Source organism: Elephas maximus, chromosome 1 (genome assembly GCF_024166365.1).
Source record: "Elephas maximus indicus isolate mEleMax1 chromosome 1, mEleMax1 primary haplotype, whole genome shotgun sequence".
Classification (NCBI taxonomy): Eukaryota; Metazoa; Chordata; class Mammalia; order Proboscidea; family Elephantidae; genus Elephas; species Elephas maximus.
Window position 1 is genome coordinate 82,028,725 of NC_064819.1, and position 72,089 is coordinate 82,100,813.

The 72,089-nt window shown below is 40.3% G+C and overlaps 6 non-coding genes and 1 pseudogene across 6 annotated transcripts; 5 read left to right on the top strand and 2 right to left on the bottom strand.

Annotated features, from left to right (window-relative positions):
- The first annotated feature begins 11,783 nt into the window (after positions 1–11,783).
- On the top strand, positions 11,784–11,855 carry TRNAA-AGC (transfer RNA alanine (anticodon AGC)). Its single transcript has one exon. It is a non-coding gene; the product is annotated as a tRNA-Ala (tRNA).
- An 8,026-nt stretch (positions 11,856–19,881) lies between these two features.
- Positions 19,882–19,955, bottom strand: TRNAT-UGU (transfer RNA threonine (anticodon UGU)). The gene has a single exon. It is a non-coding gene; the product is annotated as a tRNA-Thr (tRNA).
- A 15,909-nt stretch (positions 19,956–35,864) lies between these two features.
- TRNAL-UAG (transfer RNA leucine (anticodon UAG)) lies at positions 35,865–35,946 on the bottom strand. Its single transcript has one exon. It is a non-coding gene; the product is annotated as a tRNA-Leu (tRNA).
- Positions 35,947–43,893: 7,947 nt separating this feature from the next.
- TRNAF-GAA (transfer RNA phenylalanine (anticodon GAA)) lies at positions 43,894–43,966 on the top strand. The gene has a single exon. It is a non-coding gene; the product is annotated as a tRNA-Phe (tRNA).
- Positions 43,967–50,426: 6,460 nt separating this feature from the next.
- TRNAS-AGA (transfer RNA serine (anticodon AGA)) lies at positions 50,427–50,508 on the top strand. The gene has a single exon. It is a non-coding gene; the product is annotated as a tRNA-Ser (tRNA).
- A 247-nt stretch (positions 50,509–50,755) lies between these two features.
- Positions 50,756–51,280, top strand: LOC126062308 (etoposide-induced protein 2.4-like; annotated as a pseudogene).
- A 14,259-nt stretch (positions 51,281–65,539) lies between these two features.
- On the top strand, positions 65,540–65,612 carry TRNAK-UUU (transfer RNA lysine (anticodon UUU)). Its single transcript has one exon. It is a non-coding gene; the product is annotated as a tRNA-Lys (tRNA).
- The last annotated feature ends 6,477 nt before the right edge of the window (positions 65,613–72,089 follow it).

Here is a 72,089-nt window from a genome sequence, read left to right on the forward strand (position 1 = left end):
TTTATTCCTTGTCTTTTCTAGCATCTGAGACCACCCCACATTCTTTGGCTCATGACTGCATCACTCTGACCTCTGCTTCTGTTGTCTCATTTTATTTTCTGACTCTGGCCCACCTGTCTCCCTCTTATAAGGATCTTGTGATTACATTGGGTCCACACAGAAAATGGAGGAAAATGTTTCCATTACAAGATCCTTAATTTAATCAAGTCTGCAAAATTCCTTTTGCCTGGGAAAGTAACGGGAAAACCTCGTGGTGTGGTGGTTAAGTGCTATGGCGACTAACCAAAGGGTCGGTAGTTTGAATCCACCAGGCGCTCCTTGGAAACTATAGGGCAGTTCTACCCTGTCCTATAGGGTCGCTATGAGCCATGGCAATGGGTTTGGTTTTTTGGTGAAAGGTAACATAATCAAAGCTTTCGGATATTAGGACACGGATAATTTTAGGGGTACATTTTGACACCTACTACTGTCTTCCGCCTGGTCTACAAAGATCCACTACTGTTCCACACACAAAAACATTTACTTCTTCCCAACATTCCCCCAGTCTCAAACCTTTACAGCATCAACTCAAAGACCAAAATTCTCATCGAAATCTCATCAGCTCAAAAGTCTCAAATTGTATGTTATCTAAATCCTCTAAATTAGGTATGGGTGAGGCTCTGGGTGTAATCCATCCTGAGATACATTCCTTGTCTACTTGTGAATCTGTGAAATTCAAGACACAAATTATCTGCTCCCCAAAATACTATGGTGAGACAGGCATAGGATGACAACTATAGACATTCCAGTTAAAGAAGCTATCAATTTTAAAGTGAAAAAAGGAGTCACTGATCCCAAGAAATGTTTAACCCAGCCAGAAAACTACATTAGGTTTCAAGGCCTGGAATTAAAGCTCTGCCGTTGGAGGCTCTGCCCCAAGCTAGTGGTTCTGCCATTGGAGTCATCCTTCCATTTTCAGGAAGAGTAGCACGTACTTTTCCCAACTTCTGCAGTCTGAAATTGATCAAACATGCAAACAAGATGCACTGATAATTACTGATGTTTGGAATTCAAAAGTTGGAAACAAAGAAAAAGGATCAGTAGTTGGAAAATATGGCCTGGGTGACAGAAACAACACCAGAGATGGCATGATAGAATTTTGCAAGACCAACAAATTGTACATTGCAAATACCTTTTTTTCAACAACATAAATAGCTACTATACACGTGAACCTTGCTGTTTGGAATGCACAGGAATTGAATAGGCTACACTTGTGGAAATAGACAATGCAAAAGCTCAATATCATCAGTCAGCACAAGGCCAGATTACAATTACTTACATGCAAGTTCAAACTGAAGCTGAAGAAAATTAAAATAATTCACAAGACCAAAATATGACCTTGAGTATATCCCATCTGAATTTAGAGACCATCTCAAGTATAGATTTGACCCATTGAATACTAATGATGGAAGAAGACCAGATAAACTGGGATGGCATCAAGTACGTCATACATGAAAAAAGCAAAAAGACATCAAAAAGACAGGAAGAAAGAAAAGACCAAAATGGATGTCAGAAGAGACTCTGAAACTTGCTCTTGAAAGTAGAGTAGCTAAAGCAATTAAAGAAATGATGAAGAAAAGAGCTGAACAGAAGATTTCAAAGGGTGACTTAAGGAGACAAAGGAAAGTATCATAATGTGCAAAGATCTGAAGTTAGAAGACATAAAGAGAAGAACATGCTTCGCATTTCTTAAGCTGAAAGAACTGAAGAAAAAAATTCAAGCCTCGAGTTGCAATATTGAAGGATTCTATTTTTTTTTTATGAGCAAAATAATGAATGACACAAGAAGCACGAAAACAAGATGGAAGGAATACATAGAGTCACTGTACCAAATAGAATTGGTCAATGTTCAACCATTTTAGGAGGTAGTATATGATAAAAAAAAAATTTTTTTTTTAAATTAATTTTTTTATATGATGAAGAACCGATGGTATTGAAGGAAGAAGTTCAAGCTGTACTGAAGGCATTGCCAAAAAATCAATGTTCCAGAAATTGAGGGTATACAAATTGAGATGTTTCAACAAATGGATGCAAAGATGGAAGCACTTGCTTGTCTATGCCAAGGAATTTGGAAGACAGTTAGTTGGCCAACTGATTGGAAGAGATCCACATTTGTTCCCATTCCAAAGAAAGGTTATTCAACAGAATGCAGAAATTATCAAGCAATATTATTAATATCATATGCAAGTAATATTTTGATGAAAATAATTTAAAAATTGTTGGAGCAGTACATCAACCTGGAACTTCCAGAAATTCATGAAATAAAAGATAGTTTTGCTGATGTCAGCTGGATCTTGGCTGAAAGCAGAGGATACCAGAAAGATGTTTACCTGTGTTTTATTGACTATGTGAAGCCATTCAACTTTGTGGATCATAACACATTTTGGATAATATTGTGAACAACGGGAATTTTGGAACACTTAATTGTGTACATGAGGAACCTGTACATAGGTCAAGAGGTAGTTCTTTGAACAGAACAAGGGGATACTTCGTGGTTTAAAATCAGGAAAGGGGTGAATCAAGGTTGTATTCTTTCACAATATTTATTCAATCTGTATGCTTGGGAAATAACCCAAGAAGCTGAACAATAAGAAGGAGTCAGGACTGGAGGAAGACTCATTAGCCACCTTCGATATGCAGATGACACAATCTTGCTTGCTGAAAGTGAAGATGATTTGAAGCATTTTCTGATCAAAAACTGCACCCTACAGTATGGATTACACCTCAACTCAAAGGAAACAAAAATCTTCACAATTGGACCAATAAGTAACATCATGATAAATGGAGAAAATATTGGAGTTGTTAATGATTTCATTTTACCTGTATCCACAATCAACACCAGTGGAAGCAAAAAAAAAAACAGCAATCAAGAAATGAAAGAATGTATTGTCTTAGGCAAATCTGCAGCAAAATGTTATAAAGCAAAACTGTCACTTTGAGGACTGAGATAAGCCTGACCAAGCCATGATATTTTCAGTCACCTCATAGGCATTCCGAAAGCTGGACAATAAATAAGATTGAAAATGTCTTTGAATTATGATGTTAAGGAAGAATATTGAATATGCATACCATGGACTACCAGAAGAATGAACAAATCTGTCTTGAAAGAACTACAAACAGAATGATCCTGAGGAGTGATGATCTCCCTTACTTTGGACATGTTATTGGGAGGGACCAGTCTCTGGAGAAGGACATCATGCTTGGAAAAGTAGAGGGCCAATGAAAAAGAAAAAGACCCTCAACAAGGTGGATTGACACAGCGGCTGCAACAATAGGCTCAAACATAGCAATGATTATGAGGATGGTGCAGGACCAGGCAGCATTTCATTCTCTTATATTTGGGGAGCTATGAGTTGGAACCAGCTCCAGGGTGCCTAACAACAACAACTGCTTGCAATATTATTGAAAAGAAAGGAAGACAGAAAGGAGAAGAAAAAAGATGATGACAACCATGGACAGAAAATATAGCACACTTTTCTGACTTCCCTCTCCCTCCTTGCTGTTATTCTCCATTTCCTTCTACACAAACTTTATTACAACATTTAGCTTTTGGATCAGGCATTTCCACTTCAAGTTCTGTCATCAAGGTGGACACTACATAGCAGAATCATGCCACTTACTTTCATTTTAGAGTCTATTATTCATTATTGAATATACCATGGGCAAACAGATCTGTTTTGGAAGAAGTGCAGCCAGAATGCTCCTTAGAAGGGAGGGCGGGGAGACTTCGTCTCACATACTTTGGACATGTTATCAGGAGGAACCAGTTCCTGGAGAAGGATATCATGCTTGGTAAAGTGAAGAGTCAGTGGAAAAGAGGAAAACCCTCAACGAGATGCATTGACACAGTAGCTGCAACAACGGGCTCAAATATAGCAATGACTGTGAGGATGGTGCAGGTCCTGGCAGTGTTTCTTTCTGTTATACATAGGTTGCTATAAGTTGGAACTGACTGAAGGACACCTAACAAGAACAACAACAAAGCATGTGTTTGCTGCTGAGTAGTTTTAGCAACCTGTTTCCCATCTGTAGAATGTCAGGAGTGTGAGATGGGATTTATTGAGGGAGTGGTCTTCAGAAAGGGAAAGAGAAATTAGTCAAGCAATAATATGTTCTCAGGTGAAGTCTAGATTTGGCCTGACCTTTGTGACTGGGGTGCTGGAGTGTAAATCACAGAGCACAGTTGTCCTTGAGTCAAGGGGGTTCGACCTTTGCACATTCCACCCCCTCCCATCATTGGCTGCAGCTGAGAGTGGAGTGGTGGCATAATCTACTAGGTGTCTCCAAACCAAGGGCAATTCACTGGAGAAGGTTACAGGGATAAACCACGGGGGGGCTGGGTGCAGTGGCTGTAAAAAAAAAAAAAGTGGGAAAATTAAAGAATTTGGTAGGGGTACTAAGATCACGTACTAATGCAAAACAATTAGATGAGTAGAAGATATGCTAGGTTTGTAATTTTACGGCTGAAATGTGAATGCCCCACATGTCATCTCTTAATTTAGGAAAAAGAACAGATTTTATTTACTTGTTAGTATAAATCACTTATTTTATGTTAGTGCTTGGAACTTTTATCTGTAGATTTTGTATACTACTCAGGGCTGTTGAAAGCATTAACAAATTAGTCAGTAAGGGTAATAAGAATAGTAATAAAAACATGGACCCTAGGTGGCGCAAATTGTCTGGGCTTGACTGCTAACCTAAAGGTTGGCAGTTCCAATCCACCCAATGGTACCTCTGAAGACAGGCCTGGTGATCTGCTTTCATAAAGATTACAGCCAAGAAAACCCTATGGAGCAGTTCTACTGTGTAACACATGGGGTCGCCATGAGTTGAAATCAACTCTATGGCAAGTAGCAGCAACAATAATGATTAAAAACGGCAATGATAGTGAAATGTAGTGATTGTTTATTTATGTGCCAGGTATCTTTCTAAAGTATTTTATGAATAATTACACATCAAGTCCTCCCATCAACTCTATTAGACAGGCTTGTTACTATTCCCATTTTACATATGTGGAAATTGAGGCCCCCTGAGTTAAAGCGATTTTCAAAGTTCCCTTAGCAATTAAGAGGAACAGCTGAGGGTTGAATAGAGGTGGTATGACCTAGTTCAACAGGGTTCCATTCAAAATGAACAGAGGTGAGGTCTGGACATAGTTGGGGGACAATTTTCTAATTATAGGCAGCCCTTGGGCTGCAAACATCCTACTTACTTATGACCCATAATTATTAACAAACCCTGTAAAGCCTATTACATAAAAATTCAAGGTACATACGACAGTTTGTAAAAAACAAACAGTACTACATTTCAACATGTATCAAAACATTATTACTATATGTTTATGTTAAAGATATTTTGGTGTATATGGAAGTGTTTCTTTAACTTTTCTTACGCATAGAAAGGTACACTATATGCTAAGACAAACTAACTGATGTTACATATGAACCACACCTAACTGTTCTAATTTATGTACTAACGAGGCTTATAGACAGATTTAGGAATAGAACTCATTCCAAATCTGGGGACTGCTTGTACCTTAAAAAAAAAAAAAAAAAAAAGTGATCGGATTTACTAACATGCCAGAAGATCTCTGCAGGTGTACAAAGAGTTTTACAAAAACTTAATTTGTTCAGCAGGTCTTGCCCCAGTCCATACCTTCTGCCTTCCATTTTCCTCACTCGGGAGAGGATTCTGATGGGAAATGGTGCAATAATCAATGGGAGGGTTCTCTGTCTTCGAGGCCTTCAGAATCAGGGTGGCAGGGTCTTCTGTTTTCTTTTTGCATCTGGACTTATATTTATCAAGGCAACTCTTCAGATTCTTCCCTTTGAGATTCTAGCATTTTCCACTGCAGTGCTGACAGCCAGGAGCAATGGAAGGCCAGGCATCCCAGTGTGGTGATGTGGGAAACACCTGGAACCATAGGGCCTCCTCAGGAGAAGGAGCACCCAACCTAGACGTCCTCACTGAAGCTCATGGCCTTTTGCTGTCCTATATTAGGCAGCTTGCCCATGAAGATGAGGTAAACCTGGCCATGCAGGAAACAGGCAGAGAGTTCGAAAGTTAGGATTTTGCTGTTTTCTTCCACTGAGAAAATGGCCCGGAATATTGATGCCCTCACAGATTACCTTGGCTGGTATCTCAGCGCTCTCAGAGGGAATGTGAGCAAAGACTTCTTTTTATCTTGTGTAAAAAGAGGCAGAATTGAAGCTCCAAGCCCAGTGCAGTGAGGTTATGTTGAGCTAGAGGAGAAAGCTGGCTGGTAAATCAGTGCTTGGGACAATGTTATTGCTATTATTCACTGCCTCTGTGGCCATTTATATCTGAAAAATCAGCCACTGAAAACCCTATGGAGCATAGTTCTACTCTGATACACGAGAAGTCTCCCTGAGTTTGAATCTACTCAAAGGCAATTGGTTTGAATTTGGGTTTACTTTAGCTAATAATGGTAAAATATAAATTTAGTGAGCATGCTTGATTAAAAATAATTACATCTATGTAAAAATAACAAATTATAAAAGTAAACATTTTGTCAAATTTGTATATTCTCTTGAGTTCTATCCATCCAACCAACCTCACAGCATCTTAAGTGGCAACACAGTTCTGCTTTTTGACTATTAAGTGCCTAGCACCACGTTTCACACACCCAACCCCTGAAATTGTTTCTACTTTATTTAATAAGAGGAGTCCAATTGTACTGGCATGTCAAATTGATACAAAAGTTTCTAATGCTCACTCAGGTAAAAAACACTTTTTAGACCTGTACCAATCTGCTGGTCACAATTTGAACAGCAATAATGGGGTCACCATGAGTTGGAAGCAATTGTATGGCACCTAACTACAACAACAACTACGAAGATATGGGGTATCCAAGGAAATCCTTCTTCCTTCTCATTTCTGTTTGTTTAAATTAGGTTTAGTTCACATAGAGTGAGATACATAAAATTTAATTACTCAGTTTGATTAATAATACATATGTATACACCATGGAACCAACATCCAGACAAAGATAAAGAAATTTTCACCTCCCAGGAGCTCCCTTTTACCTCATCCCAATCAGTTCCAATCTTCTGACCTCTACTAGCATAGATTAGTTTTTCCTGTGTTTTGAAATATTATAAATGAGACCATATAATATGTGTTCATTTGAGTATGGATTCTTTCACTCAATATTTTTTTATTATTATTAGATGCTTCATAATGTTTCTAGTAGCAGTATTTATTTCTTATTGCTCTGTCACATTCCATTGTGAGAATACTGGACATCTGACTTTTTGCATTCATTTTACTTTTGGTACACATTTGAAATGGCTAATGCTGCCTTTTTTAATGCTGCCTGCCCTGATTGTTCTCGCACGTGTCTTTCAAAGACAAGAATCATGCATTTTTCTTGGGGCTAAATGCAACTGTGGAGTTTCTGGGTTGTAGGGTATAAGTATACTTTGTTTAAGGCAATATTTACAAATAGCGTACCACTGTGGATGTACCAACTGACAGGCTGATCAGCAATGTATGAAAGTTTCAGTTGTTCTATATGGTCAGCAACTCTTGATATCATCAGTTCTTTTAACTCAAGCAATTTTGGTGAAGGGTAGTATTATTTGGTTGGGTTTTTAATTTGCATTTCAGCATTCTCTTTTGTGAAGCACATGTTTAGCCTTTGCTCTTTCTTACTGAGTTTCAGTCATTTTTCTTAGTGTCTGGTAGGAGTTCTTCATGTATTCTACATCAGGGTTCTTTTCCAAATATAAGTATTGAAATATCTTTGCCCAGGCTGTGGCTAATCCCCTCTTCTTAAGGAAATCAAACCAAACCTGTTGCCATCAAGTCAATTTTGACTCATAGGGGACCCCATAGGATAGAGTAGACCTGCCCCATAGAATTCCCAGGAAACCTGAAACCTTTTTCCGTTTCTACTCCAGGAGTCTCCTCACCACCCAGGGAGCCCATGTCAGCACAAGGAAGACAAGGAAAAGGAAAGAAATAGAGAAAACAGAATTGGCTTGCTCAAGATTTCCTCCTTCCCGAAGCAAGAACTCCACCACAACATCAATGTGCTGAATAATCCTCCGGGCCCTTTTCCAGTGTTACTGAAGAACAAGATAGAAAAAGAAGGACTGAAAGATGAAAAAACAGGCTCGATCATTTCAATGAAAATTCCCTTAGTTTTCTGAACAGTGTTTGGAGCGTGGAACAGCTTCTGATTACAAAGCAGAAAAGCTTTGCCCTGCTTTACCTATTCCCCCCCTTTCTCGCCCTCCTCTTCCTATACCAACCCATCCTCGGTCTCTGAAAATTGGATCCTATTTTCATACATGGACAGCAACTGAGCCCATAATATTTTGTCTGAGTGAGTGGATAATATAGAATAAGTTAAGACTAAATATTTGAAACACCGGAGCCTTGATAATATTTTGAAGGAAACACTAAAAAGGGAGTTTCCAGGTAGTCAAAATAGCTCAGCTGGGAGAGCGCTGGAGTGAGGATTTAAAGGTCCCTGGTTCAGTCCAGGGTTTCAGCAGGTTCCCTTAAAAAATAATTACTTTTTCATAAAACAGTTGCAGTTCAAGGCTTTGTATTCTAATAGTTTTCAGTACTACATTTATCCAACAAAGAGCTTTGGTTTTTTTTAAAAAAAGTTTATCTATGTCTAGAATCTCTGGTGGCGCAGTTGTTAAGCACTCTGCTACTAACGAAGAGATCGGCAGTTCGAACCCACCAGCCTCTTTGCGGGAGAAAGACGCAGCAGTTCGTTTCCGGTGAAAGATTAAAAAAACGAAACCAACACACTGCCCTCCAGTCTGACTCATAGTGACCCCACAGGGTTTCCAATGCTGTAAATCTTTACAGAAGCAGGGTGTCATGGTTTTCTCCCGCGCAGCATCCAGCAATTTCAAACTGCGGACACTTCAGTTAGCAGTCGCCAGCTTTGACCACTGCGCCAGCCTTGAAAACCGTATGAGGCATTTCTTCCCTGTCCTTGTTGGGTGCCATCGTGTAGGTTCCGACTCAAAGAAACCCTATGCATACCAGAAGAAAACACTGCCCGGTCTGCGCCATTCTCGCAATCCTTGTTACCCTTGAGCTGGTTGTTACAGTCACTATGTCAATCCATCTCGTGGAGGGTTTTCCTCTTTTTCGCTGACTCTCTACTAAGCATGATGTCTTTCTGCAGGGATTGGTCCCTCCTGATAACATGTCCAAAGTATGTGAAACAAAGTTTCGCTATCTTCTAATGAGTATTGTGACGCACTTCTTCCCAAGACACATTTGTTCTTCCTTCTGGCAGTCCACGGTATATCTCAATATTCTTGTCAAGGCCCCAGTTCAATGGTGTCAATTCTTCTTCCGTTTTCCTTATTTATTGTCCAGCTTTCACATGCATATGAAGCAATTGAAAACACCATGGCTTGGATCAGCAGTACCTTCGTCCTTAAAGTGACATCTTTCCTTTTTAATACTTTAAAGAAGTTTTTGCTGCATATTTGCCCAATGCAATGTGTCGTTTGATTTCTTGACTGCTCCTACCATGGGTGTTGATTATGGATCCAAGTAAAATGAAATCCTTGAGAATGTCAATCTTTTCTCTGTTTATCATGATGTTGCTTATTCGTCCAGTTGTAAAGATTTATGTTTTCTTTATGTTGAGACATAATCCATATTGAAGATTTAGGTCTTTGATATGCGTTATTAAGTGCTTCAAGTCCTCTTTCAGCAAGCAAGGTTGTGTCATCTGCATATTGCAGACTGTTAATGAGTTAATTCTGTTAACCCTGGTGCCACGTTCTTCTTCATATAGCTCAGGTTCTTGGATTATTTTCTCGGCATACAGATTGAATAAGTATGGTGAAAGATACAACCCTGACACACACCTTTCCTGGCTTTAAACCAGGCAGTATGCCTTTGTTCTGTTTGAATGACTGCCTCTTGGTCTATGCACAGGTTCCTCATGAGCACAAATAAGTATTCTGGGATTCCCGTTCTTTGCAATGTTATCTAAAATTTGTTATAATCCTATGCTATAGGGTGGCTATAGTTGGAATCAACTTGACAACAATGGGTTTGGTTTGGTTTTGAGGTCTTCCATGAAGTGCTAAGAGACATTTGCATATTTTATTTCAAATTTTAAAAAAGGAACTGTAATTCAGTGGGGAAACCTAGGAATTGATGGAGTAAGAAATTCCCGTACGCTACCTGCTATTGCACTAATGATTCATTTCTCCTCTGATATTACATATCGTGTGTGTGTTGGGGGAAGGGATTTTTTAATCATAAGAAATGTCAAAAAGTCCTGTAGAAAAAGAATCACTACCCTATGCGAGGAGGGTTTTGGGTTGCACAAACGGTTTTCGCTAAGTAATGGTTGTCGACTCGAACTTACCCAGCCAGGCCATAGAAGAAAAGGCTTGGCAATCTGCTTGCTTTCACGTTGTTCGTTGCTGTCGAGGAGATTCCGATTCAAGGTGGCCCCTTACGCTGGCTGTAATCTTAACGGGAGCAAATGTCCGGCACTTTTCTTCAGCTGGAACCAGTGGTCTAGGTCAGCAGTCAAGAGCAGCAAACAAAATTCACTACTGTGGAGTCAAATCGGACTCGTAGCTGTAATCTTTACAGAAGAATTAACTTGCCAAATCCTTCTCCAGCAGAGCTGGTGGTGGGTTCGAACATTTGACCTTTTGGTTAGCAACTTAGCTTAACCACCGTGCCACCAGCTTTCCTCCCTAAAGATTCCGAAAGCAAAAACAAAGCCATTACCGTGGAAACCAAAACCAAAAACCAAGCCAAGTGCTATTGAGTCATTTCCGACTCACGGCGACCCTATAGGACAGAGTAGAACTGTCCCACAGAGTTCCCAAGGACCATCTGGTGAATTTGAACTGCTGACTCTTTGGTTAGCACCTGTAGCACTTAACCAATACGCCGCCAGGGTTTCCATTACCCTGGAGTAGATTCCAATTCATAATGACCCTGCTTAAAAAAAAAAAAAAAAAAAACTTGCTGCGGTCTTGTCGCTTCTGATTCACAGGGACCCTATCCGGCAGAATAAAAAACTACCTCCTACAGTTTCCAGGGAGCCCCCGATGGATTCGAAGCGCCAAACTTTGGTTAGCAGCCGTAGTTCTTAACCACTACGCCACCAGGGTTTGTATGTGCACGTTTATTCGGGCCTAAATTTTACACAAAATGGATCAGAATTGCTACCCCCATAGAACTATTTTAAAAAACACACAACTCTGCTAAGCACAATTTAATATTTGCCATTCTTTTTGTTTTACAATGAGGACGAAGAGCTGTGTAAAACATTTACTTGTTATTCTTTTGAAAATAAGTTAGATTTATTTGTTTCTACTTATTTGTTTCAGCAATTTTACAGTATTTTCACACACACTTGAGTTAGTTTTATTTATTTATTGGACTCTGTAAAACATTAATATTTTTCCAAGAGTCAAAAGAATACAGAAAGTTGTATACAGACAAATTACAAGAGAGTGTTGTATCCCAGGTTTAACCCAGTTGATGGATTGGAGGCTGATTCCAGGCAATCTGGTGGAAGACCACCCAACGAAGAACAATACCTTTCTTTCTAGCACTAAGGTATCCTTCTCTTGGTGTATCCGTGTCCGAAAGAGTGCAGTGCAGGGATTTTGAAACAGCAGAATTGAACATTAAATGATTTTATCTTGATGGGTTAGTTTGCAAATACTCAGAGAACAGTCATGAAGTTCCTTGTGGAGCTGTCGCCAGGGGGTATAGCTCAGTGGTAGAGCATGTACTTAGCATGCACGAGGCCCTGGGTTCAGTCCCTAGTACCTCTACTTTTCCTTCTTCACAAAGCACACCCATAGATCCTCTTACCCTCACGCACTCACTTCTTTCTTCAGTTGAGTTGTTGTGGCCTTGATGTTTCTTTCTTAACTGACCTGTGGGGATAATGGTGTTCACTTAAGGTTATTTGTTGTCATTTCTATTATCCACAATTCTCTCCAAGCACAATCAACAATCACTTGTACCTGGGCCACCACCATCATGCCCCAAAGATTAAGCAGTCTTTTTAAGACTTTTTGAGGAAAAGTTGACTGTTAAGAGGCTAGAAAATCTGAAAGAAAAAAACCTGCTCTAGTGCTTGGGAAAAATGATTGTTCCTTCTTCGGGAGGGAGAACACAGGATTCTCAAAGAATGTCAGGCAAAGAAGAATTCATTCCTGCCAAAGAGGACAGCAGTTTCCTATAATCCTCTAGTATGTTCTAAAATGTTGGGAAGTAGATATTTAACCCAGGTTTGGGCTGAGGAGGCAAAGACTAGCTGCCATGTCTTGTCTACCTCTCATTCGCTGACCTGGATATGGAGCAGATAGAAGCCATCGAAATGTGTAGCAACTTCTTTGTCTGTCTGCCCTGAACTCAGTGTCTGGGTGTGATTGGGAGAGTCCCACCTTTAAAGAGGCTGCCAAAGAAGAAATGGAGCACAAATTCTAAACACTCATGGGTCAAAAATGGAAAGCACAGACACATTAACCCAAAGACCTCAGGTAAGATCTGCATTGTTTTAGGACAGCTGTCACATTCTTATAGAATGATTCTACGTTTCCCTATAAATATCTTCAATTATTGATTCTGAGAATAAAAATAACAACCTTGGTGAATCCATGTGGATTTCATCATACAATCCAGGATATGAACTAAAAGGTTTTGTGTGTGTGTGTGTTTTGACCTAAGCCAGGAGAAAATCTTTTAGAGAAGGCTTGAAGGTGAGGAAAAGGCTATTTCTCTGAAGGAAAGGGAGGATCAGTTATGGTAGAAGACATGAGAAGCCAAGAGCTCTGGAGGCCTTTCATAATGCATCATCACCTTTTCTCTTCTCTCTAAAAGCTGTAACTATCCACTTTCCACCAGTCTGTCACAGGCCATTCCTAAGCCAATTTTGAGGTCACCTACTCAACTTGCAAGAGCCTCATCTATGTTGCCTCTGCACCAATACTAGGACTGAGGGAAAGGTGGCTAAGTATGTAATTATTAGCAATTGTACAGGATCTCTGGCTTTCTGTGGTCACAGTTCCCTTCTTCAAACTCCTTTTGAGCTAAGAACAGGATGTGAAGAGTAGAGGAGCCAGATAGAATTTCTTTAGGAAAAAGTTGGTTTTCACTAGGTGAACCTCAAAGCCCTCGGCCCACTCCTCTTCTACTCTCATCACTGCTCCCACCGCATTCATGGAAATGGGGAAGCCTCTGCTGGTGCAATTGCCTCCTTCATTCCAGAGAGGCTGATTCCGAAAGATGAGCTGTCATCCAGATGGAACGTTTCTTTTTTATTTTCCAATCTCTTTTTTATTTCCAGTTATGCCCTAGGCCTGTTTTCAGATCACAACTTTCTGGCACATATACTATTTGCCTTCTGGCTTCTCTAACCCTCTTAATCTTCTTTCCCCACATGTAAACCAGAGTTACAAATAAATAATATTAATTTTACTTACCTCTTTAGCTAATGAGACCCCCGGGTGATGCAAATGTTTAAAACTTTGGTCTGATAACTAAAGGGTTGGAAATTGGAATCCACCCAGAAGCCCTAGAAAGAAAGGCTGAGCCATCTACATTTGCAAAAAATCAGCCACTGGAAACTCTACAGAGCACAATTGTACTCTGAGACACACGAGGTCACCGTTTGTCAGAATGAACTTGAAAGCAACTGCCTTTTTTTGTGGTTGTTTAGCTAGTAATAGTAAAATAGAAATACATAAAGCAGCCTTGATTAAGGTTAATATAATTTTAAAATAAGAAATTTTAAAAAATATAATAATATTTCCTCAGATTTGTATATTCTCTTCGGTTCTGTGTGTCAAGCCAATCTGACTGTATCATAAGCTTCAACACAGTTCTACTGCTTGACCATTAAGTGGCCAGTACCACATTCCACTCACCCAGCCCCTGAAATTATTTCCACTTTATTTAATAGGAGGAGTCCAATATACTGGCATAGTAAAATTGATATAAAGTTTCTAATGCTCACAGACTGGTAAAACAGTTTTTGGAAGGCACCAATCTGCAGACCACAATTTGAACAGCATTAATGAAAAAATAGGATATACTGGAGGTGAGAAGATATTCAAGGAAATCCTTCTTTCTTCTTTTTGTTAAAATTAAGGCTTAGCTCACAAAGGGTAAAATGCATAAAATGTAATTATTCAGCTTGAAGAGTTATTACATATGTATATCTCATATAACCAACACGCCGACCAGGGTAAAGAATTTTTCAGCTTTGAGAAACTGCCTTGTATCTATCCCAGTCAATTCTAATTACCTGAATTCTACCACTGTTTTCCTGTGTATTGAAATACTATAAATGGAATCATACCATATGTGCTCATTTGAGTATAGATTCTTTCACTCATTATCTTTTTTATTAGAGGTATTCTTATTGTCTCTAGTAGCAGAAGTTCTTTTTTTATTGTTGTCATATTCCATTGTATTAATACTGCTGTTGTTAGGTGGCTTAGAGTCATTCCTGACTCACAGCAACCCTAAGTACAACAGAACAAAACACTGCCCCGTCATGCGCCATCCTCACAATCATTGTTATGTTTAAGTCCATTTTTGCAGTCATTGGTTAATCCATCTTGTCAAGGGTCCTTCTCTTTTTCACTGACCCTCTACCTTACCAAGAATGTTGTCCTTCTCCACAGACTGGTCCCTCCTGGTAACATGAGACAAAGTCTCGTCATCCTCGCTTCCAAGGAAAAAATGACATCTTCATTTTTTAACGCTTTAAAGAGGTCTTTTGCAACAGATTTGTCCAATGCAATACATTGTTTGATTTCTTGACTGTTGCTTCCATAACACTTTTTTCATTCCTTTTGCTGTTGATGCACATATGAAACAGTTAAAACTGCTATGAACATTTTTGTGCATGTCTTTCAAGGGCAGCAAGCATGCATTTTTCTTGGGTCTAAATACAGCTGTGGAGTGTCAGGGTTGTCTTAGAAATCTAGTGCTGCTACAACAGAAATACCGTAAGTGGATGGCTTTAACAAAAAGAAATTTATTTTCTCACAGTTTACTAGGCTAGAAATCTAAATTTAGGGTGTCACCTACAGGCGGAAGCTTTCTCTCTCTGTCAGCTGTGGAGGAAGGTTCTTCTCATCAATCTTCCCCTGGACTAGGAGCTTCTTGGAGCAGGAACCCTGGATCCAAGGGTGTGCACTGCTCCTGGAGCTGCTTTCTTAGTGGTGTGAGGTCACCTCTTCTCTGCTCTCTTCCCTTTGCTTTTATCTGTTGTAAGATAAAAGCTGGTGCAGGCTATACCCCAGGGAAACTTCTTTCACATTGCATCAGGGATGAGATCTTAGTAAAGATATTACAATGCCACTCTAATCCCTGTTAACATAAAATTAACCAAAACAAACAAACAAAAACCCTGCGCCTTTGAGTTGATTCTGACTCATAGTGACCCTACAGGGCAGAGTAGAACTGCCCCATAGAGTTTCCAAGGAGCGCCTAGCAGATTCCAACTCCCCACCCTTTGGTTAGCAGCTGTAGCACTTAACCACTACACCACCAGGGTTTCCAACATAAAGTTTCATGTATGGTAACATAAAATTACCATCACAAAATGGAAGACAACCACACAATACTGGAAATCATGGCTTAACCAAGTTGACACATTTTTTGGGGGGACACAATTCAATCCATGACAAGGGTCATATATATATAGTTTTAGGCAGTATTTATAGATAGTGTACCAGTCTGTTGACAGTCTCATCAGCAATGTATGAAAGTTTCAGTTGTTCCATATCATCAGCAACACCTGATATTTTCAGTCCTTTTAACTTAAGCCATTTTGGTGAAGGGGAGTATTATTTCATTGTGTTTTTATTTTGCATTTTCCTTGTAGTTAATGACGTTTCATCGTTGCACCCCACCAGACTTTCTGCAGGAGTGGCTCCAAGGGGCACAGGTCATTTTTGGAAAAAAGGGCAGTAAAAGCTATGTTGATCACACAAGGTATTATTAGAAAATTTACACATTGAGGCTGACACTAAGATTCTTGGGACAGGAAGTGAAGCCCTGGTGGGGCAGTGGTTAAGAGCTATGGCGTGCTATGACTGCTAACAAAAATTTTGGCAGTCCAAATCCACCAGCCACTCCTTGGAAATCCTATGGAGCAGTTCTACTTAGAACCATAGGGTGGCTATGAGTAGGAATTGACTCCCCAGCAGTGTTTTGTTGTTTCTGTTTTTGCTTTTTAGACATACAGAAGCTGACATGAAGATTCTCAGGATGGACAGCAAAGCATAGAATGTCACTTGGGTAGAGGTCCACAGAGGGCAATTTGGGATGTTAACTTATATACTTAGTTCTTCTGTGCAAGGATACTTGCAGGAGGATAAGAAAAGAAAAAAACATATCTAATCTATATGTTCTTGGGGTTGTTCTTGCCATGGCAGTTATGTTAATGAGGCAGGACTCAATTTATAAAATTAGGTTGTGTTTTAAGTCTATCTCTTTTGAGATATAAAGGGAAAAGTAAGCACAAAGACACGGGGACCTCATACCACCATGAATTGAGAGCCAGGAGAACAGTGCATTCTTTGGAACTGGGTGGGGGGTGGGGGGTGGAGAGCTCGGGGGGGGGGGTCCCTGCAATGAGAAGCTCCGCACCCAGGGAAGACTGATGACAAGGAACTTCCCCAGAGCCAACAGAAATAGAAAGCCTTCCCCTGGAGCTGGCACCCTGAATTCTGACTTCTAGCTTCCTAGACTATGAGAGAATAAATTTATTTTTGTTAAACCATTCACTGGTGGTATTTCTGTTATATCCAAAAACTCAGAACTAGATAATTAAGACACCATGATGACACCAATCAAAAGAAAGTTGGAGTTGCTGTATTAATTTCAGACAAGTCGGATTTCAGGGCAAGGAAATTTATCAAAAGTACAGAAGGACATTAGGTAACAATTAAGGGGTCAGTTCTCCAAGAAGACAACAATCCTGAATGTGTATGCACCAAATAACAGAGCATCAAAACATATGAGGTAAAACTCATATGTGATACCACTTGTGTTCAAGTTGTATTCTGCAACACATGGGTTGTCATGAGTCAGAGTCAACTCCATGGCAACTGCTGCTGGTAGTGAATCTAAGATATACAATAAATTCTTAAAACACACAATAAAAAACACAAGCAACCCAATTAAAAAGTGGGTAGAATATTTGAACAGACACCTCAGCAAAGGAGATATACAGATGACATGTGCCATTAGAAAAATACACCAACCAGTTGCCCCAGAAGTAGACTTGTGCTTCATAGAGTTTTTAATGAAGTAGATCCCCAGGTCTTTCTTCTGAGGCACCCCTACCCTTTGTCATCAAGTCGATTCCAACTCATAATTACCCTATAGGACAGAGAGTACTCCCTCATAGGGTTTCTGAAGAGTGTCTGGTAGATTTAAACTCCTAGCTGGTGGTCAGCTGTTGATGGTTTTAAACCACCAGTCTTTCAGTTAATAGCCAAGCACTTAACTATTTGTAATAGCCAGGAACTCCTATATGCCACTGTTGTTATTAGTTTTTGTTAGGTGCCATTGAGTCAGTTCCTACTCATAGTGACCCTATGTGCAACAGAAAGAAACACTCCCTGGACCTGTGCCACCCTCTTAATCATTGTTACGCCTCAGCCCATAGTTGCAGGCACTGTGTCAATCCGTCTTATTGCAAGTCTTCCTCTGTTTCACTGGCCCTCTGCTTTATCAAGCATGATGTCTGTCATGGATTGAACAATGTCCCCCCCCAGATGTGTGCATCAACTTGGTTAGACCATGATTCCCAGTACTGTCTTGTTGTCCTTCATTCTGTGATTGTAATTTTACGTTAAGAGGCTTAGGATGGGATTGTAACACCACCCTTATTCAGGTCACCTCCCTGGTCCAGTGTAAAGGAAGTTTCCCTGGTGTGTGGCCTGTACCACCTTTTACTCTCAAGAGATAAAAGGAAAGGGAAGCTAGCAGGGAGTTGGGGACCTCATACCACCAAGAAAACAGCACCAGGAGCAAAGTGCATCCTGTGCCTGAGAGTCTCCTTGACCAGGGGAAGATTGAGGACAAAGACCTTCCTCTAGAGCTGACAGAGAGAGGAAGCCTTCCCCTGGAGCTGATGCCCTAAATTTGGACTTCTAGCCTACTAGACTGTGAGAAAATAAATTTTGCTTTGTTAAGAGCATCCACTTGGGGTATTTCTGTTATAGCAGCACTGGAAAATTAAGACAGAATTTATCTTTCTCTAGGTACTGGTCACTCCTGATAACATGTCCAAAGTACATGAAATGAAGTCTTGCCATCTTTGCTTCTAAGGAGCATTCTGGCTGTACTTCTTCCAGGACAGATTTATTCATTCTTCTGGCAGTCAATGGTATCTTCAATATTCTTCACCAACAGCATAATTCAAAGGTGTCAATTCTTCTTCAGTCTTCCTTATTCATTGTCCAGCTTTAGCATGCATATGAAAAAAAAAAAATCCTGTGGAGCATGTCTACTCTGGCCTACAGGGCCACTGTGAGTCAGAATCCACTCGACTGCAACAGGTGTAATCTTTATGGAAGCCAACTGCCACATCCTTCTTCCCTAGAGGGGCTGGCAAGTTCCAATCACTGACCTTTTGGTTAGAAGCTGGGCACTTACCACTGTACCACCACAGCTCCTTTCAGGATGTCACCAGGGCCATGTTTTTGCAGAGGTTCTAGGGGAAGACCCCTTTTGTCTCCTCCAAGTTTTAGTAGTCCCAGGTATTCTTGGCTTAAGCCTGCAGCATAACTCCATGGCCATTTTCCTCTGTGTCTTTTCTCCTATTTTACAAGGACTTCACTCAGAAGCGATTAGAGCCCACCCTAATCAAGTAAGAGGTCATGTTAATTAAACTGGTAACATTTTCAAAGACCCTATCTCCAAACAAGATCACATTCACAGATACTGGGGGTTAGAACTTCAATATATCTTTTTGGGAGACACAAATGAGTCCATAACGCAGATGTACGCATATACCATAGATTATTCAATCAGCCTCAGTTAATTGACACGTGGGTTATTTTGTCTTCTTCTATTATAAATTTTAAACACATGAGCCACATTAATGTTTAATTTTGTATTTTTACCCAAGTGTTTGGAATTGATTGCTAACAAAGGGTTTGCTGGATGGGAGGATAAATGTAAATAACATTTTGCTAGCTACAGCTGTGCACATTCTGAATCTGTGCATATCTCATACCAGAAGCTCAATAAATATTTTTTGGAGAAAAAGAACTGGCATAATTTAATGCAAAAACTTACATGAAGAGTTATTTAGGGCATTTCACTTTTCCTTTGGAAGTGGGAATTCTGCAGCAACAACTGCTTGGGATTAATAGAATCAATTTAGAGTACAGTAAGCACAGTAGGGAAACCCTGGTGGTGTAGTGGTTAAGAGCCACAGCTGCTAACCAAAATTTAGGTAGAACCCACCAGGTGGTACTTGGAAACCACATGGGACAGTTCTAATCTGTCCTATAGGGTCGCTGTGAGTCTGAATCGACTCTATGGCAGTGGATTTGGTATTTTTTGGAAGCATGGTAGAGAATTTAGGGGTAGCTGGGTATAGAGAAATAGAGAGGAAAGCCTGGTGGGTAGGGGTACGAGCTACGGCTGTAACCAAAAGGTGGTCAGTTCGAATCCACCAGGCGCTTCTCGGAAACCCTATGTGGCAGTTCTACTCTGTAGTATGAGGTCGTTGTGAGTCGGAATTGACTCGATGGCAACGGGTTTGGTGTTCTGGTTTGGGGTTAGAGAGGAGATTGGTTTGCAGTGCAGTGGAAAAAGTTAAGGCCCTACTGGGATTTGAACCCACGATCGCCCGTTTACAAGACAGGCACTTTAACCAGCTAAGCCATAGAGCCCATACAGATGTGTAGGTTAGTACTGGTTCTGTCCTGTCGGATTAGTTGAAATATTCTTGCTACAAAGTCCACATGATCAAATGCAGTTTACAGTGAGAAAACCGGCAAACTCCAGGAGGAGGCTTTGCTTACTCATATGTACTATAGAACTAATAAAGCAGGAAAGGATTCGGGCAGCTGCAGTGTCTAGTCCAATAATTCTTCATTTAGTGCAAGGATAAAACTCCGTAATAAGTCGAGGCTGCCAGTCGTTCGAAATGGGATAAAGTTTTCTAAAGCCAACCTTTGCTGTTACTACGCCTCATCTTATGTAACTTAGATTCTTCTTTCGAATTCCCTAAGTGAGGATCTCTAACAAAGGAACTCCACTGAGAGACTCAGACCACCTGTTTTCACATTACTGGGACTCATAGCAAGCAGTGGTTTAGAGGGGAGGGAACCGGAGAGAACAATGCAAAGTCGAGCACTGTAAAGACTCCAATCATACCACTAGAGGTGTAGAGTCTCTTGGGGGAAAGGGGGAGACGAAGTGAGGTCGGCTGGCCACACGGAGTCCCCGAATCCGGGCACAGTCCTCCTAAGGTGAAGAGCTTTATGGCTCCAGCGAAATCCCGCTGTGCCCCCTATTCACTCAAGACTGGTTCCTAGCTGGGTAAGTCATCGACTCACAAAGAAAGTAACCTCTTCTCGTCTCTAACCCGGCCCTTGTACCCTGCGGCCACCCCAGATTTCCCCCCTCTCGTCGCATTCCTGCCCTCCGGGGTTGCTCAGAGGGCTGGGCCCGCTGGCTGTGAAGCTGAACGCAGCTCTGCCCGGCCGAGAAGGTTCCGCGTGGGACTGTAGAGGGACCGTGGGAATCGGGATGAGGCAGCAGGTATGAGACGCTGGGACTGAAATGACTGATGGGATGAGAGAGAGGCTGGGCAGGGGAGGGGAGACCCAGGGACCCTGCCCAGACCGCGTTGATAAGATGAAAGCAGCCAGGAAGCGTCATCTCAGGGCACCGGGAAGACGCCCAGACATGATTCAAATGCGAAAGGATCCCTGCTCTGAGGTTTAGGAATCAAGGCCATCAGCACAGTCAGTGAAAGTGGAAGATCTGTTGCACAACAAGGAAACTCTCAGGCACGCACACCTATGCACACAACACACACTCACACACCACCCAGACTCGATTTCCAGGTGGGTGGGGCGGGGGCTCCTCTGTTCGCTGGTTGCGGACATAAAGAATAACTTCCCGCTGCCCATCCCTGACCCCCAGACCCAGCTGACGAGAGACTTCTCCTGGTCACTGTCCTGGAGCCGCGTCCTCCCTTGCGTGTGCGTGTGCCTGAGTCTGTTTTTAATGATTTTCTCAAGATTTTTTTTTCTCTTCTAGAGTTTAATGAATTTTATTCTTTGGCAGTCTTTAGACTTTATGATATTTGGGTATCCTGAAGAGATAGCAAAGGAGGTAAACTTAGGTCTCCAGTATCCCTACTCGATGAATCAAAAACCAAACTCATTGCTGCCGAAGAAGTGTAAAAGTCTCATCCCTGAGACTTCCCGCAACATTCCTAGTCCCCCAGTACCTCCTTGTACAGGCAAACACAGTTTCTTGGGTATCCTCTTGTGGATGATACCTGTTGCACTTTTTTATGCAAATAAGGATATTCCAGACACATTCCACTGCATTTTAGTTTTTCACTTCACATATGTTGTAGTGAATTCCAAATCAATACAGAAAGAGCTTCTTGCTCTTTTCCTAAAAAATAAAAAAAAAAAAAACCCTCACCAGTGTTGAGTTGATTACGACCCATATTGACCCTACAGAGCAGAGTAGAACTGCCCTGTAGGGTTTCCAAGCATTGGCTGATGGATTCCAACTGCTGACAATTTTTATTTAGCAGCCAAACTCTTAACCACTGCGCCACCAGGGATCCCTTCTTCGCTTGGCAGCATAGAATTCCACAGCATGGATATATCATAATATATAACTGGCCATACAAACAATGCTGCACTAAGTAATACTGCCTATCTGATGTTTCAAATGGTGTGAGTACTTTGCATACATGCAAATGCTGAAGCAGTGTATGTGACCTGCAGTGGTGATTCTGACTGATCTTACCTAATCAACACTCCCACCAGCAGGCCACAATGGTCTGGTTTGTCACACTGTTGCAACCACTCTTTATTATAATGAAATAATGACAATACAAGTAATAACAAACACATTGCCTTCTAGTCGATTCTGACTCATGGTGAGTCCATGTGGTACACACTAGAACTGCTCCACAGGGTTCTCTTTGTTGTAATCTTCACAGAGGCCTATTGCAAGGCCTTTCTTCCACAGTCATTTTTCCCACATGTTTTAAATCCTACTCTCAGGCAGTAATCAACCAGGCAAGACTAGATTATGTTAAAGAGGATTAGGGTGGAATACAAAACCCTTACTGAGGTCACAGCCCTGATCAGATGTAAGGGGGCTTTCCCTGGAGTGTGGCCTGCATAATGTTTTACCTTACAGGAGATAAAAGAAGAGAGAAGCAAGCAGAGAGATAGGAACCTCAAACCACCAAGAAAGAAGGCCTGGCAGCACAGCACGCCCTTTAGACCCCAGGTGCTTGAGTTGAGAAGCTCCTAGATTGGGGGAAGATTGATAACAAAGACCTTCTTCCAGAGCCTGCAGAGAAGGAAGGCCTTCCTGGGAACTGGCACCCTGAATTCGGACTTCCAGCCTCCTAGAATGTGAGAGAATAAATTTGTTTGTTAAAGCCAACCACTTGTGGTATTTCTGCTATAGCAGAATTAGATAACTAAGATAGGTGGCAACTCAAGTCAATAGAAATGGGTGAATTATTTGATAAATGATGTTAGGCTATCTGGGTGGCCATCAAGGAAAATAAAAGCTTACTTCAATATATCACCTGTAATACTTAATCAAATTCAAAAAGATGTAAAATTTGAAAGTAAAAAAATGAAAAATAAAACCAAACATAATTACTGGAAATGCCAAGGCAGAAAGCTTACATAACTTTGGGGGTAGAAAACCAATTTTTTACACAAAACTTAGAAACAATGAAAATTTGGTATAATTCACTACATTAAAAAAATTCTACCTGAACACACTTCCATTCTCTTAAAAAAAAAAAAAAAAGATGAGACAAAAAAACAACCAAAGATACTAACGAACAAAAAAATACATAAGCAAAGTGGAAAAAAAAAAAAGAACAAACTATGCAGAAAATATTTGTTATTTTCCTAACATGTAATATGCAACAGAGTAGGTTTGAAAAGTATGAAGTGTGGGAAAAAGTAATAGATTTCTATTGGCTTATCTGTCCCTGGGTGGTGCCGTTTATTGGCTGGGCTGGTAACTGGAAGTTGGAGTCCACCCATAGGCATCTCAGAAGAAAAGCCTGGAAACTACTTCTGAAAAATCAGCCACCGAAAACCCTAGGGAGCACAGTTCTACTCTGACACACAGGGAGTCTCCATGAGTCACCGTTGACTCCATGGCAACTGGTTATTGGCTAGTTTGTGCAAATAGTATTCCTTGCAGGTAACCCCAAAATATAGTTGCCTGGGTAGGCAGAATCCTGTGCAGGTGGAATGCGGAGGGGAGGTGGTGGAAGGGAAAGATTTTCACTGTATATAAACCTTTATGTTTTTGTAATTTACAAATATGTGAGTTATGTTTATTTTAATATAAACATTTTTAATCTATCCCTTGGACATGAAAGGCTGTCCTGAGATACAAAGGTTAGACAGAAATGACTGTAATATAATTTTTATAACAACACTGCAATTGTTCTTAGCCTATTATTACAGAGATAAATACCTTCCTTATATGATCTATAGCCTCTCTTCTGGTATATAGACTCAGGGAGCTATTCCAACTGAGAAAACAGAGCTGGCAACAGTATTGAACCCACATCCTCACAGAGACTAGAGTCTCAATCCAGAGGCCTTGACCACCGGGCTACATTACCCCACATGCCCTTAGGTTTTAAATTCTAATGTTTTCAAGGAAACAAGAATGTTTTCCAACACGGTTATTCTTTTGCTAGAACAGTTCCACAGTCTAGCTGTCCAAAACACTGATTAATAACAACTAAATTTTATTAGGAACTTATTATATGCCATGCCCTGTCCTTACAGTTACTGTCATTCAGTCCTCCTAACTGCCTCAAAAACAGGTACTTTTACTATGATCTCCATTTTCCTGATGGAGAATATGAGGTACAGAGATGATAAGTAACTTGCTGGATGTCACCCAACCTTGATGTTTAAGCCACTGGAGGAAAACTATACTCTGTTGTATATTTATTTACTGAAGGGTAAAATCCTGAAATGATTTTGTCCAAGAAGTCAGAGCAACAACAAACCTGTGTATGAGGTAGCACCAATTCCTTTTGGGGCATAAAAAGCCAAGACCAGTTGCCTCCAAGGGGATTCCGAGTCATAAAGCGACCCTACAGCACAGAGCAGAACTGCCCCATAGGGCTTCCAAAGAGCGACTGGTGGGTTTCAGCTACCGATCCTTGGGTTAGCAGCCAAGCTCTCAACCATTGCCCCACCAGGGCTCCCGTGGTGGTGTAGAAACAACACCAACAAAAAACCAAACCCGTTGCCATGGACTCAATTGCAACTTCTAAAGATCCTATAGGACAGGGTAGAACTGCCCCACAGAGTTTCCAAGGAACAGCTGGTGACTTGGAACCACAGACCTTTTTTAACTATCAGTGGTAGCACTTAACCACTACACTACAAGGGTTTCCGTAGCGGTGTATGATATATAAAATCCTGAGTTTTTCTGAAATTTCATTGACACTTGAAATCATTTCAGTTGAGGTGTTTTCTACGAGGCATTTGGAGATATGTCTTCTTAGCTCAATAGGCAGCATGTCAGTCTCATAATCTAAAGGTTGTGAGTTTGAGCCTCAGAGAGAGCACAGAATATATATAGAGAGAGAGACTCTTCTACATACACTCTCTTGAAAAAGAAACATGTTTGTAGGGAAAATTATATCACTGATCATGTTTTTGATCTGATTATAAGTGGGGCTGTATTATCTGTGACTTTTTTTTTTTTTTTTGAACACTCTACCAAGGCATACTTCAAGAACTTTATCAATTTCCTTTGGTAGCAAGACAGTTTTTCAGTACATTCAATACAGTTTTTCAGTACATTCAATACAGTTTTTCAATACATTTTCAATACATTCAGTACAATCTAATACCAAATTCTGGATTAGTTGCCTATTACTAATGTAGCAAATTACCACAAATGTAATGGCTTAGAAGACATAATTTGTTCTCTTACAGTTCCGGAGGTCAGCAGTCTGAAATGAGTTCTATGGGACTAAACTCATTTCCTTTTCTGACTCTGGCACTCCTGTCTCCCTCTTATAATGACCTTGTGATTACATAGGGTCCACCCAGAAAAAAATTCCATTGCAATGTACTTCATGTCATCAAATCTGCAAAGTCCCTTTTGCCATGTAACATAACACACTCAGAGATTTTGCATATTAGGACACAGGTGTATTTCGGGGAGGGGGGGCATTATTACACCTATGATAGGCTGTCCTCTTGTCTCCAAAGGCTCATATCTGTCCCACATGCAAAAACATCCACTTCTTCCCAACATTCCCCAAATCTCAACCCATTACAGCGTCAACTCAAAGACCAAAATTCTCATCTAAATCTCAGCAGCTTAAAGTTTCTTATCATCTAAGCCCTCTAAATTAGGTATGGGTGAGGCTCTGGGTATAATCCATCCTGAGATACAATTCTCCTCTATCTGTGAATCTGTGAAATTCAAAAACAAGTTATCTGCTGCCCAAAATACAATGGTGGGACAGGCATAGGTTAACTGTTAGAGACTCCAATTGAAGGGATGAAATTGAACTGAATAAAAGGAGTTACTGGTGCCAAGAAATGTCTAAATCTAGCTAGCCAAACAACATTAGGTTTCAAGGTCTGGAATTAATGCTCTGTGGTTTCTGCCTCTGCCTCTGGCTAGCGGCTCTGCAGTAGGAGTCACCTCTCCAATTCATCCTTCCATTTCAAGAAGGGTAGCATGTGCTTTTACCAACTTCTGCAGTCTGAAGTTGATCAAACATGCAATCAGGACCCATTGATAATTAATGGAGACTGGAATGGAAAGTTGAAAACAAAGAAGGATCAGTAGTTGGAACATATAGCCTTGGTGATAGAAACAACTTTGAACATCACATAATATAGAATTTTGCAAGATCAACAATTTATTCATTGCAAATATCTTTTTCAACGACATAAACCATTACTATACACATGGATTTCTTCAAGTAGAATACACAGGAATTTAATCAACTGCATAAGTGTAAAGAGACGATGGAAGTGCTCAATATTGAAAATCAGAACTAGGTCAGGGGCCGACTGCAGAAGAGTCCATCAATTACTCATATTTAAGTTCAAGTTCAAGCTGAAGAAAATTAAAACAACTCCATGTGAGCCAAAGTATGACCCTGAGTATATCCCATCTGAATTTAGAGGCCATCTCGAGAATGAGTTTGATGCATTGAACACTAATGACCAAAGAGACCAGACAAGTTGTGGAATGACATCAAGGATATCATACATGAAGAAAGCACCAGACCCAAAGCAAGAGGTCATTAAAAAAACAGGAAAGAAAGACCAAAACGGATGTAAGAAGAGACTCTGAAACTTGCTCTTGAACATAGAGTAGCTAAAGGGAATGGAAGAAATGATGAAGTAAAAGCACTGAGCAGAAGATTTGAAAGAGTGGCTCCAGAAGACAAAGGAAAGTATTATAATAAAGTATTTCTAACTCCAGCCTTGGAGTGAGGAAATGAAAAGGGAAGAACATTTTTGGCATTTATCAAGCTGAAAGAACTGAAGAAAAAAATTAAAGCCTTGAGTTGCAATATTGAAGGATTATATGGGCAAAGGAAACCCTGATGGCATAGTGGTTAAGAGCTAGGGCTGCTAACCAAAAGGTCAGCAGTTTGAATCCACCAGGTGCTCCTTGGAAACTCTATGGGGCAGTTCTACTCTGTCCTATAGGGTCACTATGAGTTGAAATCGACTCAATGGCAGTGGATTTTTTTTTTATTAATATAGGCAAAATATTGAATGATGCAGGAAGCATCAAAAGAAGATGGAAGGAATACACAGAGTCACTGTACCAAAAAGAATTGATTGATGTTCAACACTTTCAAGAGGTAGCGTAAGATCAAGAACCTATGACATTTAAGGAAGAAGTCCAAGCTGCACTGAAGGCAAAACCAAAAAAACCAAACCCATTGCCATCGAGTCAATTCTGACTCATAGTTACCCTGTAGAACAGAGTAGAAGTGCCCTATAGGATTTCCAAGAAGCGGGTGGTGGATTCAAGCTGTTGGCCTTTTGCTTAACAGCTGATCTCTTACTAAAGGCATTGGTGAAAAACAAAGCTGCAGGAATTGTTGGAATACCAACTGAGATGTTTAAACAAATTGTTGCAATGCTGGAAGTTCACTTACCTATGCCAAGAAATTTGAAAGACAGCTGCTTGACCAACCAATTTGAATTATTTGTGCCATTCCAAAGGAAGGTGATTCAACAGGATGCAGAAATTATCAAACAATATCATTAATATCACATGCAAATAAAATTTTACAAAGATAATTAAAAAACAGTTCGCAGTAGTACATCGACAGGAAGATGCCAGAAATTCAAGCCCGATTCAAAACAAGACACGTGATGAAGGATATCATTGCTGATGCCAGGTGGATCTTGGCTGAAATCGGAGAATACCGGAAGATGTTTACCTGTGTTTAATTGACTATGCAAAGGCATTAGATTGTGTGGTTCATAACAAATTATGGATAACATTGTGAAGAATGAGGATTCCAAAACACTTGATTGTGCTTATGTGGAACCTGTACATAGATCAAGAGGCATTTGTTCCAACAGGAGGGAATACTGTGTGCATTAAAATCAGGAAAAGTTTGTATGAGGGTTTTATCCTTACACCATACTCATGCAATCTGTATACTGTGCAAATAATCTGAGAAGCTGGACTATATGAAGAAGAACACAGCATCAGGTCTGAAGGAAGACTCATTAACAACCTGCAATATGCAAATGACACAACTTTGCTGAAAGTGAAGAGGACTTGAAGCACTTACTGATGAAGATCAAAGACTATAACCTTCACTATGGATTACAGCTCCATACAAACAAAACAAAAATCCTCACAACTGGATCAATAAGCAACATCATGATAAATGGAGAAAATATTGAAATTGTTAAGGATTTCATTTTTCTTGATTCCCCAGTCAACACCCATGGAAGCAGCAGTCAAGAAATCAAAGACAATTGCTTTGGTTAAATCCGCTGCAAAGGACCTCTTTAAAGCATTGAAAAGCAAAGATGTCACCTTGAAGAGTAAGGTATGCCTGACCAAAGCCATGGTGTCCCCAGTCCTAAATCTCAAGGCTGCTGGACCATCCTGCTTCTACGCTCAACACAGCTCTTACAATATCCATGGAAACTGGGAAATCCCTGCTGGTGCAATTTCCTCATTTATTCTAGAGAGGCCAATTCTGAAAGATGAGGTGTCATCTAGACAGAGCATTTCTTTTTTATTTTCTGTTCTTCATTTTCAGTCATGCCCGAGGCCTGTTTTCAGACCACAACTCTCTGGCACATAGACTAGTTGTTTTTGGGCTTCTCTAACCCGTTTACCCTTGTTTCCCACATTTAAATTAGAGTTACAAATAAGTAATGTTAATTTTGCTTCCCTCTTTAGCTAGTAGAGTCCCTGGGTGGTGCAAACTGCTAACACGTTGGTCTGATAACTAAAGGATTGGAGGTTAGAGTCCCCCCAGAAGCCCAGGGAAAAAAGGATGGGCCATCTACATCTGAAAAAAAAAAAAAAAATCAGCCATTGTAAGCCCTACAGAGCATAATTGTACTCTGACACACACGGGGTCACGGTTCGTCAGAATCACCTTGACAGTAACTTTTTTTTAAATTGTACCAGATGATGGTAAAATATAACTACAGAAAGCAGACTTGACTAAGATTAATACTTTTTTTGAAATAACAAGCTATAAAAACAAACAATAATGTTTCCTGAGATTTATATATTCTCTTGGGTTCTAGGTGTCAAACCAATCTTGCTATATCCTTAGCTACAACACAATTCTACTGTTTGACTATTAAGTGGCCAGCACCACATTCCACTCACCCAACCCCTGAAAAATTTTTACTTTATTTAATAAAAGGAGTCCAATATCCTGGCACAGTCAAATTGATACAAAAATTTCTAATGCTCACAGACAGGTGAGAAACATAGTTTTTAGAATACACCAATCTGCAGGCCACAGTTTGAACAGCACTAACAAAGAGACAGGATATACTAGAAGTGAGAAGATATCCAAGGAAATCTTTCTTTCATCTTCTTTCTTTTTGTTTAAATTGAGGCTTAGTTCACAGAGTAAAATGCATATAACTTAATTATTCAGCATGATGAGTTATTACATATGTATATCTCCTGTTACAAACATTCAGACCAAGAATTTTTCATCTCTCAGAACTTCCTTGACTTATCCCAATCAACTCTAATCTTCAGAATTCTGCCACCAGTTTCCTGTGTTTTCAAATACTATTAATGGAATCATACGATATGTGTTCATTTGAGTATGGATTCTTTCACTCAATATGTTTTTCATTAGATACATCCATATGTTTCTAGTTCTTTTTTTATGGCTGTCATATTCCATTGTATTAATACTATACATTATGCTTTTTTCATTAATTTGTTGTTTTTGTACATATGATACAACTAATGCTGCTACAAACATTTTTATACAAATTTTTCAAGGGCAATAAGGCTGTATTTTTCTTGGGTCTAAATATAGCTGTGGTGTTTCAGGTTATATATATGTATATTGTTTTAGGCAATATTTCTAAATAGTGTACAAGTATGGATGTGTCAGTTGACAGTCTCATCAGCAATGTATGGAAGTCTCAGTTGTTCCATATCATCAGCAGCACTTGATAATTTCAATTCTTTTAACTTAAGCAATTTTGGTGAAGGGGATTATTATTTCATTGTGTTTCTAATTTGTGCTTTCCTTATAGTTAATGATGTCCAACTGTTGCACCCTACCAGACCAGCAACAGGATTGGCTCTGAGAGGCACAGGTGGTTTTCAGAAAAAAGGGCAGTAAAAGCCATGTTGATCAGACAAGGCATTATTAGGGAACTTATACACAGACTTTGACACTAAGATTCTTGTGATGGATAGCAAAGCACCGAACGTCACCCAGGTAGTGGTCCATGCAGGGCAGTGTGAGGTGTGGGGTTATATGCCTTGTCCTTATGTGCAAGGACTGGTACAGGAGGACCATGAAAAAATTATGTCTACTCTCTGACAAATGGGATTGTTCTTGCACTAGTTAATGAGTTCAAGTTGATGTTACCATGAAGTCAGGTGTTTGGTGTGTTTTATCATTGTCCAGGTTAGTGTTCAGTCAGGTATTCTGTTTTGTCCCCAAGTCCTTTGCAGCAGGACACATCTTATATTTTTTGTGGCTCTCACACTAGTACCATCTAAAATTGCGTATAGGGCAATTCAGTAGACTCTTTTGGGAAGTACATGTTTAATCTTTGCTCTTTCTGATTTTTTTTTCAGTCTCTTTCTTATTGTTTTGTAGGATTTCCCCATATATTCCACGTAAGGGTCATTTATCAAATATAATTATTGAAATATCTTCTCTCAGACTGTCAAACGGTCCCCCCTTTTTTTTAAGAGAAGAGAGCTTGAAAACTTTCAACCCTGACGCACACCTTTCCTGAATTTAAACCAATCAGTATTCCCTTGTCCCGTCCAAACAACTGCCTATTGATCTACGTAAAGGTTCCTCATGAGCACAATTAAGTGTTCTGGAATTCCCATTCTTTGCAGTGTTATCCATAGTTTGTTATGATCCACACAGTCGAATCCCTTTGCATAGTCAATAAAACACAGGTAAACATCTTTCTGGTGTTCTCTGCTTTCAGCCAGAATCCATCTGACATCAGCAATGATATCCTTGTTTCCACATCCTCTACTAAATCCGGCTTGAATTCTGGCAGTTCCCTGTCAATATACCACCGCAGCTGCTTTTGAATGGTATTCAGCAAAATTTTGCTAGCATGTGATAATAATGATACTGTTGGATACTTTATGAATTAGGTTAGATCAACTTTCTTGGGAATAGGCATAAATATGGATCTCTTCCAGTCAGTTGGCCAGGTAGCTGTCTTTCAAATTTCTTGTCATACACGAGTGAGCACTTCCAGTGTGTGCATTTTTTGAAACATCTCCATTGTATTCTGTCAATTCCTAGAGCCTTGTTTTTCACCAATGCCTTCATTGTACCTTGAACTTCTTCCTTCAGTACCATCAGTTCCTGATCATAGGGTACCTGCTGAAATGGTTGGACATTGACCAATCCTTCTTGCTATAGTGACTGTGTATTCCTTCCATCTTCTTTTAATGTTTTCTGCATCATTTAATACTTTCCCTGTGGAATGCTTCAGCACTGCAACTTGAGGCTAGAATTTTTGCTTCAGTTCTTTCAGCTTGGGAAATGCTGAGTATGTTCTTCCCTTTTGGTTTTCTATCCCCAGGTCTTTGCACATGTCATCATAATACTTCACTTTGTCTTCTTGAGCCACTCTGTGAAATCTTTGTTTGGCTTTTTTACTTCATCATTTTTTCTTTTTGCTTTAGCTACTCAGTGTTCAAGGGCATGTTTCAGAGTCTCTCCTGACATCCATTTAAGTCTTTTCTTTCTTCTATTTTTAGTGCCCTCTTTCTTTCTTCATGTATAATGTCCTTGATGTCATTACACAACTTGTCTGGCCTTTGGCCATTAGTGTTCAATATGTTTAATCTTTTCTTGAGACGGTCTCTAAATTCAGGTGGGATATACTCAAGGTATACTTTGGCTCTCTTGGTCTTGTTCTAATTTTCTCCAGTTTCAACTTGAACTTGCATATGAGTAATTGGTGGTCTGATCCACAGTTGGCCCCTGGCCTTGTTCTGACTGATGACACTGAGCTTTTCCATCGTCTGTTTCCACAGATGTAGTCAATTTGATTCCTGTGTATTCCATCTGGTGAGGTCCACATGTATAGTTGCCATTTACATTATTGAAAAACACGTATTTGCAGGGAAGAAGTCACTGGTCTTGCAAAATTCAATCCTGCGATCTCCGGCATCCTTTCTCTCACCAAGGCCATATTTTCCAACCACCGATCCTTCTTCTTTGTTTCTAACTTTCCCTTTCCAGTCACCAGTAATTATCAGTGCATACTGATTGCATGTTCGATCAATTTCAGGGTGCACAAGTTGGTAAAAATCTTCCGTTTCTTCATCTTTGGCCTTAGTTGTTGGTGTGTTTGTCCGTAAATTTGAATAATAGTCGTATTAACTGGTCTTCCTTGTAGGCATATGGATATTATCCTATCATAGATACTGTTGTACTTCAGCATAGATCTTGAAATATTCTTTTTGACAATGAATGCAATGCCGTTCCTCTTCAAGCTGTCATTCCTGGCATAGTAGAGCATGATTGTCCAATTCAAAATGACCAGTACCAGTCCATTTCAGCTCACTAATGCCTAGGTTATCAATCTTTATGCGTTCCATTTCATCTTTGATGATTTCCAATTTTCCTAGATAAATATTTTGTACCTCCACTTTCCGATTATTAATGGATGTTTGTAGCTGTTTTTTCCCATTTTGAGTAGTGCCACATCAGCAAATGAAGGTCCTGAAAGCTTGACTCCATCCACGTCATTAAGGTTGACTCTCTCTCTATAGCTATTTATATGCTTCACTGGTTTTGCTTCTCTAGAGAACCCAGCGTAAGACATGTACCTCCTTCTGTTTGGAAATGATTTAATTTTTTTTTTAATGAATAAATGGCTTCACTCACTTTTGTTTTTGCCTTTTAAATCCTGTCTATTTTTCTTCTATCTTACTCTTATAATTCATTTTTCTCTAAATCCTGAAGCTACAGTTTCATTCATGCCTTATGAATTCCTCTTCTGGACTGTTTGTAGGGCCCATGAGTTACCTGACATGTTGAGTCGAAAACAAAAGGCCCTTATAATGAAATGCAGAATGCATCACTATCGGGTTTTCTTCTGTCATTGCTTTCCTCCATCAAATCTGGCACGTACATTCTGATTGAGCAAAAAGCAAATATAATGAAGACTTTTAGGCAGCCAAAAGATTAATTTCTTGAGCTTTGTGCCTCACATTAAGACAACTATAGAGGACATCAGAAGAGCTGGAAATGGGGACTTGATTCTTTGTCAGCTGTGATAGAAGACAGTGACTTTTTTGGTCTTTTTATTTATTCTTTCTTTTTTTTTAATTGTACTTTAGATGAAGATTCATAGAACAAAGTAGTTTCTCATTAAACAGTTAGAACACATATTGTTTTATGACATTAGTTAACATCCCCACGACATGTCAACGCTCTCCCTTCTCAACATTGGGCTCCCTATTACCAGCTTTCCTGTTCCCTTCTGCCTTCTAGTCCTTGCCCCAGAGCTGGTGTGCCCTTTTGTCTCCTCTTGTTTTACAGGCCTGTCCAATCTTTGGCTGAACTTCAGGAGTGAATTCATTACTGAGCTGAAAGGGCATCCGGGAGCCATACTCTCAGAGTTTTTCCAGTCTTGAAGTCAGAGACTTTTAACAGCTCAAGGTTGTGAAGAAGCCACCATGGAAACCTCTTGTGGATAGTTCTCTGACACATGTTTCCAATTTTCTGCCTTCACTTTCAAGCCCTATAAAAATTAGCATCCTCCACTGGTTCCTGTGCGCCTCTTGCCTAAAGCAGCTGCTGATGCATCACTACTGCAAAGCTCAAGGAGTGTGAATTTCAGGAAATAACACTTAGGTCCAGAAAAAATTTAGCCAGCAGCACTTCAGGAGTGGGGCTTACACAGTTCAGTGGTAGAGAACATGCTTTGCATGCATGAGGCCCTGGCTTCAATTCTCCACACTTTTTCTCTGCTCCAACACTATTTAAACCCCATCTTGAAGGAACACAAATTCATTTCTAATATTTTGCATTCAATTCCTGCACACATCCACAGCAAAAACATAACCGAAAGAACTTCTTTGAATGCTCTTCCATTTCTATGCTCTGAGCTTCTATATCACTTAAGGTGACTGCAACAGCAGAAGGAAGACAATAAAGGGCAGAAAACAAGAACCAGATGCTAACATAATCTCTTCAATCGCCTAAAACAAAAGCCTGCCCCTTAAGCTCCCTTTTTAAAGACAGGGAAAGAAGGATGCGGGGCGGGGAGGGGGGGGGGAGTTTGAAAGGGCCCAGCGGACAGTTTTTTGTTTTTGTTTTTGACCAACTAAACCACAATTCCTAGTGAGGCTCCCTGCTGGGCTACCTTGGGATGTGCTGATGTCTAAATTACTTCAGGGCAAAACTGAGTGCGTAAGCTTTTCTTCTCTTTGATTCTCGTTACCTTGACTCCTTACAGGTGCGCAGTGTCGCCCAAGCAGTGAAACACAGCTTTGGACAATCATCTTCCATTGGGCCAAGCACGGATTCTCCCTACAGACATCGTTTTCCTCCTGCTCTTCGCAACTTCGCTGTATTTGGTATGGAGCCCAAATATTGCCTGAAGGAAACTTAGAGGCGGCAGGCAAAAACCATAAGAGATAAGAAGTCTCCATATAGCAACGGGAATCCATATTTGGACATGCTTTCTCAGGGGAAACCAGTTATCCTCAAATCAGTTTTTTGGAAGTAGATCACCAGGCGCCTCCAGGTGACTGGAACCTCCAATCTTTCAGTTAGCAGCAAGCAGGTGTTAACTATTTAAGTCTACCTAGTGACTCCTTCCCAGGGAAAAACCAAAATCCAACTGTCCGGTAGGGTTTCTAGGGAGCGACTGATGGATTCAAGCTGCAGAGGTTTTACTTTATCTTTTAATCACCTAGCCACCGGGACTCCTTCCAGGGATAACCAAAAACAAAACAAAACAAAACCCCAAGCCCACTGGCGTGGAGTTGATTCCGTCTCATAGTGACCCTAGAACTGTTCCATAGAATTTCCAAGGGGCACCGGGTGGATTTGAACTACCAACCCTTTGGTTAGCAAGGGTAGCACTTGACCACTACATCACCAGGGTTTCCTTCAAGGAATGGTGGGGAGCAGTTAAACCCTAGGACAGCCAGGGGCATGCATAAAAACCAAAAAACCCACTGCCGTGGAGTCCATTCCAACTCACAGCGACCCCATAGGGTTTCCAAGGCTGTAAATCTACGGAAGCCGACTGCCACATCGTTCTGCACCGGAGCCATTGCTGGTTTCAAACCACCACCCTTTGCGTGAGCAGTCGATCAGTTTAACCACTGTGCAATTAAAACAAAAACCAAAACCCGTTGCTGTGGAGTTGATTCCGACTCACAGCGACCTTATAGGACAGAGTAGAACTGCCCCATAGTGTCCAAGGAGCGCCTGGTGGATTCGAACTGCTGACATTTTGGTTAGCAGCTGGAGCACTCAACCACTACTCACTAGGGCTTCCAAATACGTCAAAAACAAAAAGATGTCAAAGTCATGTTTATTTCAGGATAAACATTTTAAAACCATAAAAAATTGCCCCTTGGGCACAAAATGGTGTTCTTAGATATAAAGAATAGACAGGAATGACAATAGTCTGACTTTCCTTATCACTCCAGAAACACTACCTGGCTGCTGGTATAGCGGAACTGCTAAGCTTTCGGTTAATAGCCGACTGCTTTAACCACTGCGCCATCAGCGCTCTGACCTCTTAAGTTAGCAGCCCCCAAGCAGTTGTCCCAAGTCAAACTCGCGAAATCTTAGATACAATTTAAAATAGAATTGGCAGCGGTAGGATTCGAACCCACGCCCCCGCAGAGACTGGAGCCTAAATCCAGCGCCTTAGACCGCTCGGCCACGCTACCAAGCGTGTTGATAATCTTTGGAACTATTATTTGTAAAGAAACAAGAATGTTTTCCCACACTATTCCTAAAACAGGTCTCCAGGCTAGTTTCCAAAAAAAAAAAAAGACACCGATAAATAACAACTAAAATTTATTAGGAATTTATTATGCGCCATGCACTTTCCTTACATTTACTGTCATTCAACCCTCCTAATTGCCTCAGGAGATGGGTACTTTTACTATGATCTCCATTTGCCTGATGGAGAATATGAGGCACAGCGATAAGTAACTTGCCGGATGTCACTCAGCAGAAGTGATGCTTAAAGCGGAGCGGAAAACTTCACTGTGTTGTATGATTTATTTATTCCGGGGTAAAGTCCTGAAATATCTTTGATCAAGGTTATTGTGACAAACTCAGAGCAACAGCAAACTTATATATGACGTAGCATTAATTCTTTTTGGGGCATGGAGGTGTATAAGATGTAAAAACCTAATGCTTCAGAAATTTCACTGAGATCCTTCGAACCAAGAGCCTTGCTGAGGTTGTTCACCTACGTTCCTTCGTAGTGAAGTAGGAAAAGCGTCAGTCTCATAATCTGAAGGTCCCGATGTTCGAGCCTTAGAAAGAGTACCTGGGTTTTCCACCTCTTCTACTTTGTGGGATACAGTTATAAACGGACCTGCACAAACTGTAACTTTTTTCTTTTTTAACACTCTGCCAAGGAGTCCTTCAAGAGCTTTATCTGTCTCCTTTGGTAACAAGACAGCTTTTCAATAGGCTAACCTAATACCAAACTCTGGATTAGTTACCTATTACCACTGTACCAAATTACCACAAATTTAATGGCTTAAAAAGACACACAAATTTATTATCTTACAGTTCTGGAGGTCAGAAGTGCGAAATGGGCTCTGTTCAGGCCGGATTAAGGCATATGAGGGCATTAAACATTGATAATCCCTGGTGCCCCTTCCTTCTACTTACTCAGGCATTCCCACGGGGCATGTGAGTTATTTGTATGCCTGTATATATATGTGTGTGTGTGTCTTAGCTACCCATGTATTTTTAAATACGACTATAACATAAATGAACACAAAAGTGGCCTATGTCATTTTAGCAGAATGAGATGAACAGCATTATGAAAATTTTAGTGGATATGGGGTACTAAAATTTTTACTATATAACTAATTTTCTACAAAAAGAATATACTCTGTATTCTACAACAAAGAAAATGAGTCAGCGAGCTTAGTTGTTTCAACACTCAGTGTAAAATTCTATTGATCTTCTACAACGAAGTATTGACTTTTACCGTTTTTGCTTTAAACAGCTCATCAATTTTGATGCTTGTTTCATAGAAAATGTTACAATTATAAATGAACCAATGAAAAGATGTCTTAAAAGAAAATTTAATGATCAGAAAAACAAATATTAAGACAAATTACTTTCATTTCTAGGTAGATCTTGCATCTCTAACATGTTATAATTAAAAACATTTCTTTCTATTTTTTGCTCTTACAAATTCTTCAATGATTTAATCACAGTTAAGCTGCAGAATAATACCTACTTCCGTACATAATAAAGATAATGGATGGAGTCTTTCTTGAATCATTGCTGTACGCTCAGAGTTTTTTCATCTCTTTAGGTTCAAAAATCAGCGGTCTGTTGTGCAGTTTGTTACCTTTAAAGTTAGGAATACGTGTAAAGCAATTTCAACACTGGGAAGTACGCATCGTATTTTATCTTCTATTATGGAATCCTACATGCTTGCACGAGTAAAATTTGTTTTTCCTGAACCTGTAAACTTAGTTCTCATGTAAGAATGAAATTGTGGCACTTCTTCATAAAAGTTTGTATTTAAGCCAAGGGGGTGAGCCTGCACTAATTTCTTGGATGCCTTCGTGCAATCTTTATCAGATATATCCTCACTGTTTAAGAAGGAAAACCTATTTGAAAGAACTTCATATACATTCTTCCTCTTTTCATGCAAGATGCAAGTGTGTCAATGATGGTATATTTTGTGGTTAGGAGAAATTGACCTCTGGCTCTCAATGATACTTCTGAGGTGCTCCTATGATTTTGTTTCCTTCTAATGCATCTGTGATGGAGAACTGCTTGATAATCAGTATTTGGCAATATTTATATTGTTGTGTTTTCAAAACCTTCTCTTAAATTATGTAAATACCCTATTAATAACTGGTAGAGATCTGTGCATGCCTTTAAATTTACTTCTGAATCTTGGAGACCTTGACTCTTCTGATGAAAATGCTGCAATATGTTATTCCACATAACCAACACAGGCACATACTCTAGTGTTTGTATTTTGTTGACAATGTCTTCAGCTTCTCTTTTGGCATCTCCTTTTTTGTGTCTGGTCTTCAGCAATACTTCTAAGGCATCTAGAATCTCATTGTACTATTCCGGGATTGCATTCATTGCTACAGCATGCACTTCCCAACATGTTTTAGAAAGACAATTTAATACTCAGTCACTGACTAAATATCTTTTAAGACATGCCCGTTGGTTAGCAGAGGTAGCAAAAAATGTGGAGAGGAACTGAACAGTACAAAAAACCCAACTGCTTCCAGACAACAATCTGTTGCAGCTGCATTCTTCAAGATGAAGTGAATATGCAATACATGGTATGAAAATGGTATATTCATTACCTTCTAATATTTTCTGTTGTATGCCTTTATCATTGGCAGCATTGTCATAGGACTGGCCTCTGCACTTAGAAAAAACAGTTTTGCATACTTCACGTAAATAGTAAAGTACTTGATTTGTAATTTCTTCATCCATATGACTTTTTAAGCTAGTAGATGTGATAAATTGCTTAACAGATTTTCCATCTATGGAGATAAGTATCTTAAAATAATACTTAGCTGATCTGTATGAGCAAGATCAGGAGTGGAATCTACAGACAAACTCAAATATCGAGCTATACTTACGTCACTGAAAATAATTGATCAAACTTTATCATTTATTAAGTTTATTAATTATCACATGTTGTTTTAGACATATATGATGGCTTGCCCTCTTTAGTGTTCTCATATTTTGAGTTGTGACCTGCTAAAAATGGATCAAACTGAGAAACAAGCTCAAGTAGACCTTAAAAATTTCTGCTTTGTGGGCCCCCAAACACTTTCTTTCTCAAAAAGACAGTCCACCTTCAGTGATGGTTTTAATGAAAGCACCAACGCATTGCAAAACGGCTTTCCAGTACTGACGTTCTTCATTAATTTGTGTTACCAGTTTATGAGTTAAGTGAAAACAGTGTCTTCAGTTTAAATATGACACCATACAATCTCTGTTTTCACATTTATCAAACATGTTCAAGTTGCTAAATCCATCCATAGCAAATCAAGAATTAAATGATTTAGGACAGAATAGTTTGCGAACAACTGAGAGAGACTCCTTCTTATAATTGTCACCATTAGCTTTGCACCCTAGAAGTATATTCTGGCTACAGAACCTTGTTTGTTTACTATCCAGATTATTTTGACAATGAATTTTCAAGTGGTCCACTGTGATGTTGACAATCACTTGGCCCTCTTTTGATCCAGTAATTACATCATTAGAAGAAAAATTATTTTGCAAAGCAGGATCTGTATTTCTCTTATTTATGGGATCTGCAGATATGACAATTTTAGATTCTAAAATAGTTCCACTTTCTACACCATTATTAATTTTTTCTTTTAACTACAGCAAGGAATGGATGCAGAATTTAGAACAAATTCTATTATATTCATAATGCTATTAGTAATTTCAGCACTAAGAGGTACCAGTAGAATGATTTGCACCCATTAAAACCTAGTGTTGAAAGGACAAAGTCTCTTCTGATTCATTATGTTTTAAAAAGGAAGTTGATCTTGGAATTGTCTTTAGGAATTCACAAATCTTTTTTCTTTTTATCTTCTGTGAGCTTTCATTTTTGCAATCCACTTAGTTTGAATTTAATTTTTTTAACTTGCTTGTACCATAGCAAATAAATTTGAATAATTGAAAATAAATAAAATTGATAAAAGAAGTAAAATTTATAAAATAAAATTTACATTAAAATTTGAATGTTCACACTAAAATTAATATTTGAAAATCAATAAAAATTTAGTTAACAATGTGTAATTTTGTTCTTCAGGTCTGAGATAGTCAAAAGAAATAGTACTTACAAGGTAGTCAAAAATAATTTCATTCATTTGTGTACAATGTTTGTTGGTGGGCTCTTTGCATATCTCCACAAGTGTTTTTGTCTTGAAATAACACCTAAAAACTTGCCCACTGACTTTTTGTACTTTGATATTGCATCTTCACATTTCATTGTACTACTGTTGATACCTGAACAGGGATAAGAATGATGGCGAAAAGCATGATACAAATACAAGGGTATGCTCAATTTGAAGATGCATTTTGGCTTGTTGAAGATGCATTTTGGCTCGCTTTGTGCAGGACCAGATATATCATGAGTCACATGACTATAGTGCTGCTGGCATGTTCTCACATGATCTACAAGAGAGAACTAAATGTGAGGCTATACCTGATCTGTCTGAAATGAAAAGGAAAATATAACTGTTATTGTATGTAAAATTTATAAAATAAAATCAATATAATTTAACACCCTGTCAGTTCCCTTCGAGCATGGTGCTTGCTTTTCCTCGTATCTTGTCTGCTTGGCATCTATGGGTCCCTGTTTTGTTTTGTTGATGCCCTAAGCACATGCTTATTGGGTAATCTGTCCCCGGTCCTATAGGTCTAAACTGAAGATGTTGGCAGAGTTGCTTTCTTTCTGGAGACACTGGTGGAGAATTCATTCCTTGACTTTTCTGGCTTCCAGAGGCCACCCACATTCTTGGCTCATGGCTGCATCATTCTGACCTCTGCTTCAGTTGTCTCATTTCCTTTTCTGACTCTGGCCCTCCTGTCTTCCTCTTAAAAGGACCTCGTGATTATATTGGGTCCGCCCAGAAAATCCAGATTCATTTTCCCATGGCAACATCCTTAACTTAATCAAATCTGCAAAGTCCCTTTTGCCACGTAAGGTAACATACACACAGCTTTTGGATATTACTACATGGATGTCTTTGCTGGGGCATTATTACACCTATCAGAGGCTGCCCTCTGATCTCCAAATATTCACATCTGACCCACATGCAAATCATTCATTTCATCCCAATACCTCCCCAAATCTCAATCCCATTACAGCGTCAACTCAAAGTCCAAAATGTCATCAAAATCTCTTCAGCTGAAAAGTCCCCAGTCTTTTCATTTCAATTGTCTAAATTAGGTCTGGATGAAGCTCTGGGTATAATCCATCCTGAGATAAAATTCCCCTGTATCTGTGAATCTGTAAAATTCAAGAAACAACTTATCTGCTCCCCAAAATACAATGGCAGAACAGGTATAAGATAATAGTTACAGACATTCCAATTTAAAAAAGGGATGAAATTGAAAGAAAAAAAAAACAGTCACTGGTCCCAAGTAATGTCTAAATCCAGCCAGGAAAACAACGTTAGCTTTCAAGGCCTGGAATGAATGCTCTGTGTTTTCATGGCTCTGCCATCGGAGTCATCCTTTCAGAGTCGTCTTTCCATTTTTATGAAATAGAAAGCATGTGTTTGCAGCTGAGCAGTTTCATCAGACCCTTTCATGCCTGAGGAATATTAGGAGTGTGAGATAGGTATTGAGGGGTATGTGATTTACTGAGGGGGTTGCCTTTAGGATGGGAAAGGGAAAGTAGCCAAGCATTAATATGTCCTTGGGTGAAGTCTGGATTTGGCCTGACCCATGTAGCTATGAGTCGGAATCAACTGTAGGGCAATGGGTTTGTTTGTTTTTATGTGACAGGGGAACTGGGGTATAAACCCCATGACAGAATTGTCCTTGAGTCAAGGGGTTTGGACTTTTGCACCTTCCATCCCCTTCAGTCAGTCATTGAGTGTTACTGGGAATGGAATGGTGGCATAATCTCCAAACCAAGGCAATTCACTGGAGAAGGTCACAGGGATAAACCATTGCAGGGTTGGGGGAAGTGGGTATAAACAGAAAGTGGGAAAATTAAAGAAGTTGGTAGGAGTACTAAGATCATGTACTACTGAAAAACAATTAGATGAGTGGAAGATACTCTAGGTTTGTAATTTTATATCTGAAGTGTGAATGTCCCATGTGTCATCTCTTAATTTAAATTGAGGCTAGAATCACATAGAGTGAAATGCAGTTCAATGAATAATACATATATATACACCATGGAACCAACATCCAGACCAAGATAAAGAAATTTTCACCTCCCAGGAGCTCCTTTGTACCTCATCCCAATCAATTCTAATTTTCTGACCTCTACTAGCATAAATTACTTTTTCCTGTGCTTTGAAAAATAAGAAATAAAATCATATAGCACATGTTCATTTTAGTATGGGTTCTTTCACTCAATATGTTTTTTATTAGATGTACCCATACTGTTTCTAGTAGCAGTATTTCTTTCTTATTGCTTTGTCATATTCCATTGTGTGAATACTGGAATCAGACCTTTTTCATTCGTTTTACTCTTACTATACAATTCAAACGGACAATGCTGCTATGAACATTCTTGTACATGTTTTTCAAGGGCAATAGCATGCATTTTCCTAGGGTCTAACTGCAGCTGTGAACTTGCTGGGTTGTAGGTTGTATGTATATTTTATTTGAGGCAAGATTTGCAAATAGTGTACCAAAGTGGATATACCAGTTGACAGTCTCGTCAGCAATCTATTAAAGTTTCAGTTCAGGATTGTCAGAGACACTTGGTGAAAGGTAGTATTATTTCATTGTATTTAATAATTGTGTTTATGTATTTTTTTAGTGAAGTATATGTTTAGTCTTTGCTATTTCTCATTTATTTTCAGTCTTTTTTTCTTAGTGTTTCATAGGAGTTCTTCAAATAGTCTACATAAGGGTTCTTTGTCAAATATAAGTATTGAAATCTTCTAGACTGTGGTTAATTCCCTATTGTTAAGGAGAAGGTGGCTTGAAAAACTTTGTAAGATGAGGAAAAAAAAGAAAAAATGGATAGGGAGAGAAGTGGAAAAAACAAAAGAAAGTTCCATTACATCTTTCCTGGTGGTTGCAGAAAAAAATGGACAGGGCAATTTACTAGGGTAGGAAACTTGGAGTGGGATAATGGGGTGGAATGTCCTAGGAAGAGAAGGTGTTTTTGGTCTGCAATTTCTTTACTTATTTCCTGGTGCAGTTTAGAGGTTTAAAAATAGTGAAATTTGAAACATTAGATTTTCTATCTGATCATCTATTGAATTTACCAAAACCCCTTAGAAATATGGCTAATATTTCAAGGAGGATTTTCATGAAGCTTCTGTCGTGAGAGAGTTGTGGCTTAAGAGGAGAGTACACTTTCCTTGAGACGGCTTGAAACCGTGCACACTCATCTGCTTTTTACAATTCCCAACAGCTCTGCACGTCTCTCCTTTTTCAAGTATGTTTTGCGTACTCATACTTATTAAACACATTACCCGATGGATTGCCTTGAGATGTTTCCCCGTTTCTACTCCGTGTTTCTCCTTACCACCCAGGGCGCCCGTGCCAACACAAGGAAGACAAAGAAAAGGAAGGAAATAGAGAATCAGAGTTGGCTTGCTCAGGTTTTTCTCATTTCGAAGCCAGAAGCCCGCCACGCCATCAACTGGCTCACTAATCCTCTGTTCCCTTTTCCAGAGTCATGGAAGACAAATTCAGAAAAAGGACTGAAAAAAGAGAAAAAGAACAGGCTCGATCATTTCGTTTGAAATTCCCTTAGTTTTCCGAGCAGTGCTTGGGGCGTGAAAGAGCCAGAGGTTACCAAGCAGAAAAGCATAGCCCCGTTTTACGTATTCCTCCCCTTTGTCATCTTGTAATAATGTAGAGCAAATTAAGAGTAAATATTTGAAAAAACAGTAGCCATGATCATGTTTTATACCAACGATTTAAACAGAACTTTAGAAGTTGCTGAAATAGATGAAATAGTTCAGTTGGGAGAGCGTTAGACTGAAGGTCTAAAGGTCCCTGGTTCGATCCCGGGTTTCAGCAACTCACTTCGGTTTTGCATAACTGCATTCTTAAAAAACAATGTATTCCAAGGCTTTGGAGTCTAATAGAACTGTACAGCACAAGTATCCGACGCAGAACTATAGAAAAAAAGAGAGAGTTGTGGCTTAAGAGGAGAGTATCCTTTCCTTGAGATGACTTGAAACCGTGCACACTCATCTGCTTTTTACAATTCCCAACAGCTCTGCACTTCTCTCCTTTTTCAAGTATGTTTTGCGTACTCATACTTATTAAACACATTACCCGATGGATTACCCTTCCGAAAAGGTCTGGAAATCTGCTTCCTTAAAAATTGTTGTTGGTTGCTATCCAGGCGATTCTCACTCATGTTGACTCCACGTAATCTTAAAAGAAGCAGAAGGCCGTGACTTTTCTTCCGGTAAAACCACCAATCTTTAGGTTAGCCCAGACTCAAGCCGGTTACCGTCGAGTCGATTCCGACTCATAGGGACCCTATAGGGCAGAGTAGAACTGCCCCATAGAGTTTCCAAGGAGCGCCTGGCGGGTTTGAACTGCGGATCCTTTCTGGCGGGTTCGAACTGCGGATCCTTTGGTTAGCAGTCCTAGCACTTAACCACTACGCCACCAGCGAGTCAATAAAAAAAAAAAAAAAAAAAAAAAAAAAAAGCGAGTCCATAGGAGAGTAGAATTGACCTATGGAGTTTCCAATAGAGCCTGGTGTATTCGAACTACTGATCTTAACCACTAAGCCCCCAGGGTTAGCATTCAAGTGCAATTGTGCCCCTGGTCATCCGCAAAGATTAAACCAAAAACCCAAAACCACCGTGGTGGAGTAGGTTACGACTCACAGCTGTAATCTTTCCCGGAGCCGACCAACCGCCTTCTTTCTCCCGCATAGGCGCAGGTGAGTTCAACCGCCAACCTTTTGGTTAGCAGTCCAGCCCCTAACCACAGGGCACACCTTACATATTACAGCCAAAGAAAACTTATGGAGCAGTTCAACTCTGCAACACATGGGGTCTCCATCCATGAGTTGGATGTATTTGATGGCAATGGAGGAATACCCATCCAGCATCAACAGGGAATGCTTTACCTTCCCCCATTCCAATTTCGTGTTTTCCTTCTGTCTCCCACAGTGAGAGCCCTGGTTTCCAATAACCTCAATACGTGTACTCATTTTCTCAAGCCTAAAATTTACACGAAATAATATCAGAATTGCTACACCCATAGCATTATTTAAATTAAAAAAAAACTACTACATAGAGTTTAACATTTACTTACCATTCTTGTTTACAATGAGGACAAAGCACTAAGGAAAACTTTTACTTGAATCTGTTCTCTCTTTTTTCTCCTATGTGGATATGTTATGCTTTTGAAATACATTAGATTTATTTGTTCCTATTTGTATTTTAATTTTAGAGTATTTTCACAAACGAGTTAGTTTTATTTACTTATTTGCCTCCCTAAAACATTGGTATGTTTCCAAGAGTCAAAAGAATACAGAAAATTATATTCAGACCAGTCCAGGAAAATGTTTATCCTGTAATTCACCCAGGTGATGGAATGGAAGCAGGTTCCGGGCAATCTGGTGGAAGACCATCAACCAGGAGCAATATCTTTCTTCTTAGCACTAAGGTATCCTTCTCTAGGTTTGCTCGTGTCCGAGAGAGCACAGCGTCGGGAGTTTGGAACCAGTTGAATTGAACATAAAGTGAATTTATCTTGACTTAGTCCTAAAAGACTCTGAAAACAGTCCTGAAGACTCCTATGCAGTAGGTAGGGTCTTGCTGGAGTTACAGTTGTGTGGTAGAACGTGTGCTTAACATGCAACAAGCCCTGGGTTCAAACCCCAGTATCTCCACTTTTCTTTTCTCGCAATAATAATAATAAAAAAAAAAAACCCAAAAATCTTACTCTCAGAAACTTACTTCTTTCCTAAGTTGACTTGTTTTGGCCTTGGTGTTTCTTTATTAACTAACTAGTTGAGACGATGATGCTCACTTAAATTTATTTGTTGTCATTTCTAATATCCATACATCCTCTTCAAGCACTCTCAACAATCACTGATACAAGGGCCACTGTCTGCACCACTCAAAGACTTAGTGGTCCCTTGAAAGGGTTTGTGGGAAAGCTGAATGCAAAGAGGCTCGAGAATCTGAAAGAAGAAAAACCTGCTCTGTGCTTGGGAAAAATCAATGTTCCTTCTCTGGGATGGAGAACACAGGATTCTCACAGAATGTCAGGGAAAGGAGAATTAATTCCTGCAAAAGAAGAGAGCCATTTTTTTGTCTCATATCCTTCTCTGGCATGTTCTAAAACACTGAGAAGTAGATGTTTAACCCAGGTTTGGGCTGAGGAGGCAAAGACTCGCTGCCAAGTCTTGTCAACCTCTCATTCACAGACACGGATATCGAGACATGGAGATTGAGCAGGCGGAAGCCATCAAAGATCATAGCAAAGTCTTTGTCCATCTGTTATGAACTCTTGAGGAGGCTGCCAAAGAAGAAATAGAGCGCAAATCCTAAACACTCATGGGTCAAAAGAGGGGAGCACAGACACATTAACCCAGAGACCTCAGGTAAGGTCTACATTGTTTCAGGGCAGTTGCCAAATCCTTGTGGAATGATTCTGCATTTCCCTATAAATATTTTCAATTATTGATCCTGAGAATAAAAATAACAATCTTAATGAATCAACATGAATTCAACCATGCAATCTATAAAATATGAACTAAAATGCTTTTCGTGTTTTGAACTAAACTAGGAGAAAATCTTTTAGGGGACCCTGTAGAGGTAGGCTTGAAGCGAGGAAAGGGTTAGTTTCTTCATAGAAGGGGGGATGGGTTATGGTAGAGGAGATGAGAAGCCAAGAGTCCTGAAGTTCTTTTATAATGCATTATCCCCTTTACTCTTCTTTCCAAAAGCTGTAACTATCTGCTTTTTACCAGTCTGTCACAGGTAATCCCTAAGCCAATTTTGAGGTCACCTACCTGATTGCCAGGGACTAACCTTCACTGACTCATACTCATAGTGGCCCTATAGGGCAGAGTAGAACTGCCCCCACAGAGTTTCCCAGGAATGCCTGGCGGATTCAAGCTGCTGATCCTTTGGTTAGCAGCCATAGCACTTAACCACCAGCCACCAGGGTTTCTGAGTCGGAATTGACTCCGTGGCATAGGGTTTGGTTTTGGTTTGGTAATCTTCATTGCCTCTGTGCCTATACTAAGACTGAGGAAAAGGTGGCTGAGTATGTAATCATGAGCAGTTGTATAGTCTTTGGCTTTCTGTGGTCACAGTTCCCCTCTTTAAACTTCTTTTGAGCTAAGAGCAGGATGTGAAAAGTAAAGGGTCCAGAGAGAATTTCTTTAGAAAAAAGTTGAGTTTCAAGAGGTTTCATTTAAGAGTTAGGAATATAAGGAGCAAACAAATGGGAACTTTCTTTATTATTATTATTTGCATTTCAAGCAAGACCTAGTAAACTTCCCCAGTCTCAGCGGTGCTTAATATCAAAGCTGCCAGGCCCCTCCTGCTTCTGCTCTCAACACTGCTCTCACCACATCCATGCATGGAAATCGTAAATTCCTGCAGCTGCCAGGGCAAAACCAATAGTGAAGAAGTCTGAATCACAAAATAAATAAATAAATTCAAACTTGCTTGAGCCCTCCACAGTGCTCAGCCTGTCTACCCCGAGAAGGAAAGAGCAACGAATCACTCTCAAAGGCAAGGTAGTCTTGAGCAAAACGAACTGATTCCTTTTCTGGGATAATCCTGTTTCTCTTTTCCTTGTCCTCTTCCTCTCTCCCCTTTTTCTCCTTCTCTTCCTTTATTTCACCCCACTCCCACTCTTTACTCTGCATTAGCTGATACTCCTCTCTCTTTCCTCATGTGCACTCCAGAATGTTTTCACAGTAGTTCAGCACACTCCTAGTCCCGTGCATGCCCATTTTAATCTCTGTATTGAGATTCACGTGTAGTTGATACCCTTTTTAATCCTATCAGTTGATGATTTTTTCCCCTGTATGCCCAGTGTAAGTTCTCCACAGCATAGGCTGAGGCTTTTTCAGGCCAACTGCAGAGCTGGCACAAAGGGAAGGCAAATGAATGTTTTGCTTGTGAGACAGAACCCCCACAGTGCTGTATTCTTTACCTGGAGTCCCCCCCTTCAGGGTTGTATTGGAAAATTATTTCCTTTGCTGTACTTCACCCCTTCCCCCTCAGCTTTGAATTTGAAGCCTGCTTTTTTTTTTTTTTCCGCTTGGAAGTTATATATACACCCCATTGCACCTACATAGTATGATTAAGAATGTTGCAGACAAAACTTGTGTGAACTCCCTACTTGTAAGCCCTTGGTGGATTCATTTGTTCCTATTCGTATTTAATCTTAGACTATTTTCACAAACACTTGAGTTTTTATGAAACTTGGTGAGCAGTCTTGGGAGCAGTAACCACGGACCGACTCCATTTCCTTGTACAAAGAAATAAAGGTGCCTTTTTGTTCACCCATCTCGGTCTCTCATTTACTGGCCAATAAAGTCATGCCAAATAAGAACCCGGGGTTTCCACCTGGTAACACTAGAACTGAGAAGTCTTGGACCTCACGCCGGGCAGAAAGCAGCTGTAAAAGAATCTAAAATATTTTTTGGAGGAAATATTTTAAAAACTTATATCTGAAATTACAGTCACAACCAAAATGTGGTTAAGGCAGAAAGCCTTGACTCCGCTCATCCGAGACTGAGGTTTGAGAACCTGTTCAGGCACATGGAGGACTTTTACTAAAATTCACTTTGTAAATGGTCTTCAGCTGCTGCGATTTCCTCATTCATTCCTGAGAGGCTGATTCTGAACGATGAGCTGTCACCAAATGGAGACCTTCTTCTTTATTTTGCATACTCTTCTTTGTTTTCAGTCACACCTGACGCCCGTTTTTAGACCACAGCTCTCTGGCACATACACTACTTGTCTTCTGGCTTCTCTAGCCTCCTTAGCCTTGATTCACATATGTAAATTAGAGTTACAAATAAATAATAATAATTTTACTTCCGTGTTTAGCTAAAGGAGTCCTTGGGTGGTGTAAATGGTTAACTCACTGGGCTGATAACCCAAGAGCTGGATGTTGAAATCCACCCAGAAGCACTGGGAAGAAAAAAAACAGCCATTACAAACCCTATGGAGCACAATTTTACTCTGCCACACAAGGGGTCGCCATTCATCAGAATCACCTCTAATCGACTGGTTTGGGTTTGTTTTTTGTGTGTATTTGTTTTATTTTAGCCAATAATGGCAAATTATAAATATGGAAAGCAGACTTGATTAAGATCACGGTCACTTTGAAACAATAAATTATAAAAGTAAATAATAATACTTCTCAGATTTTTATCTTCTCTTGGGTTCTAGGTGTCCAACAAATTTCACAATATCATAAGCAGCAACAGAGTTCTACTGCTTGATCATTAAGTGGCCAGCTCCACATTCCACTCACCCAATTCCTGAAATTGTTTCTACTTTATTTAATTGGAAGAGTCCAATATTCTGGCACAGTCAAATTGATACAGAAGTTTCTAAAGCCCACAGACAGGTAAAACACAGCTCTTAGAAGGCATCAATCTGCAGACCAAAATTTGAACAGCACTAACGAAGAGATAGGATCTACTGGGGGTGAGACGATATCCAAAGAAATCCTTTCTTCTTTTTAAGTTGAGGCTTGGTTCATGAAGAGGAAAATGCATACAACTTATTCAGCTTAATGACTTATTACATATGTATGTCTCATATAGCCAACATTCAGACCAAGATAAGAAATTTTTCAGCTCTCAGAAGCTGAAATTGGATTTGTATCTATCCCAATTAATTCCAATCTTCTGACCTTTACCACTGTTTTCCTGTGTTTTGAAATACTATAGGTGGAATCATACGTGTTCATTTCAGTATAGACTCTTTTGCTCAACATAATTTTTATTAGATACATCCATATTGTGTCTAGTAGCAGTAGTTCCAATTTATTGCTGTCATATCCCATTGTATTACTACTGTACATCACAATTTTTTGTTCATTTTGCTGTTGATGTACATATAAAACAACTAATGCTGCTGTGAACATTTTTGTACATAGGGTTCAAGGAAAATAAGCCTTCGTTTTTCTCGGGTCTAAATGCAGCTGTGGAGTTTTAGGGTTATAGGTCTTATATATATTTTGTTTCAGGCAATATTTCTAAATAGTCTACAAGTGTGAATGTGTCAGTTGACAGTCTCATCTGCAATGTAGGAAAGTTTCAGTTGTTCCATATCATCAGCAACACTTGATATTTTCAATTCTTTTATCTTCAGCAATTTTGGTGGAGGGGAGTATCATTTCATTGTGTTTTAATCTGCATTTTCCTTATAATTAATGATGTCCAGCACCCCACCAGATCAGCTACAGGACTGGCTGCAAGGGGCACAGGTCCAATTCCATGTGGGAAAAACAAGTCCTTGGTAAGGCAGCCGTAGTCGTGGCCGAGTGGTTAAGGCGATGGACTAGAAATCCGTTGGGGATTCCCCGCGCAGGTTCGAATCCTGCCGACTACGGACTATTTGGGGCGCTGGGGGTGTATTGGTAAAGAGTGGCTCCTTGGAAAGCGCATGGGTCACTGATCATTCCGAGTCCTAGTTTGCTCCACTGTGACGGTTTTTAGTTTATTTTAGTTTTGTTTTGCTTTTTAGGTCTTCTGTGGCCCTCAGCCTTGAACGTGCCGAACCCGCGCTTGACAGAGCTGCCTTCGTAAGAGATTTCGAGGCATTTCTCTCTCCCCGTGTGGTTGATGGTTTGGGCGGTGAAGAGATGGTTGGAGGTGTCAAAATATTTCTCCAGGGCCTTGCCAGGGGAATCAAGGACTCCATCTGGGGTATCTATACCATTTCGAAGCTGGACGCTCCAATACTGTAAAAGAGGGAGGAAAAGCACAGAAGAAGGTTAGTAGCGACCTGACGCAGAAAGGACCCCAGAGTACAGAGCCTAAACAAGACAAGTGAGCCACGTATTGCTGGTAGAATTTTCCAGTGCTGCGCTTGGAATGGAGGAATATTCTGCTTGAGTCCCCTCTTGTTTCATCAAGTGTTTATTCCTGTGATTCAGTCAGTAACAGCACAAATTATTGGTGATCTATCACTATCGAGACGTTTGATTGTGGCTGGAATTCTTCCTCACGTCAATTTTCAGTGCTCTTTGGATGCTTCCCTGTTCGTGCTTAGCAAAGTTGTCAATGTCATTTGGTTCCAAAATATAGCTGACCAGGCATTTGAGGTATCAGAGAGGAAGGTTCACCCATTCCCTAGTGTCATGGATTACACCTCAACATAAAGAAAACAAAAATCCTCACAACTGGAACAATAAGCAACATCATGAAAATGGAGAAAATATTGAAGTTGTCAAGGATTTCATTTTACTTGGATCCACAATCAACACCCAAGAAATCAAAAGATGTATTGCATTGGGGAAATCTGCTGCAAAAGACCCCTTAAAGTGTTTAAAAGCACAGCTGTCACCTTGAGCATTAAGGTGCACCTGACCCAAGCCATGGTGTTTTCAATTACCTCATATGCATGTGAAAGCTGGACAATGAATAAGGAAGATCAAATAAGAATTGATACCTTTGAATTATGGAGTTGGCGAAGTATACTGAATATATCACGGACTGCCAGAAGAAACAAAATAATTTGTCTTTGAAAAAGTACAGCCAGAATGCTCCTTAGAAAAAGGATCACGAGACTTCGCCTCACATACTTTGGACCTCTTAACAGGATGGATTAGTCCCTGGAGAAGGACATCGTGCTTGGAAAAGTGGAGAGCCAGCAAAAAAGAGGAAGACTGTCAATGAGATTAATTGACACAGTGGCTGCAACAATGCACTCAAGCATAACAGTGATTGTCAGGATGGCACAGATCTGGGCAGGGTTTCGTTTTGTTGTACATAGGGTCATTATGAGTCAGAATCGACTTGAAGGCAAATAACAAAAATGACAAATGACTGTGAAAAACCCCTCTTCTTAAAGGAAAACAAACAAACCAAGCCCATTGCTGTTGTGTGTCAATTCCAACTCATAGCGACCCTATAGAACAGAGTATAACTGCCCCATAGAATTTCAGGAAGCTGCTGGTGGATTTGGATTTGAACTGCAGACCTTTTGGTTAACACTGGTGCTCTTAACCACTGTACCACCAGGGCTCCTTCTTAAAGAGAAGCCCCCACCCCAGACTTGAAAAACTTTGTAAGAAAAGAAAAAAAGGCATCAATTCTTCTTGGTGTTCCTTATTCATTGTCCAGCTTTCACATGCACATGAGAAGATTGAAAACACCATGACTTGGGTCAGGTGGACCTTAGTCCTCAAGGTGACATCGTTGCTTTTGCACGCTTTAAAGAGGTCTTTTGCAACAGATTTGCCCAACGCAATGCATATTTGATTTCTTGACTTCTGCTTCCATGGGTGTTGATTGTGGATCCAAGTAAAATGAAATCTTTGACAACTTCAAACTTTTCCCCATTGATCATGATGTTGCTTTTGTTCCAGTTGTGAGGATTTTTGCTTTCTTTTTTATATTGAGGTGGGAAGCCCTGGTGGCGTAGTGGTTAAGTGCTACGGCTGCTAACCAAAGGGTCGGCAGTTCGAATCTGCCAGACTCTCCTTGGAAACTCTACGGGGCAGTTCTACTCTGTCCTATAGGGTTGCTAGGCTTCGGAATTAACTCAATGGCACTGGGTTTGGTTTTTGGATTTATATTGAGGTGCAATCCATACTGAAGGCTGTGGTCTTTGATCTTCATCAGTAAGTGCTTCAATTCCTCTTCACTTTCAGCAAGCAAGGTTGTGTCATCTGCTTATTCCAGGTTGTTAATGAGTCTACCTCCAATCTGGATGCTGCTTTCTTCTTCATATGTTCCAGCTTCTCGTATTATTTTCTTGGCATATAGATTGAATAAGTATGATGAATGGATACAAGCCTGACACATGCTGTTCTTGACTTTAAGCCACGCAGTATCCCCCTGTTCTGTTCAAATGACTGTCTCTCTATGTACAGATTTCTCATGAGCACAATTAAGTGTTCTGGAATTCCCATTCCTCAGAATGTTATCATTAATTTGTTATGATCCACACAGTCAAATGCTTTTCCATAGTGCACGAAACACAGGTAAACATCTTTCTAGGCTTCTCTACTTTCAGCCAAGATGCATCTGACATCGGTAATGATCTGTCTTGAGCTCTGGCAATTCCCTGTTGATGCACACCTGCAACAGCTTTTGAATGATCTTCAGCGAAATTTGACTTGTATGTTATATCAATGACATAGTTCAAAAATTTCTGCATTGTATTGGATCATCTTTCTTTGAGATGTGCACAAATTTGAATATCTTCCACTCATTTGGCCAGGTAGCTGTCTTACAAATTTCCTTACAAATGAGCATGTCAAGTGCTGCATCCATTTGTTGAAACATATCAATAGGTACTCTGTCAGTGCCAGGAGTCTAGATTTTTGCCATCACCTTCAGTGCAACTTGGATCTCTTCCTTCACTACTGTCGATTCCTGATCTTATGCTACCTCCTGAAATAGTTGAATGTTGACCAATTTTTTAGTGCAGTGATTGTGTATCCTTTGCATCTTCATTTGATGCTTCCCACACCATTTAATATTTTCCCCATAGAATCCTCCAATATTGCAACTCGAGCCTTGAGTTTTTTCTTTAGTTCTTTCAGCTTGAGAAATGCCAAGCATGTTTTACCCTTTTGTTTTTTTTAACTGCAGGTCACTGCACATTTCATTATAATACTTTACTTTGTCTTCTCCAACCATCTTTTGAAATATTCTATTCAGCTCTTTTACTTCATTATTTCTTCCTTTCGCTTCAGCTACTCTATGTTTAAGAACAAGTTTCAGAGTCTCTTCTGACATGCGTTTTTCTCTTTTCTTTCTTTCTTGTCTTTCTAATGACCTCTCGCTTTTTTTCAGGTATGATGTCCTTGATGTCATCCCACAATTTCTCAAGTCTATTCCTGAGATGGTCAGTTATCTACCTGTGAGTTTGTCGTACTGTGCTGGCTTGTGTGTTGCTGTGATGCTGGAAGCTTTGCCACAGGTATTTCAAATACCAGCAGATTCATCTCACGTGGACGGGTTTCAGTATCACTTCCAGGCTAAAACAGGGTAGGAAGAAGGAACTGGCAGTCTACTGCTGAAAAAATTGGCCAGTGAAAACCTTGTGAAATAGAGCAGAACACTGTCTGATATTATGCCGAAAGATGAGCCCCTCAGGTTAGAAGGCACTCAAAATATCCTAGGCACTAGTGAGCTGAAATACACTGGTATTAGCCATTTTTATTTGGACAATCATATGGTCTACTATGCAACTTGAAGAGGAATGATGTTTCATTCATTGTCAAAAAGAATATTTCAAGATCTATCCTGAAATACCATGCTGTCAGTTTTAGGATAATATCCATATGTCTACAAGGAAGGCCAGTTAATAGGACTATTATTCAAATTTATGCACAAAACACTAATGCCAAAGATGAAGTAATTGAGGATTTTTACCAACTTTTGCAGTCTGAAATGGATCAAACATGCAGTCAAGGTGCATTGATAATTACTGGGGATTGGAACGCAAAAGTTGGAAACAAAGAAGGATTGGTTTTTGGAAAAAATGGCCTTGGTGATGGAAATGATGCCGGAGATTGCGTGATAAAATTCTGCAAGACCAACGACTTTTTCATTGCAAATGTCTTTTTCAACTACATAATGGTGGATGCTTGACATTACACATATTGCTTCTACAGCATTAAACAGCCAAGATGCTATCTAGCGTTTCCACATACATACACAGACACACAGACAAACATATACACATCCCCATCAGTTTTGTGTGTGACACTCTTGTTTTCTCCATAAGTGAAACCTACCACACACTATGTCTTGTTCTTATTGTACAAATTCCATGAAGCACCTGAAAGAACAAGTCTGACAGACAAGTTATGTTCTGCCAATTTCAAAAAGACTACATGTTATTTTTATGAATATTGGCAAAGGCTCATATATGTGCAAACTGGGATAACAAAAAGCTAATAGGCTCTAGAAATCTGGTACGACTGTAACCTGACCCTACTAATGCCAGTAAATTTCCATTAGTCGTTAAACCCGCCCAAGGCAGAATTGGCCCACCCAGCACTCACAGAAGGGCCAGCTGTGACCACTAATTGACCTCAACTACCGATGCAGCCACAGGTGGAACCAATCAGAAGGAAAGTAATCACTCAGAACCTATTCCGAAGTGAGAGGTCTGACAAGAACCATGGCACTTCCTGTTTCCTGGCTGCCTGCTAGAATTTTCTTTCCCCAGTATGCCTGTGCAACCATCATCTTACTGCCAAAATAACATAAAAGCCGTGCTTTTCCACAGCTCAGGGAGCCAGATCTGACAAGATTCTTCTTGGATCCTCGCTCTGTGCATTGCAATAAAGTTATTTCTCTTTCTCAAAGGCCTGTGTCCAGATAATTGGAATGTCTGAGCACAAGGACCCATCTTCTAGGCTTCCGTAACAACAGGAAATGAATTTTCCCTTCGTCTTATTATGTAGTTCAAAGAACTGAGTTTTAACCATGATAAATCTCAGGGTTCTAGGAGAGTCTTGGAGAACGCTCATTTATTTTCCAGAAATATCTCAAAAGAATCTCTTATTCCCATATCTTAAAGTACATTTTTCAGTCTTTATCCACCCTCTCACTCACAAATCCAAGGGTGGAGACCAGAGTATCATCCTGAGTTCACTGTGTAACATTCTCACTAGTGTGTTCCAAGGTATCTTGAATTTCAAAAGAGTTTATCTTCTCTCCCTTCCAGACTTCCTCCCATGCCCCTCTACCCCAGTTTTTTCAAAATGCCCTTTTCCGTAACCTCCTTCTGTCTGGAAATGGCTTAAAAATTTGTTTAAACAAATAAATGCTTCACTCACTTTTGTCCTTGTACTTTAAAAACTGTCTATTTACCTTCTATCTTACTCTTACAATTCGCCTTTCTCTAAATCCTAAAGCTACTGTTTCATTCCTGCTTTACGAATTCCTCTTCTGAATTGTTGGTAGGGCCCGGAGTTACCTGATATCTCTAGTAGAAAACACCCTTATAATGAAATGCAGAATGCATCACTATGTGGTTTTCTCTGCCTTTGCTTTCCTCCATCAAATCTGGCACATACATTCTGAATGAGCAAACAGTAAATATAGTGAAGACTTTTAGGCAGCCAAAAGATTAATTTCTTTAGCTTTGTGCTTCAGGTTAAGACAACTATAGAGGAAATCAAAAGAGCTGAAAATGGGGACTTGATTCTTTGCCACCCATAATACAAGCCAGAGACTTTTAACAACTGGAAGTTGCACAAAAGCCACCATGGAAATCTCTTGTGCCTATTTATCCAACACATCTTTCCAATCTTCTGCATTCACTTTCAAGTCCTATAAAGAATCAGCTTCCCCCACTGGTTCCTCAGTTCCTCCTGCCTAAAGCAGCTGCTTATGCCTCTTAACACTGATCAACACTACCACTAAGCTCAAGGAGCATGAATCTCAGGAAATAACACTTAGTTCTAGATAAAATTTAGCCAGCAGCACCTCAGGAATGAGGTGTATATAGCTCAGCGGTAGAGCACATCCTTTGCATGTATGAGCCTCTGGCCTTCATCTTCCACACCTCTACATTTTTTCTCTGTTTCAACACTATTTAAACCCAATCTTGAAAGGATACAAATTCACTTCTCCTAATATTTTCCATTCAATTCCTGTGCACACAGACAGCAAAAACACAACTCAATGGACTTCCTTGAATGCTCTTTCATTTCTATGCTATGAGCTTCTATATCCTTTAAGGTGACTGTGACAGCAGAAGGGGTATGACAAGAACGGCGAGAAAAGAACCAGATGCTAATGGAATCTCTTCAATCACCCAAAACAAAAGCCTGCACCTTAAGCTCCCACTATGTACTATTATTAAAGAGATAGAAAGACAGATAAGGGGTGGGGGGTTTGAAAGGGTCCTTTGGATAGTTTTTTTTTTTTTTTTTTAACCAACTAAACCACAACCCCCCTAGTGAATTTCCTTCCTGGGCTACCTCTAGTTATGCTGATGTCTAAATCATTTCAGGGCAAGACTGAGTGTATAACCTTTCCTTGTCCTTGATTCTGCTTTACTTGACTCCTGATGAAGTGACCAAGTGGTTAAGGCAATGGACTGCTAATCCATTGTGCACGGCACGCCTGGGTCCATAATTCCATCCTTGTCCTTCCTTCCTCTTCCCCACTGTGTTGTGGGAGTGAGATTTGGAACTCTGGTTGCACAGTGGTTAAGGGGATCAGCTGCTAATTGAAAGGTAGGCAGTTTGAATCCACCAGCCACTTCTTGGAAACCCTATGGGGCAGTTCAATTCTGTCCTATAGGATGGCTGTGAGTCGGAATCGACTGGACTGCAACGGGATTGGTTTTTTTCTTTTTGACTCCTGACAGGTTCACTGTGTCACCCAGTGAAACACGGCTTTGGAGGGTCATCTTCCATCTGGCCAAGCACAGATTCTCCAGACAGACATCATTTACCTCCAGCTCTTCATAATCTCACTGTATTTTTTTTGCTTGGAGCTCCGATATTGTCTCAAAGAACTTTCAGGTGGCAGGCAAAAACCGTGAGAAATAAGTCTCCATAAAGTAACAGGGATCCATATTTAAACGTGATTTCCCAGGGGAAACCAGTTATCCTTATGTCGATTTTGGCTCATGGCAATCCCATGTATGTCAGATTAGAACTGTCCTCTACAGGGTTTTCAATGGCTGCTTTTTTGGAAGTAGATCACTAAGCGCCTCTGAGTGACTGGAACCTCCAATATTGCAGCAAGCAAGTGTTAACTATTTAAGACCACCTCGGAACTCCTTTCCCAGGGAAAAACAAAAACCCAACTGCCCCACAGAGATTGTAGAGACTGGCTGATGGATTGGAACTGCCAACCTTTTGCTTAGCACCCAAGATTTTAACCACTTGCACCACCAGGACTCCTTCCACGCATGGGGAACAGTTAAACCCTACGCCATTGCCACCGAAGTCTCAGCCACGGGCATGCATAAAAAACAAAAAAAACACTGCTGTGGAGTTGATTCTGACTCCTAGCAACCCCATAGGGTTTCTAAGGCTGTCAATCTACGGAAGCCTAATGATACATCTTTCTACTGAGGAGCCGCTGCTGGTTTCCAACACCAACCTTTCAGTGAGCAGGTGATCAGATTAACCATTGAGCCACAGCCAGCATTAATTCAAGGGGCTTCAGCTTGAAACTCCAAATTATTTGCTTTTTTCCCACACAGTTTTCGTGATATTAGTTTTCCAATCATCACACCTGATTCCGGCACCTCCATTACTTCTGGCTACCAGAGGGACAGCAGATAATTGTAGGCTAAGAATACAAAAAAGCAGGACCCAAAAAGTTGTCTCAGGAAACTTAGATCCAAATGGAAAGAAAAAAATAAATCCTAAGTGAAAAAAAAGGAAATATATGGTATCACAGACAATCACTATTCTAGCAAGACCTGGAGTCCAAAACCTTGGTTGGGAAATCAAGCAATGGCTTTTTCTTGTGAAGCTGCAGCTCTAGTTCTGAGAACCACACAGAAGCATGAGGGAGGCATGTTGGGGCATTAGCAAGAACTGCAAGCATATTAATCTTTTGTAAGAGCCCACTTGTGCTCCTGGACAGGCATTCAAACCTCAGCCATCACAGAGGCTAAAAGAATAAAAACTTCAGCTTCTTGACAAAATTTGTGGTGTCAGTCAACCCACATATGAGTTTTAGGAGGTAATCCTTAATCATTTTGTCTTCTCTTGCTTTTAGTTTTCATTTTGATATTTTTCCCCAATGAGAGGTTTATATCTTCCTGAATATTGGAATACATTATACATGTCAACTCTTCAGTTCCTGCCCAGCACTAGTCATCTCCTCTATTCTAACCTCCCATGAATAAACAACTAGGGCTTAGTTGGCGCTGGGAAGTAGCTGACATGAGTGCTTAGAGGTGGGAAGTTGTGGTTCCCAAACCTGGGGAACTGCCTGAGAACTTTGTGAATGTATGTATTCCTGACTCCACCTCTGTAGATCCTGAATGGCCTGAGAATCACTAGACAGAGAAAGGGTGGGATCTATATCACTGAAAAGTCTCCACAGATGTTCCCATTTTTCAGCCATGTTTGAGAACTGCTAGCCTCGGAAGTGGCTCAGAGGGAACTGGAGTAAACTGAGCTATTGAGAAATTTTCTCTAGGAGGAAGCACTGGAGACAGGATAAAGGGGGGCTGGGAAAGTGAAAGTGAAGGTAACACATTCTGTGATGAAGAAAATGAAGGGGAAGATAGGAGGCAGGAGGTGGGTGTGGGTGTGGAAGAACAAGAAAAGAAGGTGAAAGAAGGTTTGGAACTAGGTCCTTAGGATGTGTAGAATCTGGATGGTGAGGAGGTAGTTTGAGCCTGCCAGGGTTGCCTATATCTCCTTTGCTCTCTCCACAATGCAGGAAGTAAGATAGTACCCTTCCTCCCAAGGAAAGTGGATTAAGGGTGTTTGCTCCATAAGAAGATGCAGCTCTTTTTGCCCAAGACTTTTGTGACTTGAAGAGAGCTTACTTAGCAGCTGTTTCCTTCTCTGGAAATGATTTTTTCAACTGTGGATTCTGGAAGACTCAAGGTTTCCTGAGAAACACCTTTCTTCTGGGTGACATCCAAATACTTCTTCACCACTAACAAAGAGTTGGGAGCATAGCTTCCTGTGGCTGGGATCACAGATCTCCAAAACTGGTGATTGGACTGACTTTTGCTCAACAAGATTGTGTGGGTGGGTGTGGAAGTGTAGGAGGAATGGGAAAAAGAAAATCGGAAAGAAACTTTTCTCCTGAACTTGCTATCTGTCCATTGACACAGGCACAGGTGAGGGGAAAAAAGAAGATTCAGGAGGAATTTGTCCAACAGTCATTTCTCCCTCCCTCTTTCCATCTGAGTTTTTCTTCCCTACTCCTTAATAAACATGAGAAATTGTAGGAAAGGAGAACAGGCCTTCTTTGATGTGGTGGAATACTGTTGCTTCACGGTCAGCAGATCCTGACTGAGCACCTTCTTTTACTCCAGTTTGTTCCTGACTTCATCGTGCTTAAGTAGTCAGGTTGGGAGGCCCAAGTAGTCTCAAGGACCATGGTCCCAGTAATTATCAAATGATTTCTCCTTTCTGTGAGTTGGAAAAACACAAGAAAAGGTATTCACAAAAAGAAAAATTGTCAAAAAAAAATCACCAATATTCAGCTGTGAGTTGGTGTGGAAAGAAAACATACATGGAGATGGCTGGGGACTGAACTCAGGGACTCGCGCGTGCTAGGCACACATCTTACCACTGAGTTATACCCACTGCCAGCCACACTTAATGAGACTACTCTTGATACTGACTTCCAGCATGATCTGCAGGCATTTTAAAACGTTGAGTTTTCACAAGTCAAAATTCATTATGTTCAATTCTTATGTTCCTGGATTGGACCCTACCTAGTAGCTATGGCAGGAGAAGGGGTGGGGGTGGGGGGAAGGAAACTCATTCCGGACCAAAAGACTCTAAGATCTTCCAGCAGTTATTGGCTTCTTCAAGGGGTCTTTCAGTCAAATGCCAGAGTGTCAGTCAATTCCAGCCCACCATGAGGGAGAATCGTGGGATTGAACATTCTGAATAGTCTTCTGATTGTCTTCTTGAAAAGTTCTTTTGTGCCTATGAAGCTTGCAGAAAGTCACAAAAGATAGTGCAGGGGAATACAAAGATGTGTTGGGTGAGTGCTCGGAAGGAATGAGGATCCAGGTGCGGAGATAAAACTACCACCACCAACAACAACAAAAATCATTGACATCGAGCTGATACCGACTAAAGCGACCCTATAGGACAGAGTAGAACTGCCCCATAGGGTTTCCAAGGAGCCCCTGGTGGATTCAAACTGCCTACCTTTTGGTTAGTAGAAATAGCTCTTAACAAGTAGTCCACCAGGGTTTCCGAAATAAGGCTAAAGGTCAATTAATTCACAGCATTTGACTGAAACAGGAGCTCTGATGGCGCGGCGGTTAGGAGCTATAACTGCTAACCATAAAGGTCAGCAGTTCGAACCCACCAGCCTCTCATCATGGGGTAGGATCGGCTCCAAGGCAACGTGTTTATTAGACAACAGCGAAGGGCGACTAGTGCAGCCATGCTTCTTGCAAACGGCTGCGTCCCACACCTGGGTTTGGAAACGTGGTTTTGCCTACTCAAGGTTGTAGCTCTGATATTGAGAGAGAAGAAAGATGGACGGAAGCTCTTGTAATTAAAGCGTATCATTTAGACCTAATTATTTCCTTAATGAGGAAGCACAAGAGAAGAGCATAATGGGACGGGCACAACCTTCAAAACAAATTCGCTCCTTATAAACTTCCACTACGACTGGGCAAGTTCGCAAATTCCTGATGTGGTGCGACTATTAATCCAGATATAGAGAAAATCCAAGTCTTCTTGGCTGGAAGGGAAAAAAAAAAAAAAAAAAAAGAAGAGAAGGGTGCCCGAAATCTATAGATTAAGTTACTACTTTATCAGAAAGACACCTCTCTGGGAATTGGAATGCGTGGAAGAGTAGGCGCGAGGAAAGAAGTGAATAGGAGAGAGTGGCGGAATTTATGACTGTGGAAGGGAGGACACTGAGTGGAGGGGAGAAGCAGCAGCAGAGGGGTAGATGGCAGAGAGAAGAGGAATAAGGTTTGAAGATGAGTCTCTAAAAACGGATAGGATATGGCCCGTCACGGAGGCAGAAAGTGACCAAGCTTTCTGCAGGCCTTCGGGAAGAGAGAGGCTAAAGTAAGTGCTTTCAAAGCGTATGTCTCACAAAAAGATAGGACTAGTTTTGCCCAAAATTTCGCGACCTCCAGGGGAAATCGCTGAGCATTTTGGAATGTGCTCCCGTGGTTCCGTGTTTCTGGAATAGCAGTTGCTGAGATTGGAGTCTTGGGAAAAAGCCACAGGGACCCCAGGTTGTGCGGATTCCACGTGCTAGCACAGCAAGGTGAAGCTTAAAAACAGAATCCCCAAATGACTTTGGGCTAGAATCTTGTATTTGCAGCAAATTGGCTTTAGTGTGTTTGGGCTTAATATTCAAAGCAAAGACTGAAAAAGAAAGGTCAAGCAGTGACCAAGCCTTTTCGAATTGAATAGACTCTTACCGAACCCATCAAAGTCCTGGAGAGCTCAGTGCTCCAGGCCTCTAGTCTGAGGATCTAGGATTCATGACCCTGATCTGGTGTAGATGCTTTAAGTTTTCCCATAATTCTTTCTCACTCATACACAAAAGGCTACTGAGCCCACCTTTCTCCTAGAGCAGCTCTGGGAATATTTACAGTGCATTTTACTACTGACATGCTTGCTTTTCTCAATGGGAATCTGAAGAGCAAGACTTCAAATGTGGAAAGTCAGATTTGCGGTATCATTTGAGAGTTATTCATTCAATGTGCACAGCAACCTTATTCTTTGTCCTGCTGTCAAATAGATGAGTAAAATAGTGACTTAAGGAATGAGGAGGATGGCACAGTGTTGAGCGGTAAAGGTTGATGATGGAATTTAAATGTGGAAATTTTTAAGAACATCCCCAAGTCTCTGGATTGTGAAGATGCTAAGTCCTTTCATTTTGGGCAAGGAGGAGTGGACATTACTTGTTGTTGTTTTCTTTTTCTTTAGGGGCATTGGATAGGATTGAAAAGTGGAGAGAAGAGTTTGATCTGGGATTTCATTTATTCAGGATACTTACAAATTTAAGGTGCATATTCACCTTAGTGTTTGGTAAGTATGGTGATTCTTGAGACTAGAATGTTACAGAGGTCTCTTATCTGGATATTTGTGTAAAGCACGTAGCTATAGAGAAGTGAGTCTCCGCACAGAGGTAGGGTGAGTCCTGAAGACAGTGCATTGTAGTTTGAAGATTTGGAGCTCCTTAAAGGCATTCATTGAAAACCAAGCGATAAGCTTTGCCTCTAGAGTGATCTTGGACTCTGGAGTTCATACTGATTATCATTATCTTCTTGGAATTTCTTAGTAGACCTAAGAAGGAGCAACCTCCAAGTGAGAGGACTTGTATGTCTTCTTTGCCAATTTCTGTCCCAATAAGGATCTTCTCCATTTCACAGGAATTGCATGAAGCCCCCTTTTAACTTGGGAGGAGTCCATTTTTCTAACAGAACTTGCCTCCCAGCTGACCTGGAAGGCAGCTCATCAGAGCATTTGAATGTGAGAGGAGTAAAGAGAAGCAAAAGTCCCCTTTGAAGAGACCATTAGACAGATGTCAGCCACAAAGATATGCAATCATTTGTGTGTGGGTAGAACGATAGGCCACACCCAAAAAAAAAACCAAACCAAACCCATTGCCTTTGAGTCAATTCCAAATCATATCGGCCTTATAGAGCAGGGGTTAATGTGGCTCTGAATATTGTGAAGCACAATTAGGATAGTTTTGGGGTGGCTGAACTCAGGGGTTGATATTGTGGCTAGAGCAACCTGGATTCCAAATATACACTCCTAAGTTCCCAATATGGAGGTAAATTAACAATAAAGAGGCTCAGCCCATTTGAGATTTCCAAAGCCTCTTTAATGTTAATTATTGATATGTGATAGAAGAAACTTCACCTGTATCAATCCTCCCTTCCAGAAACACCTCAGAATTTAGTAGTTACTAGGAGCCAATTCAAGAATCTTCTACTTGTTGTGCAATAAGAAATAGACAACCACGGAAGGACTTGAACCCTCAATCCTCTAGATCTGGAATCAGAAACGTGATCCATTAGACCATGCAGCCAATACTGTGAGGATATGGTACAAGCAAATAAGTTAAAGTGTTGATAAGGGAACATTAGTTTTCTGTTTTCAATTTTTTAACTTTGCAATTGAAGGCAATTTTTACAACATCCAAAAAAGGAATCAAATATCATCTGAAGCCTCTGAAAACAATTTAGAATTAGTAAGCCGAGATTGTGAGATAATCAGAAGTGACATATTTCCAGGGTTCTCTCATCTAAGTCACTTATAATGATGATGCATTTTGGTGGAGAATTATAAGCCAAGAACTGAACTCTGCCATAAAAGGATACAGAACGCCAGAAACTGGTATGTTCAGATTTTTTTTCTCAAGTATAATATGGTGCTGCTCCAAGGAGAAAAGTCTGGAAGCTCAAACAAGAGCTCCCTTTGTCAGAAATGTCTGCTTTTAATGCCAGGAAAATGCTTTATTATAATCCATTTATAACAAAGAGTTTTAAAACATAGCTTTTAAAATACTTTATCCTTTACCCCCAAGTAAAAGAATGACCTGATTACAGAGGTGGGATGAGGTAGTGTGTCCCAAATCTCCCTGGGAGAGTGGTCCCTATGTGTGAGGTGCAGGTTGGTGTCTTCCAGTCTACATCAAATGTAGGGAAAGCAGACAAAACAGCTTGGAGGGATGCTTGTCTCATTGAAATGCTAACTAACCCCAAGGTATTTTGCTTAAACGTCTTTCCCTAGTTTCCCTGTGGATTGATCCACAAAACAATTCAAGATGATTCTGTGTGACCCATCCCCAACTCCGCCTTGTATATTGGTAGGGTAGGAGAGAGGAGAAATCCACAAATTCCTGAAGTTAGGTAATCACAAATTCTCTCAGTTTTCACATACTCTGGGTTTCATGGAAGTGTTGAGTTATTTGGAAGAAGTAACAATAGTCTTTCCCATTCCCTACCCTGTCTTTCCTCTCCAGAAAGGTTAAATTTCCTTCACTCCAAAACTTCCCCCTTTGTTCCCAGATGCCTTGTACAGTATTTTCTCCAGGTTTGGGTCAAAACTCAAAACTATCTTAGGTCATATTCTGGATGCTATGTACTAACGTACACTAATTCATCAAGAAAATTATCATTTTCACTTGGATCTGAATAGCAAATAGTACTCATGACATGAAGACCTGAAGGAGGAAGAGAAAAAGGAGACCAAAGAGAAGGAGGAGGAGAAATAAAATGAAAACAAGTGGCTCACAGATGGTAACGAAGGGCATCAAGAAGAAAAGCAAGCAAAGAAGTGCAGAAGACTAAACCCATACATCTTTGCTTGCCCCACCATTATGGAACATTCTGTTTGGTCTTCAGTTTTTCTCTCCTTTATCTCTTTTCTCCTCTGCCTCCCAAGGATGCAAGAAAAATGTACAAGACAATGCAAAGGAATACGAAAAAGAGTAGCATGAGTGTTGCTTTAAGAAAAATAGATGCGGGTGGGCTTGAAACCCTCTGGGTGTAGCAATGTGTCCTGAAAGCTGGTAGTGGTTTGTCTAGGTGACCAAGTCTGTTTGTGAAAGCCTAAAGAGACAGAAGACAAGACAGAAGGAAGGGAAATTCTCCTAGCGCTTATGACATCTTTTTGGAACAAAAACTTCTTGACAGGCAGGAGAATTACAAAGAAGCTATCTGGGAAGCAGGACATGAAACATAAAACCAACTGACCTACCTAAAACCTCCATTAGTTACTCAAGAAAAGTTGGATGTAGAGGCCTGGGTAGCTCAGTTGGTAGAGCATCAGACTTTTAATCTGAGGGTCCAGGGTTCAAGTCCCTGCTCAGGCGTTATCCTCATTTTACCCTAGTTATTTCCCTTAGAAGCCTATTGACATTCCACTACCCCTTAGAGGAACTCTTCCAGACATTTACTATAGGCGTCTTGACTCATCTCTTCCTGCTCTTTGCTCAACAAGAGTCAGAATAGAGCAGGTAGAACAGAGAACGGACAGAGGGTTAAATGCTTAATTAATAGCCAAAAGGTTGGGGGTCTGAACCCACCCAGAGGTTCCTCAGAAGACAGGCCTGGTAATCTGCTTCTGAAAGCTGAAAGCCTAGAAAACACTATGGAGGAGTTCTACACTGCCCACAAGGGGTCAACAAAAGTTGAGGCAGCCCAGTTCTTCCAAATGAGATGAAGGTTTCTGAAAACAAACTTCAGAGCCAGGGCCAAGATGGTGGAATAATCAGATACTTCTGGTGGTCCCTCTTATAACAAAGACCTAAAAAAACAAGTGAATCGATTCTATATGACAATCTACAAGCCCTGAACATCAAAGGGAAAGTTGAAGAATTGGACCAAGTGGCAGGGGGAGGGAGAGATTGTTGAGAAGCAGTGAGGAGTTGCCAGACCTGACCTGGTGGGAACCAGCACCCCTCAGGCCAGATCTGCTGGCACAAGCTTGGTGAGGCAAGCAGAGGTTTTAAGGACATGTTTTCCACACTGGCAGAGACTGATTGATGGAGAGGTCACTCATACTTACAGAATCAGTGAAAAGTGATGCTCTTAGCAAAAGAAAAGGATTGTGTCTAATCTAACCCAGGGGCCAAAAAAACACCCGTTTGGAAAAAACTCTCTCCCATTTAACTGATCCCTCCCCACCCTGCACTGGGTCCTAAGCAGGATTCAGTGATAGCTGCTTTCCCTGGGCCGGAAGTAGGACCTGCCTTGAGCCCTGAGCCATCCTCCCAGCCTAGGAGAAGAAACAAATTAACAAACAAGGGGGAAAAATAATCTGCCAGCTCCTGTAAAATGGGAACTCAGGGCAGAAACAGCTCCTCTGCCTAAGCATAGGCATAAGTGGTCCATGGACTTTCAAACCTGCATGGACCTGTGTGGGACCATTTCAACAGTGTAGGCCCTAATTAGCACAGTACAACAGGGTATATACCTGAAGACTAATGTCAACTGTTTCAGCTATATGGTGAAGAGTCAGGTTTGTGACTTCTGACAATGCTCTGCCTATTAAGCACGATCCTCACCTACCCATATCAGGGGCCTGAGGACTGGTGGCTTCACCTATGCGACCTAGCCACCCTTGACAGGGATCCAAGGCTAAGTGGTGCCTCTCAGTCTTACCGCCAACAGCATTGGGTGCCCATAATCTGGGTGCAAACACACCCACCTAGGCACTCTGGGAACCAGGAACACATTTTCCTCGTAGGCACTCAGGGGTTGTTATCAGTCCCCTGCCTTGCTCAGGGCATCGCCCCCTACTGCAGACTGATGCTTGTGCCTACACCAATCATACCTGCTCATCTAAGACTGTAGGTGAGAGCCTGCTCCACACACTTGGTGACCGACTATCTGGACACCTGAGCTGAATCCATACAAGTGAACTGACTCCTGGACTCATATACCTAGTAACAGCTCCAACCAACTGGTGAGAGGACATTAGAGCTTCAAAGGCATCAGTAATCAAACCAGTTCACCTGGGCAACTTATTTGGGCACATATCAAAATGAAACAAAGCAAGAAGCTAGGACACAGTAAGTAAACATAAAATAAATAAATACAATAACTTTATTGATGGCTCAGAGACAACAGTGAATATCGAATCACATAAAAAGGCAGACCACGACAGCTTCAGCAAAGCTCCCAAAATAAAGAATCGAGAAATCTTCCAGAGGAAGGGAAATTCCTGGAATTATCAAAGGCAGAATACAAAAGATTAATATAGAGAACTTCTCAAGAGATCAGGTAGGAGATCAGGCAAAATGCAGAACAAGAAAAGGAAGGCCCAGACAGAGCATTAGAGGAACTTCAGAAGAGTAGAGAAATGCATAATGACAAATTTAATAGATTGCAAGAGTTCATAGAAAGACAGCAAACAGAAATTCAGAGGACTAACAAGAAAATTTCAGAATTAGACAATTCAGTAGAAAGTCAAAGGAGCAGAACTGAGGAAATGGACATCAGAATTAGTGAGACTGGAAGATACGCACTTGACACTGACATATTTGAGGTAAAATCAGATAAAAGAATTATAAGAAGAAATGCTAAGAATTACGTGGGACTCTTATTATTATTTTTTTTCTATCAAGAGAAATAACCTACAAGTGATCTGAGTACCAGAACAGAGGTGGGTAACAGAAAATACAGACATAATTGTTGAAGATCTGTTGGCAGAAAACTTCCCTGATATCGTGAAAGATGAGAAGATATCTATCCAAGGTGCTCATTGAACCCCACACAAGGTAGATCCTAAAAGGAAGTCGCTGAGACATATTATAATCGAGCTTGCCAAAGCCAAATGTAAACAGAGAATTTTAAGAGCAGCTAGGGATATAAAAAAAAAAAAAAAATTTTTTTTTTTTTTTTTTTTAGGGATATACAAAAAGTCACCTACAAATGAGAGTCAGTAAGTGTAAGCTCGGATTTTTACTCAGCAGAAACCATGCAGGCAAGAAGGCAAAGGAATGATATATTTAAAGCCAAGACAGATTTGTTTGTTCTTTTGGTAGCCCATGGTACATGCAATATTCTCTGCCAACACCACAATTCAAAGGGGTCAATTCTTCTTCTGTCTTCCTTATTCATTGTCCAGCTTTCACATGCATATGATGCGACTGAAATCGCCATGCCTTGAGTTTTTTTTTAGGGGGCCAGGCTCACCTTAGGCTTCAAGGTGACATCTTTGCTTTTCAGCACTTTAAAGAGATCTCTTGTAGCCAATTCACCCAATGCAATGGATCTTTTGATTTCTTGACTGCTGCTTCCATGGGTGTTGATTGTGGATCCAAGTAAAATAAAATCCTTGACAGCTTCGATATTTTCTCCATTTATCATGATGTTGCTTATTGTTCCAGTTGTGAGGATTCTTGCTTTCTTTATGCTGAAGTGTAATCCATACTGAAGGCTGTGGTCTTTGATCTTTATTAGTAAATGCTTTAAGTCCTCTTCACTTTCAGCAAGCAGAGTTGCGTCATCTGCATAAAGCAGGTTTCTAATGAGTCTTCCTACATGTTAGCTCATAGGGTTGCAGGCACTAGGAAATCCAAGATGTGCAAGCCTGGCAGCAGGCTAGAGACTTCTGCAGGCATATGTCCCCAGAACAGGAGATCAGGTGCCCTGAAGAATACAGGGTCAAGAGAGAGTGAGATTTGTCAGAACATCCTTTTATATACTGGAGACAGGACACAACCCAAAGGAAAGTCCTCTTTTAAGTGATTGGTTGTTCATACCAGATCACATTATGGAAGAGCACATGCCAAACCACTGAGAATCAAGGCCTAGCTGACAATAACATAACATTAACCATTACAATACCAATTTAAAAACATAGACTATCCTAGTGGATTAAAAAGAACCAAAACAACAGACCCAGCTACTTGTTGTTTACAAGGAATCCACTTCAATATAAAAACATGGATAGATTAAAAGTAAACAGACAGAGAAAGATACACCATGCTAACACTAATCAAAAGAAAGCTGGAGCTGCTATATTAATTTCATACAAGTCAGGTTTCAGAGCAAGGAAAATTGTCAAAAATAAAGAAAGGATTACATAATGATTAAAGGGTCAATTCTCCAAGACATAATAATCCTGAGTGTGTATGCATCTAACAACAAAGCATCAAAATACATGAGGCGAAACTCATGTCTGAGAAAGGACTTAAGTCCAGGCTGTAGTCTGCAACACATGGGGTCACTATGAGTCATAATGAATGTGATGGCAATTGGTGATCCTGGTGGATCCAAGATATATAACAAACTCCTAAAGCACAACAATAAAAACACAACCAACCCAATTAAAAAGTGGGTAGAATACCTGAAGAGCTAAGTCAGCAAAGAAGATATACAGAAGACATGTGCCATTAAAAAAAAAAAAAAAGCTGGTTACCCATTGTCCAAATTTCACACACTTAAAAGTTGAGAACACTATGGCTTGGGACAGGTGTACCTCAGTCCTCAAGGTGACATCTTTCCTTTTTAACTTGTTATAGAGCTGCTTTGCAGCTGATTTGCTCAATGCAATGTTTCCTTTGATTTCTTGACCACTGCTTCCATGGGTGTTATTGTGGATCCAAGTAAAATGAAATCCTTGACAACCTCAGACTTTTCTCCATTCATCATTATGTTGCTTATTAGTCCAGTTGTGAGAATTTTTGTTTTCTTTATGCTGAGGTGGAATCCATACTGAAGGCTGTGGTCTGCGATCTTCATTAGTAAGTGCTTCAAGTCCTCTTCACATTCAGCAAGCGAGCCTGTGTCATCTGCATAACGCAGGTCCTTAATGAGTCTTCCTCCAATCCTGATGCCCTGGTCTTCTTCATATAGTCCAGCTTCTCAGATTATTTGCTCAGCATACAGATTGAACAGGTACTGTGAAATGATACAACCCTGACGCACACCTTTCCTGACTTTAAACCATGTGGTATTCCCTTGTTGTGTTCAAATGACTGCCTCTTGATCTATGCGCATATTTCTCATGAGAACAATTAAGTGTTCCAGAATTCCCATTCTCTGAAATGTTATCCATAATTTGTTATGATCTTCACAGTCGAATGCCTTAGCATAGTCAATAAAAAACACAGGTGAAAATCTTTCTGGTATTCTCTGCTTTCAGCCAGGATTCATCTGACATCAGCAATGTTATCCCTGGGTCCATGTTCACTTCTAAATCTGGCTTGAATTTCTGGCAGTTCCCTGTCGATACACTGATGCAGCTGCTTTTGACTGATGTTTAGCAAAAATTTGTTTGCATCTGATATTATTGGTATTGTTGGATGATATCTGCATTTAGTTCGATCGTCTTTTCTGGGAATAGCTATAAATATGGATCCCTTCCAGTCTGTTGTCCAGGTAGCTGTCTTAGAAATTTCTTGGCACAGATGAGTGAGCACTTCTAGTGCTGCATCTGTTTTTTGAAACATCTCAATTGGTATTCCATCAATTCCCAGAGCCTTGTTTTTGGTCAATGCCTTCATTACAGCTTGAACTTCTTCAGTACCATCCATTCCTCATACACTCCCAGGGAATTACAAATTAAAACAATGATAAGATACCATTACACATCTATTGTTGCTGTTTGGTGGCTATAATCCTAAATGCCAACAACACCGCATGCTGGCAAGGATGTGGAGGTACAGGAACTGTCATTCATGCTGAGAAAATGCAAAATAACACAGTCACTTTGGAAGACATTCTAGCAGTTTCTTACAATGCTAAACATAGGCTTACATAAACATGTTCTTTTAGGTGCCATGGAGACAGTTCCAACTCATAGTGACCCCATGCACAAAAGAGTGAAACATTGCCTGGTCCTGAGCCATCCTCACAATTATTGTTACAGTCATGCCCACTGTTGCAGCCACTGTGTCAATCCATCTCATTGAGTGTCTTCCTCTTCTTCCCTGACCCTTCATTTGCCAAGCATGATGTCCTTCTCCAGGGACCGATCCATTCTGAAAACAGGTCCAAGCATGTGAGATGAAGCCTTGACATTCTGGCTTTTAATAAGCATTCTGGCTGTACTTTCTCTGAGACAGATTTGTTTGTACTTCTGGCAGTCCATGGTATATTCAATATTCTTCATCAACACCATAATTCAAGGGCATTAATTCTTGTTCAGTCTTCCATATTCATTGTTCAGCTTTTGTATGCACATGAGGCAATTGAAAACACCATGGCTTGGATTAGGCACATCTTAGATCTCAAGGTGACATCTTTGCTTTTTAACATTTTAAAGAGGCCTTTTGCAGCAGATTTGCCAAATGCAATGAATTGTTTGATTTCTGGACTGCTGCTTCTGTGGGCATTGATTGTGGGTCCAAGTAAAATGAAATCCTCAACAACTTCAATCTTTTCTCCGTTTATCATGATGTTGCTTATTGATCGGTTGTGAGGGTTTTTATTTTCTTTATGTTGAAGTGTAATCCATACTGAAGGCTGTGGTCTTTGATCTTCATCAGTCAGTGCTTCAATTCCTCTTCATTTTCAGCAAGCAAAGTTGTGTCACCTGCTTATCACAGGGTGTTAGTGAGTCTTCCTCCAATCCTGATACTGCATTCTTCTTCATATGTTCCACCTTCTTGTATTCTTTGCTCAGTATAAAGACTAAGTATGGTGAGAGGATACAATCCAGACACACACCTCTTTTGACTTTAAACCAGTATCATTCTGTTCTGTTCAAACGAATGCCTATTGGTCTATGTACAGGTTTCTCATGAGCACAATTAACTGTTTTGCATCTCCTATTCCTCACAATGTTAGCCATAATTTGTTATGATCCACACAGTCGAATGCCTTTGCATAGTCAATAA